Raw genomic sequence first — 72,089 nt, forward strand, 5'->3', positions numbered from 1 at the left:
AAAACAAATCTAGCAGATAACTAGAAACTTCTTGAAGTTGCTTATGTTTGGGCAGGATGGCTCAAGTATCTAAAGAATACTATGGCCGTGGCAAGATGTGACTTTGATGTATACAGGCAATGGACTAATGATTAAAGATTATTGTATTGTCATCCCAAGCACTTTGAAAGGAAAAGATTTAGACCTAATATATGAAGGACATCAAGGACTAGCTGAATGGCATGAGTGAGCCAATCAGTCAGTGTGGTGGCCTGGAATCCATAATAACATAAAGAATAAAGTTTCTTCATGCAAACATTGCAAAACTAACAGACCAACACAATACAAAACATCTCTAATAACAGCACCTGTACCATACAGGCCCTGGAAGAAGCTAGCAGCAGATTTATGCAAATTCAGAAGATATTATTACCTAGTTGTGGTGGTTTATTTTTCTAGATATATTAAAATAATATATTTGAAAGATACAATATGTCAGTGTTATTGAGAAATTAAAGAGCACATTTACCCATTTTGGTATTCCAAAACAAGTATTGACAGGCAACAGACTACAATTCACCATAGCTGAGTTTAAGTAATTCCAAACAAAATAAGATATGACTAGATCTACACAAAGATCTGTACAAACTACCAAGAAAATATTGAAGTAGGAAGATCCATTCCTTTTGTAACCCACATGCTTAATAAGGAGATATCTCTTTAAGAGATTTAGAGTGGAGAAGTGGGGGAGGAATTAATTGAGTTGTCTGGATCTAGGGTGACCAGATAGCAAGTATGAAAAATCGGGACAGCGACTGGGGGGTAATAGGAGCCCATATAAAAAAAATCCCCAAATATTGGAACTGTCCCTATAAAGTTGGGACATCTGGTCACCCTATCTGGATCATGCACAATTAGCATTCCATGCCCAGAAGTTTCTGGAATTGGGTGTGGCTGTTCTGGGTATGCTCAATAGACTCCCTATAACTGAACTCCATTGAGTAGACTCCATTGAGAGTGAGTAGTTAGGGTAGCTGCTTTACAAAAGGATATGTGACCTGCATGGGTTTGGAGAAGCTCAGCCACAGGTGCAGAAAGCAGGCTGCTTTCCCCTAACTGAAGCATTTTGCAGCAGGTTAGTGATAATAATAACTTTCCAACACAGGGAGACACTGGTAGTGTCAGTTATAGAAAGAAAATTTAAAAGGGAAAATATGATAATGGACTATTTACCTAAATAACTCAACTGTTATTCGCAAAAAGAAAAGGAGTACTTGTGGCACCTTAGAGACTAACCAATTTGAGCATAAGCTTATGCTCACGAAATCTTATGCTCAGATAAATTGGTTAGTCTCTAAGGTGCCACAAGTACTCCTTTTCTTTTTGCGAATACAGACTAACATGGCTGCTACTCTGTCAACTGTTATTGGAAGGCAAACAACTGTACTGTTTCTGGTGTCTTGGTGAACTGTAGTATTTATTGACAGTGTCAAAAGGCAATGACTATATAAACGATAATGATCAGAGACAACTCATTACAGGAATTTATATTTCCTTGTGAGAATGAGCACACATTCAATACCAAAATATAGCTTCTTTATTCCTTCTTTAGTTTTTTTAAGTGAAATTGATATAGTTCTTTCCACAGCTAGATTGGTAAGTATGGGAAGAATATAGAAAAGGTCAAGGGATACCACATGTTTATCAATATTTTATATTGTTAATCAAAACAAGAGAACCATTAAATAATACACTCAGAATTTTTCTTATCTACTAGCATGATAGTTAAGGTTAATTTAAATTGGCTACGTTCTGAATTTAACAAGGCAAGAAAGTAGGCTGATTTCAGGTCTATCCAAGTGTAGCAGAAAATCAAGGTTCTGAGAACACTTTATCAAGCTGAAGATTCACTGATTCCATTTTTAGATAAGTAATGTATTTTACTGACAAAAATCTAATCCTTCCAAGCCTAGTTATTTGTAAGAAAAATAGTAAAAACTATTAAAATATAAAAACAACCATACTCAACTACGGTACGTGACTTTATTCCACCATCATTTACACAGCTGGGAAGAGCTGGATTTATGTGTAACATATATTAGTGAGAAAACCATGTGGTTTTCTAGCTTTACTCTGAATTGTTTAAAATGAATTGCCACAAAACTTTCTTTCCCGCCATAGATAAGGTTTCTGTTTACAGAACACGTAAGGACCTAAAGAATGAGTTATGATGGAGACAATTCATAGATTCCATGTAGGTCTTCAGATCTTTGGCTATTTGGGATCTTTCTCCTTTCTAATTTAGAATCAGTTTGGGAAATATTTTTCCTTGTGCAACGCTGTTGAATGGAACAGTCTTCCTTTGACCTATGGTACAGACCCTTTGAGACACAAAAACGTGTCCTTGTGTCGTGGTTCATCAATTTCTGGTTTCCATAACAAAATGTGGTAACATCTGTCTGAGAATTGGTACGCCAGGCCCAGAAGACTTCCTTCAGAAGCACAAAGACAGATGGCAGGACAGTTGCACCCAATATTCAAAAGTTCATATAATGAGGGCAATCTCCTAAGAAGGTGACTGTTGGTATGTGGAGAAAACTCCCAGAAAGAGTACTGCAATAATATGTAATTTTGTTTCCTATATTGTATTGTGAACCTTGTTTTTACTAAGTGGCCCGAAGGAGTGCAAGTCTTTATGGAGAGACTTTGTTTATTTTAAACAGGCATCACAAAATAACTAGGCCCTGTTTCCCAAAAGAGGATTCTCTTCCTTGCCAGAAAATGGCCTCCTGTTGTTCACAGGAAGAACTGTGGAACTGAGCTTTGCTACACTCCAAATTCATATTAAGGAAACAGTGAACCTGTTGCCATTTCAAAGAAAACTGATTTTTCTCATTTTCTCTTTGTCCCACAAGGAAAATATCTTTTATGAACACCTGGTAATCTCTCATTAATGAGACTTTGTGCCTGCCAAGAGTGTTTCTACCATTCCTAGCACTGTAACATATAGGTTCTCCGAAACACAAGGTAGGTTGGTGTTGAATCCCAAGAGATGATGCTTGTAATGGATACGTGGAAAATATTTGAGATGGGGGAAGAAGGAAAAAAAGGATATTTAATAAACTAACAAGTATTTTGTTAGGAAGGGAATGAAATATGTCACAAATAATTTATCTACTGGAGTTTTAAAAATGTTTTTAAAAAGGATGTTGAAAGAAGCATTCTTAAAATGCCTTTTGACTTCTTAGTGGCATGGGACATAATTCCCACTGTCAGAATTGCAAGGCGACCTCTGTCCTAGGCCAACAGAGTATGTCCTAAATAAGACAGCCGCTAAATCGTATCTAAGCTACGCAAAGGGCTACTGGGGTTTAAATGGAACATGCTTCCAAATGAATATGTAATTAGAGTTATTATCATTAAAGAATATGAAATTTGACTCTGTCAAAACTTACAAGAGTAAATCTAGAAATGTTGTGTAGATAAAGCAAGGCAGTAGATACTTCAAACACTAGAGACAGCTTAGATGAGGAGAGAGGAGGAACGGACAATATGGTAGGGAAACTGTTACTCTTTGAGTTACCTTGGATAAAGAATCCAGTTTAATCCTACTAACTTTGTAGATTCCCTAGCCATCAGGGACCACTGTGATTATCTCATCTGACCACCTGTATAACACAGGCCATAGAACTTCCCCAAAATAATTCCTAGCGCATAGCTTTAGAAAAAGATGTAATCTCAATTTAAAAATGGTCTGTGATGGAAAATCCACCACAACCATTGACAAGTTGTTCCAATGGTTAATTACTCTCATTGTTAAAATGTTATGACTTATTTCCAGTCTCAATTGGTATAGCTGCAATTTGCAAGCATTGGATTGTGTAATACCTTTCTCTCCTAGCCTGAAGATCCCATTATTAAATAGTCCCCATGTAGATACTTATAGGCTGAACTGAAGTCACCCCTTAACCATCTTTGTTAAGATAGACTGAGTTTCTTTAATCTACCACTATTTCCTGTTTTTCCAATCCTTTAATCATTCTCATGGTTCTTCTCTGAACCCTTTCCACTTTGTAAACATCCTTCTTGAATTGTAGACACCAGAACTAGAGATGATATTCCATCAATAGCTGCACCAGTGTCAAATGCCGGGGTAAAATAACCTCACTAGTACTACTACTCCTCAAGGTTTCCCTGTCAGCCAAGAGTTGTATTAGCCCTTTTGGCCAGCTCAAGTTCAGCTGATTAACCACCATGACCCCCAAACCTTCTTCAGAGTTACCACTTCCCAGGATAGAATCCTCCATCCTATAAGTAGGGCCTACATTCTTTGTTCCTAAATTATACATTTGCATTTAGCCATATTAAAATACATTTTGTTTGCTGGGCTCAGCTTTCCAAGCTATCCAGATCACTCTGGATCAGTGACGAGACCTCTTCATTATTTACCACTCCTCTAAGTTTTGTGTTAACTGAAAACTTTGTCAGTAGTGATTTTATGTTCTCTTTCAAGTCATCAATAAAAATATTAAATCACAGAGAGCCAAGTACCAATCCTGTGTGACCTCACTAAAAAAAAACGCCCATTTGATGATGATTCCTCATTTCTAACACTGAGACCTGTCAGTTAGCCAGCCTTTAATCCACCTAATGTACACCATGTGGATGTTATACCATTCTAGGGTTTTTTAATCAAAATATCATGTTGTACCAAGTCAAAGGCTTTACAGAATTCTAAGTATATTACATCCCACAATTATCTTTATCAACCAAATTTGTTTTCTCATCAAATAAGATAGTAAGTTAGTTTGACAAAATCTATTATCACATATGACATTATTATATGACTACTTCTTGCTTGCTTCTGAAAAAAATACAACATTACTGCTGATGAGAATTGCTTCTTCCTTTGTCTACTCCATTTTGAAATTTTTATACTGAAAAAATGACAGATATCAGCACCTTTATTTTTTGATTCACACTGGACAGTCAACGATTCAATGGCACCAGAGGACTGCTTGCCAGATCTTGGACGATGATAACTTTTCTGAAGAAAGAAAGTTATTCTTTTGTGATGTTTAAGAGTTGAAGCACAAAGGATGTGTTACATCTAACTTGATTTGCTAGATCCTCTACCTGATTCTATGGACCATGGGTGAGAGTTTTTGTAAGTGCCTAAGGAAGTTTGGTCTCAGGCTCCCTTTGAAAGTCAAAATTGCATACAACTCTAATACGACACTGTCCATAGACAGCAGCAACTTGCTGATGCAGGCATTTTTCTCAGGTTTCAACTCTGTCTCTCAGGGGTTACTTGTGTGTACATAGTAGAGGGAGGCTAAGTTCCACTTGCCTGGAAAGAGAAAAGGAAAGATTTTTATAGAGCTAGTACCCAGCCAAACTAATTATTCAGTTCCTGGCTTCTCTGTAGAGACTGCCAATATGAACTAGACTGAGGCCACCAAGTCACTTCATAATCAAATACAAGCATTTTAAATGGTAACCGGATTTGAACCTTCAGCTGAAAGGTTCTATAGCTCCTTACCAAGCCCTTGAGCTCTACAGTCCCATAAAAATGAAAAAAGAAATCTATACACTTAGAAAATGTGAGTGATGTAAAAATAGGAAAACATGGGCTTTCATAGCTAATCTGTGAGAAGTGTTTACTACTCCTAGTAAAAGCACTCAAATAAATGTGTGGCAAAAATGCTAAATTCCATATGTGAAGAGGTGGGCAGTTATTTATTACTTACACCTGGGGAGCCATATGTTTGCATTGTTTGTTTGCAGACAAATAAAAGTGGCAAGACCTTGCCTCAAAGAGCTAACAATCCAGATTGACTAAATTATCATTTATCAAAGGAAATTAAACAAATTCTGAAAATGTTGTTCCAACACAACAGTGAACAGCTGAACATTATATTCATATTGGGCCTGTTCCAAAGCCCACTGAAGTCATTAGCAATCTTTTTCCTGGTGCAGAATGAGAAACATGGATTTGCAAGGACATTGTATATAGTTGATTCCAACAATGCGCACAAGAAAAAAGATTGTATCACATTGTTTAAATACTCTGTAAGAGAAAACCCTGTTATCCACCAACTCCAAGTAGAGTTCTTTATATACTGTAGTAAATAATAGTTCCCCAAAAATGTCTAACCAATTCTACAAGCAGCAAGAAAAATGAACTGATGAATGTCTGTAGTGGAATGGTACAATTTACCACTGTATTGGAAGTCAAGGGACAAAAACCAGCCGGTCAATCCAATAACTAAATAAGTAGCTAAAGAAGAAGAAACAAGTTTTCCAATTGCATATGGACAATTGGTTTCTGGTTTCTTTGCCAGCTGGGCTTTTATTTGTCAACAATATTAAAATAATTAATCTTGTATCTGAAATGTTTATGCAAACACCGGGCCAGATGGAAAAGGGACTATATGGCAGTAGCAGCTGGTGCCAAAAATAAGTTTTGGGGATAGGGTTGGGAATTAGATACCTGAAAAAATTCTCACCCCCTCCACACCCCAAAAATTACTCCTGGTCTTCCATCTAAATACTTTGGATCTCTTTCCCTTCTCTCAAATACATTCTGCCTCCCTCTACCTCAATCTTCCCCCACTTGATCCCCTTGTATTGTTCCTGAGGTGAAGATGAAGCTCTGCACATAAAACTGTTAGAGGAACTTCATTCCACATGTGCCTTTCTCCCATGACCTGTGTTAGCTGAAAAAGAGAACAGAGACCACTACTGATGAAGATTGTCAGTGCCTCCCTTAAGGAGGGAAGGTTGCTGCCTCCTCTTATGTAAGCTCTTGCAGGGCCTTTGCTCAAGAAGCTAGCACTGGATGTAGATGATCTGGCCACTATCAGCCTGCATCTAATTTTTCTTTTGGTTCAGATTAGTGGAAAGACAATCTGGTCTCAGAGACTAGATGGCTCAGACCTCCTTGTGGATTATCAGACTGGGTACTGACAAAAGCTTAGTACAGAAATTTCATAGTTCACATTTGTAGATGATCTGTTCCTGGTGATGAACAATGATCAGGTGTCCATGCTAATATTAGATATATTAGCTGCCTTAGATTATGAGATGTTCTTGATTTATCTGCTGCCTCTAGCAGATGTGCACGGGGCTGCTTTGGTGGTTCTCTTCCTTCCTTATAGAGTACTCGGAGTGATTTTGGACAACAGTTCTTCTTTCTCAGTAATAAGGTTCTACTGCATTCCACTTCATCACCTTTCCTGTTCAATGTGTGTATGGGAACAATAGAAGAGTTAGTAAAGAGATAAGAACTTGGGTGCATTCAGTGTGCTGATGACTTCACAGCTCTGCTTCTTTCTTCAAATCCATCCGATGCAGTCAAGAGCTGTACTCAATGTCTGGTTGAAATTGAGAGGTAGCTGTCTTTAGACAAGACAGAAGTAATGACAGCAAACCATTTATCACCAGAGTTCACAGTCTCAGTTGGGTTACGTTCTCAGTTAGGTTCACAGTTGATGGTAGAAATAAAACTGGCAGAAAAAAATTATGTATTTTCCACAATAACCTTTTCCTATCTTAGTTTGGCCAGAAGATTATAAACATTTCTTTTGGATGTGGACCTGGCAAGTGCCCTGGTGGCTGCAAAGGAAGGGTTGACAGGAATTAAGATATTGAGTTAAATAGTTACTACTCACACTCTATATTTGTGATCAGTTTAAAAGCATGGGTGTTAGAGGTGTATTTAGTACATCATTATCCATCATGCTTTGCTTGGTGCTTAGAGAACTAGAAACAATGGCTTTCTTGAACAACCGATGTCTTACCTGATAAGATTTTAGTTAGTTATTTTAACTAAAATAGTCAACATAGCATGAAGACTTTGTTAAGATTATGTAAGCATCTTTATTTAAAATGTTAACAAAAGTTAAAAACTATAGTGATCCTACTTTGTGCACAATAAAATGGCCAAATTAAAGCCTATATTAAACACTAGAATACCATAGCAACAAGCAACAAGATCCTCAGCTAGTTCTAATTGGCATAGCTTTATGGACTTCAGTAGAGCGAGGGTGATTAAAAACAGCTGAGGATCTGGATTTCTGAAAAAATTATGATGAAAAAATTGAAATAATTTATTTGATGAATGTTGTTCATCTACCTATAGATTTGGTTAAGTAGTAGAAACAAATTATTTGTGAAAACATTATCTGATAATTGATGGAGAAAAAACTAGTTTTGATTATTATTCAACTAGCTCAACAAGAGAACAGCATGTTGAAGGAAGGAGATGACAATGGTTTTGTATTACAGAAGATTTGGGTGTAACACATATACAATTACAACTATATAAGTCATGTTACCTCTAAACAGAGCTCTATTCCATTCTACTTTTCTCATCTTAATATTCCAAAGGACACTATGGGCCAAACCTAGCCCCAGTGTAAGTGGGCACCTCTCCTTTGAAGTCAATGGATTTACTCTGTGACTGGATTTGACTTTATGCCTCTGGAAGACTTAGCCTGTCTCCACTTTTACTTGTGAGGACAGAGAAAAGACAAAAGAAATGACCAAATAGATATTATATATCTGGCTACTCCTGGGTTCCAAGAATAATACAATTCACTATACTCAAGGTCTAGCATCCACAGAGGAGAAAACCTGGAAATATGAAATTAATTAAGCTTGCCATATCTTTACTGTATCCTGGATGTGACCCAAGTAACTATAAACATATTTAAATATATCAAATAAATGTCTGGGTCATTAATATTTTTCAGATACAATCAAAGATGAAAACAGTTGCCCAGACCCAGTCCACCTCCCGAGACACTTGAAACCCAAACAAGCAAGACCCAATCGTATGGGTCAATCTATGCTAGACATTATGGCATCACAGAACCATTTAACTCACTGAGTTCAAACTCCCCTTTAACAAACCACTGTTGAAAGCAAAAGGCTGAGTGTCTAATTATCCCTGCTTCAACATCCAGCTCAGATACAATTTATTATTTGGATTACCTTAGCAGACTTACCAGCCTACAATATTCCTAGAACACAGAGGCCTAAAATTGCAGTTAGTACTCAGGCAAAATTTCCCAAACTATCCATAAAATCAGGGGGTGGATTAACCTGTGGCACAGGGCCTCAAAATGAGGAAAGTCTGGAAGAATGAAGGCTGTCAGTACAACTTTCCCTCTGATAGTCTGCCCACAAAAGGTCAGCACAGCCTGAAAAGTGGTGAGACGGCATAGCCTGAATGGCCGGTGGCTACCTCATTCACGACAGCCATTCGCATTCATCACTGCTGCAACCACTATGAAACTCCTGGCAGAAACAAGACCCGCATAACCTCCAACTAGGGTGGTAATGGAAAGATGACCTGCCTTCCTTAGGCAAAAAGGAAAGGAGTACTTGTGGCACCTTAGAGATTAACAAATTTATTTGAGCATAAGCTTTCGTGAGGGATGAAGTGAGCTATAGCTCATGAAAGCTTATGCTCAAATAAATTTGTTAGTCTCCAAGGTGCCACAAGTACTCCTTTCTTTTTGCGGATACAGACTAACACGGCTGTTACTCTGAAACCTTCCTTAGGCAGAATCCTCTCCACAGTACAACACAGGGTCATGCTAACCACACCCTGGGCCTCACGTCTTTTTAAAGAGTTTTGAAAAGAGTTGGATTTTGAAAAAATAAATAAATTCATTTAAAGGTTTTCATGAATTTTTTTTGGCTTTTGAGTAAAAATTTTGTCATTATGCTCTTTAATTTTTTTTAAAAAGCATCAATATTGAAATCTTTATTTTGATAGGGAAAAAAAACGTTCATTTTTAAACTCCCTCCCACCTGTTTCTTCTCCCTGTGGGGGAAAAAGAAAGCCAGGGGGAAAGTAGATAGTGCATTTAGACTTTTTCTTGACATATTTAGGAATGCTATCAATCATGGTAACATTAGAAGGCCATTTCTGCCACTAGGATGGGAAAACTCCTTGGAAAAAAATCCATAAAACCCCTACCTTATCATAGGGGTAGTCTGACTTCTATATTTATGGGGGGCAGCTCTAGCCAGGCCAATGGGGCTGCACACAGAGGGTAAATTTCACACCTGCCTGAGGCTTGCAGTTTGAGAGGCAATGTCTCCCATACCCCACCCAAACTATGCCCATATACCTTATCCTCCTTCATATCTCTGATTCATCTTTGTTGTACTGCCTACAGAATTATGGCAGTTGATCCTGAGCAGGCAGGTGGTGAGCTTACTGTGCTAAATTTGCTCATTTCTTTGCTATCTCTTTCTCCCCCATCTTATTTGTTTCATCCACCTGTTGCATCTTGTCATATACAAAAACAGTAATTTATTTGGGACAGGAACTATCTTTATACTTGATATCTGTGCAACACCTTGTAGAGGTCTCCATCAGGGACTGATTGTGCAAGTAATTACATTGACTTTGGTGGAATGACATCATATTAAAATTACTGCAATGAGATTAGAACACTGTATTTTGGATTAAAAAGGAGCAAACAGTCTGAACGTTTGCCCCATCACTTATATGTGTGTGTGTTTGATAGATAGATATCTATTTCCTAAATTTCACTCAAAGTCAAAGTTGTTTGCAATTAGGGAGAAAAAAAATGTCATAATTTAAGGCAGCTAATATATCCACTAATATTGTTTTTCCCCACCAACTATGCATTGTCACTCTTATTCAAGTTGTGTAACTATCCACATAATAATGGAAATTCAATAATCTTTAAAAATGTGCCATTTTGAAAAAGTTTACCATTGCTAGTGGAACTTCCCATTCTCTAGATAGAGAATATTGCTGAAAATGAGGGGGAAACCCCACACCTTACTAAACTGTAGAACTTTTAAGCCTGTTCACTCTATTATTCAAAATAAAGGTGGTAGAAATGTGGAGTTAGTAAGGAAATCCATTCATATGCTTTGCATTATATTTAGCCAGCAGCAGCTGCTAAGCCATGGTTCTTCTCTTCCAAGGACACAAATATGATTTTACCAAGGGATGAGTCTGCCTTGTTTTCTCAGCTGTTTAGATTTTAGCATAATTTTTTTTCAGTCTGTTTTGCCCAATTGAGAGTACAGGAAGTGTGGTTTTCAATTTTTCTTCTTGTGTTCCTGCAAATCAAATTGCTATAGCTACAGCCAAAATAAAAGGCTTTAGGTGGTCAAGAGACTGATGACAGGGAAACACACATAAGATTCATGACTTTTAGGTTTGGAATGGAAGTGGCATTAGTGTGCTTTTTCCAGGATATGTGAAAAAGGGTATTGAGGTGGAAACTGTGTGTGTGTGTGTTCAGATTTAGTTGAAATCTTTTAAACAGGTAATTTTTATACCACCAGAATTGTTTACATAGAAAACAGAATTGTATTTTTCTAACTTGTCTGACCCTGCTGCTTTATGAAATATATTCTGCCATAGTACAATGCCCACCACCAAAAAGTAAGAATTTGCAGAGGGTTATCACAGGGTGTCATAAATATAAAGGGAAGGGTAAACCCCTTTGAAATCCCTCCTGGCCAGGGGAAAGCTCCTCTCACCTGTAAAGGGTTAAGAAGCTAAAGGTAACCTCGCTGGCACCTGACCAAAATGACCAATGAGGAGACAAGATACTTTCAAAAGCTGGGAGGAGGGAGAGAAACAAAGGGTCTGGGTCTGTCTGTATGCTGCTCTTGCCAGGGACAGAACAGGAATGGAGTCTTAGAACTTTTAGTAAGTAATCTAGCTAGGTATGTGTTAGATTATGATTTCTTTAAATGGCTGAGAAAAGAATTGTGCTGAATAGAATAACTATTTCTGTCTGTGTATCTTTTTTGTAACTTAAGGTTTTGCCTAGAGGGGTTCTCTATGTTTTGAATCTAATTACCCTGTAAGATATCTACCATCCTGATTTTACAGGGGGGATTTCTTTATTTCTATTTACTTCTATTTTTATTAAAAGTCTTCTTGTAAGAAAACTGAATGCTTTTTCATTGTTCTCAGATCCAAGGGTTTGGGTCTGTGGTCACCTATGCAAATTGGTGAGGCTTTTTATCCAACATTTCCCAGGAAAGGGGGGGTGCAAGTGTTGGGAGGATTGTTCATTGTTCTTAAGATCCAAGGGTCTGGGTCTGTAGTCACCTAGGCAAATTGGTGAGGCTTTTTACCAAACCTTGTCCAGGAAGTGGGGTGCAAGGTTTTGGGGAGTATTTTGGGGGGAAGGATGCGTCCAAACAGCTCTTCCCCAGTAACCAGTATTAGTTTGGTGGTGGTAGCGGCCAGTCCAAGGACAACGGGTGGAATATTTTGTACCTTGGGGAAGTTTTGACCTAAGCTGGTAAAGATAAGCTTAGGAGGTTTTTCATGCAGGTCCCCACATCTGTACCCTAGAGTTCAGGGTGGGGGAGGAACCTTGACACAGGGCTTGTCTTCACTACTGGGGAGATCGATGCTGCTGCAATCTATTCAGCAGGTGTTGATTTAGTGGGTTTAGTGAAGACCCACTAAATCGATGGCAGAGCTCTCTGGTCAACCCCAGTACTCCTTCGATTGACTTACCTTACTCTTCTCGGAGAGGTGAACATCTGTCAATGCAGCGCAGTGAAGACACTGGGGTAAGTTGACCTAAGCTATGTCGACTCCAGCTACGTTATTCATGTAGCTGGAGTAGTGTAACTTATGTCGACTTACCCCAGTAGTGAAGACAAGCCCACACAGTAGTATCTGAGATATCTTTGGTAACAGTGAACAGCCAATCTCATGCTTCATAGGCTCAAAAATGCAATCTCCATTTTTGTCCCCTAAAAAGTTTATAAATGCTGTGGACTGTATTCCTCACACACTCAAAAGAAATGCTTCAATGCTGTTTTCTTTAAAAATGTTTCAACGGAGCTATACTGATTTACACCTGTGGGTATTCTGGCCAGTAAGTGAAAAAGCGGGCAAAATAAATTACTGTATTTGTCTCTTCATTTGTAAAAGAAGCTGAAGAACAACTAAAGCTTAAAACTGCATGCATTTTCCTAATGAATGAGAGTTCTGGTATCATGCGAAAGCCTTAAAGGACATAAGCTGCTAGAATCATAAAAAGTTCACGAGGAGCTAGAACCATAGGCAATGAATCCAAGAATTCTCATGGAAGTAGCAAAGATAAACAGCGAAAGAACTCAGGATACAACAGGTACCAAAGGACTGGAAGATGACAAATGCAGATCTCACATATACAGTAGGAAACTGATTGGATAAATTAAGTGAGGATCATACCCGATGAATATTCCTGATAGTATTGAAATAATGCAGCAGAGATAAAACAACACACCGCATGAATCTTGATTTCAGAAAAGCTTCCTATCTATACCAAACAAATCAGATTCCATAGCACTTTGTGCTGAAATAATGGTGTACTTCTGCCAGCAGATTGCTACAAAAATATTTTAAATGATGCTAGTTGGACTAAATGCTTAACTTAAAGGGGTCAAACATTAACATTTTCAAACCTAGGTGTAGAGTGGGGGCAATAAATTGGAGGCCATGGTTTAATGTTGAACAAAACCAAAGTGAATAGTTTTGATTTGAGAATGCTGAAACATTTTGTTTTAATTCAAATGTCAAAGCAAAATGTTTAATCATTTCAAAATTGAATGTCAAAGTTTCAGGTGCTCAATTTTTAGACAAAGTCAAAATTTTCTATACACATTTGTCAAGGAAAAATATCAATCAGAAGTTTCAATGGAAAAAAATTTCACCAGCCTGTCTTGGGTACCTCCACATTCATATTTAGGCATGTAAATAAGCCTGACTTTCAGGATGCTGAGCACTCATTTTGGAAAAATCAATCCCTAAATAAGTAAGTATATAGAAGTCTATCTCTAGACAAAGCAAAGGAGCTTCACTGATTATGTAATTAATAAGGCTGTCAATCGCAGTTAACTCAAGCAATTAACACAAAAGAAATTAGCTGGATTTTTTAAAAAGTAGTTATGATTAATCGCAGTTTTCATTGCACTTTTAAACAATAGGACACCAATTTAAAATTATAAATATTTTAGATGTTTTTCTACATTTTCAAATATTGATTTCAATTACAGCACAGTATGCAAAGTGTACAGTACTCACTTTATATTTTTTATTACAAATACTTGCACTGTAAAAAAAGATAGACAAAATGGGTTGCAAGGGCTGGCGTTAGACCTGCTGGGGTCCAGGGCCAAAGCCGAAGCCCCACTGCTCCAGGCGGTGGGGCTCAGGCTACAGTTTCAGCCCTGGGCAGTGGGGCTCAGGCTTTAGCTTCAGCCTTGGATGGTGGGGCTCAGATTACAGGGTATTTTTGTCTTATTTTTCTGTGAGGGATCATTCGAGAATGAGTATTGACCATGATTGCAGTGGTGTTATCTGGCAACTTCACCTTGAATAGTCTCTTACAATATGTATTGTCTTCTTATGTTAAACAATCTGTTCCACTTTGTATTTAGCTGTGACACTCTCTGTAACATTCCCAGACGTAAAGAAGAGCCTCATGTAAGTTTGAAAACTTGTCTCTTTCACCAAGAGTGGTTGGTCCAATAAGAGATATTACTTCACCCTCCTTGTCTCTCTAATATACTGGAGCCAACATACCTACAACACTGCAAAACAAATTAGACAAAAATAGCAGGTATTATCTTATTTCATTCCCATCAAGAATCCCTCAAATTATAAATTAATATCAACTAGTTAGTAACTGAAGAGAACAGTTTCTGCTGCCATGTGAGCCCAGTCCTAAACAATGAGCGAACTCATACTCTTTAAGACTATGGTCAGCACGCTGCTATGAACTTCCAGCCAGTATTTGTTGCAGATGGTTCTACCAGAATTGCTGGGATATGTGCTCTTATGTAATAGTGTACATTTAGCCCAATATGTTCATCATAGAAGTACAATTATGTTAAAGGATTCTCATACAGTATGGGCATGAGTGCTATGGAAATGCCATTACATACAATTATAATCAATGCATTTGGTTCAGCCCTGTAGTCAAATGGCAGTGCAAAACAATATCTAAGTAAATATGTACTGGTATATGTCTGTGGGCTTCTCTGCCTAGTTATTTAGGCACCCAAGTTGAAGATCTGCGGAAATTAAAATTTCCAAAGCTTTGTCCCACTCCTCTAAAGATTTCCACATTCCTTACTCATTCCTTAATATCCTAGTTTGCAATTCTTGTTAGTTTACCGATGTGTTGATTTTTGTTCCGATAGCCATTGCTGCAATGCCAGAATCTATGAAGTGAGCTAAATAATTTAGTAAACTTGACCCTAAACTAACAGAGATAGTAAGAGGTCTAATGCAGCCAGAAATTTCTACAATTATTTAATCCACCCACCTGCAAACATAGTATAAGTAAAAGAGCCACTGTTCAAACACTCCTCTAGATTATATTTGTTTTAATTTAAAATGTTTTGCCAGCATACAATATTAAATGTGTCTTATTAAACACAGCTACTTATATCCTGGCAATCTGCTTCCTTTGCTAGAACTCTTTAAATATTTATCTGAGAGTCTTACCCAGCAAATATAAAGAAATGGCATAAGGTTTCCTACATAAAAGCTGCTTGCTCTCCCTCTAACTTTAGCATCCATACAAAACAACCTGGTCATAACGAGAATCCTACAAACTCCAAGAATGCAAACTAAGAGAGAATAGGGTGCAGGTCCTTTCCTACATTAGGGCAGTTTTGCACAACTCCTTAATGAAAGCAGCTCTGATGCCAGGAAAACATGCAACAAGTGAGTCACCCCAGTGTTGGGGGTTCTTGGTTTGAGCGGGTGGGGGGTTCTTGGTTTTTGCAGGTTATCACAATGACACTTATCAACTCAATTAGCCCTCAGATGAGAATGAAGGTATGAGGAGTCTAAAGATGGCTTAAAGCTATCTTTTCATCCCCCCCACTTTGGTGTTTGTTACACATTCCTTCAGCACAATGTTTGTGACATTTTTATTGTATTTTTGTAAAAATGGCTATAGACATTTTTCTTTCTACCAAAAAGTGAAATAACTAAATATAGATATTGAAACTTTTCAATAAAAAAAATGTCTACCACCTCTAAAAATCAGGCCATATCTGATTACATGCAGCCTTGGAACAGTGGTCCTTTTTGGCCAAGGCTCACACACGCATGCACTTGTAACGCTGACAGGCCCCGGTTGTTGGCAGGCGGGATCAAATCGGGGACCTCTGGAGCTTAGTGCATGAGCCAAAAGCCAACTGGCTGTTAGCTAAGGCTGTAGAGCAGACACGTTAATCTCTTTCGCGCTCTAAGTGGTCTCAGTGCCACTAGATGGGACACAACACCACACCCAGAAGGTGTGTGGGTTACACACACACACAAAATAGCAGCTTTCAAATGGATACAAATTAGAGAGCTAAAGAAAAGAGATTTTTGTTTAACATCATATATGAATAATAGTATTTTAACTGTGTACTACCCAGTTATATTCCACTGTGATAACAATATGTATCCTAGCATATAACTTGAATCAGTGACATTTTGGACAGAAGCAAGAAAGAAGTTACCTACTGAGAAATATACATTAAAAAATCAGTAACTTTATATAAAACCATTATATACTAAGCACACATGGTGAATCTCAATGATAAATATCATATTGAAAAACTGAAAGGTTGAGCATTTAAAATGACACAATTATTTCTGCTCCCCTACCGCATGGCCATTTTATCAAAATACTACCTTTCACATCACAGTTTAGAAACAACTAACAAGCCATTGCATGTGAACTATGTATCAAACCTAAATGTAATTTCTATTCAAAGAATAATAGAGATAATGGTAACATAAAAGCTACCCTCTGGATCATAGTTAAAAGGACAAGAATCCTAAGGAAGGAAGATATAAGTTAATTATTTGTTGGTGTTCAGAATAATGACACTGTAACTTTAAGTATTCATCAGTTTATGGGTTTGAAATCCGGAACACTGATTTATTAGAATTGGTTCAATTCCTTCTGATAGTTTCTTTGGAAAGTTATGCTGTGATGATTAGACTCCTTGGTACAGTTTACATTGTTATGTCACTTTCCTACATGTCCCCTTTCCTATGGTTTTACTTACCAGTAGCAAAGATTTCAGGCACTGATATTGTCTGAAAGCTTACGGTAATTCTAATGGGTAATGTACTGTAGAGATGTGTTACAATGATACCACATTACAAAGAAGTGACAGTGCTGTTGTGAGGCATTTCTTTAGTGGAAACAAAAACCTCAAAGGATGATTTTCATTTTAGAGGATTGGTTTTATTAGACTGTTAAAATTATTTTTTGATAATTTGCCTAATGCTATATTTGAAAATGAGTATCTGTGTTTTGCATAAAAATTATTTCCAGCAGATGCTTCAGTGGTTGGTGGTTTGTTTGGCTTTTTTGTTTGGTTTTTTGAGCTTCTGTTTTATCCTTTACGGTTCTAGCATATAAATGGCCTACTCTAATCAGTGTGCTGTAGATTAAATTAGAACCAGTGGAATTTTCCAAATCAAGGGTCCAAGGCCTCAAGAAATAGGGAAGACTATGATGTTTTGGAGAGCACCCATGACATGTTAGTTTCTTCAAGGCCTTGTGTGAGTGTACAAGTATATGTCAAGTACATACCACTTGTCAGTTACAAGTATATTATTATCATGACCTGGTTGAAACATAATTCTGTTTTGTGCTATAGCTGGGACTTAGACATGTTTTAACCATGCCCCTAAACTGTGCTTGGACAGAGAGGGGCTCTGTTTTTGGCAACACAGTAAAACACACCTAGGTCCTGACTTACTGCAAGACAGAACTATAACTGTGATAAATAGTGGGATAACATTTTGCATTACTAAATTTACAGGACAAGATCCCATGTGAAACATACATATGACCATGATAATTCTAAATTTTGGTCCTTAATGGCTCTGATATCACATATGCAAAATCATTAATGAGTATAAAAACCATCTCTCTCATGCCTCTCTATGCCATGCAGAATATACCTTCCATCTTCTATCACTACCTTTCATCTTTGCTGGTCCACTGCTGCAGTTCTAGCTTCTTCCTAGGTAATTTTGATAGTTTGCAGTTCTACTTCTACTGTAGGTCCTGTCCTATCCTGTCTTGTTATGTTATTTGTATCTTTCTCTATGTATGTCCTAGACCTCTCTATTTCTGTTCTGTAATGTCCTCTCCAATTAGTTTCATAGAATATCAGGGTTGGAAGGGACCCCTGAAGGTCATCTAGTCCAACCCCCTGCTCGAAGCAGGACCAATTCCCAGTTAAATCATCCCAGCCAGGGCTTTGTCAAGCCTGACCTTAAAAACCTCTAAGGAAGGAGATTCTACCACCTCCCTAGGTAACGCATGCCAGTGTTTCACCACCCTCTTAGTGAAAAAGTTTTTCCTAATATCCAATCTAAACCTGCCCCACTGCAACTTGAGACCATTACTCCTCGTTCTGTCATCTGCTACCATTGAGAACAGTCTAGAGCCATCCTCTTTGGAACCCCCTTTCAGGTAGTTGAAAGCAGCTATCAAATCCCCCCTCATTCTTCTCTTCTGCAGGCTAAACAATCCCAGCTCCCTCAGCCTCTCCTCATAAGTCATGTGTTCTAGACCCCTAATCATTTTTGTTGCCCTTCGCTGGACTCTCTCCAATTTATCCACATCCTTCTTGTAGTGTGGGGCCCAAAACTGGACACAGTACTCCAGATGAGGCCTCACCAATGTCGAATAGTTTGTTTGGTTCTCCTCCAGAATTCTGCATTTGTGATTTTTATGGACATCTGATATTAAGGATTTGACTAAGGAAGCTGTTGTATGAAAATTTGGAGTTAGATATAAGGTCTTAATAAGTCTCAAAGTTTCAGCACCATATAGTAAGATGGACTTTACAATGGTGTTAAATATTCAAAGTTTAGTTTGAAGGGCAAGATTTCTGTTTCTCCAGATCAGCTTTAGAGTTGCTAAGGCATGTCTGACTTTTGCTATTCTGTCTTTAATGTCTTAGTCAATTCCACCTCTTGTACTTACAATGCTGCCAAGATATGTGAAATGTCAGACCCCTTCTATGTCAGTCCCAGAAAATGTTATTAGTATTTCATGTGGTGTGCTGATAATAATGATTTTAGTTTTCTTAGTGTTGATTTTCAACTCTGCTAATGGTGCATAGACCTGGAGATAATTTGTTTCGGCTTGCATGTCTTTCTGGTTATGGGATAGCAATCTGATGTCACCTGCAAAGTCAAGATCCTGCAACTTCTCTATGAAAATCCATTGTTTGCCCCTTGCTTTTTCCATGGTGTCCCATTACCGGGTAATGATTACCCAGTCCACCACCAGTAAAAAGATCCTGGGTGATATGCAGTATCCTTCTCTGCTGCCCGTAGAACCTCAAATGAATTTATCAGTTCACTGTTATGTATTACCTGGCATGTCATATTTTCATAGAAGCTCTGTTCCCCAGTGTTCCGTTCCTAGCTCTGACGCCTCAGAGCCTTGCCTGTGTCCCCATTCCCTACTCCCAATTCCCACCTCCTCCTGCTTAGCAAGCCCAAATATACCTGCAGTGCATTCCCCTAGTCACACCCCTTACAACTTATGATCATGTTCTGTTTGAGAGGTTTCAAGTTGGGGTCTTCGTCCCACCTCTTTTGTACCCCATAGGAGGGGTAAGGAGTGAGGTTGTGCTCTGACCAAGGCCAGTCCTTTCTTCAATTTTTAGTGTTTCTTATGCCTCTCTCCCCAACCCCCATTGCCACTCCTAACTGGTTGCTTGACCTTGCCTTGAGGCAAGGAGTTGAGGCAGTCTTCAAGTGTGTGCTCATATTTTACATTCCCACCATGTCCGGGAACACTTGAGCTGTATCCCTTGTCTTTTCCCATTGTACTGAAAGCCCCATCTGGTTGTGGGAAATGCAACACAGTCTCTTTGTTCATTGTTCTTTACACATATTAGTATAAGATATAAGAGTATCAAAATGTCAAACCCCAAATTCTATCTCAGGCTGGCAAACAAGCCTAAATACAACCACCACTATATGAGCCTGGTAAGATGGCGCAAGTAATAAAAGAAATAGACAGTGTGGCCCAATGGCCGGAGTCCATGTCACTCACCCCAAGTATCAGGGCATCATGGCCCAATGGCCAGAGTCCATATAACTTGTCCCGAGTATCAAGGTATTGTAGCTCAATGGCCAGAGTCCATATAACTTGCCTTCAGGCAGGGAAGAGTATCCCAACAGTCAGAGGGGTAGGGGGACCCGGTCCCGCCCTCTCCATAGGGTCCCAACCCAGGGATCTCCTATTGGCAGGGTTTCCCCTCGCACTTAGCTTGGTGGGGGATCCACCCACAACACACCGAGCATCAGTGCAGCTTTAACACTGCTTGTCTCTAAAATGCCCCTGGGTCACTTCCTACCCTCAATGTCGTCTTCTCCACTCCAGGGGGTGGGGACAGGGGGTCCTCCGGTCCATCCCCTCCTACCAAGACCTCCATCTGGGATGCCAGGTGCATCCCGGCTTGGCTGACTCCTGGACCAGGGAGCATTGGCTGTCCCTCCTCTGGAGCTGGCAATGTGCCACCTCCTCCTCCGGTGGTCAGCCCAGACTGAGCACCTTTGCAGGCTTTTATACTTATTCTCCAGTTGGAGCATGCCCAGCAGGGCTTCTGGGGCAGGGCTTCCTTGGCCAGCAAGGAAGGGTTAATTCCTGCGGTATCAGTGCGGGGCCAGTCTGCCCCGTCACAGTAACCAATTCTGACTTTAATGCCTCATTACTTGTAATCACTTAAAATCTATCTTTCAGTAGTTAATAAACTTGTTTTATTGTTTTATCTAAATCAGTGTGTTTGGATTGAAGTGTTTGGGAAATTCTATTTGAGAGAACAGGATTTGTGCATATCATTTTCTATTAATAAAATGATGGACTTTGTATTGTCCAGGAGAAGGCTGGCCAGTACAAGACACACATTTCTGGGGGAAAATCTGGGACTGGGAATTTGGTAGTGTTACTCTGTAGCCTAATTCAAGGGTGACTGGCCATAGTACTCATACAGTATAGCTGGGAGTAATTTATATGCTGGAGGCTGCGTGTGAGCAGACCAGGAATGGTTGCTCTCACAGCGAAGCAGTGTAAAAGGCAGCTCAGGCTGGAGAATTGAGGGGACACAGCTGTTCAACAGTCCAGATTGTACCCTGGGTATTGTCACAATGGTGCAGCGAGCAAGGTATATGCCCAGCTTGTTGTTCTGAGTGAAATTTACACTTTAAGCACTGATGTCATAATTTTAAGTAGAGAGTCAAGTGTGGTAGCTGGAAACAGTCAAAGAAACATTACAGTTTGTTTTCTGTTTGCTTATTTAGGGTAAGGGGAATAGAAACAAAAAGCATAAAAATGAGCAGCCATGACAAAACTACAAAGTTAGAGCTGGCCAGACTGGAAGCTGCAGAAAAAGAGAGAAATTGCCAGTATCAGATATGGCAGGCAGAGATGAGACTGAAAGAAACAGCTGCTGCATTGGAAGCTGAAAAGCAAAGTGAAAGAGAATAATTCACCCACAAAAGATCCAGGGAGGCTGAAGGAACTGCCCATAAAAGAGCCGTGGTGCTGAAGGAACAGGAGGTGGAAGCCCATAAGCAAGCCATGATGCTGAGACAATGAGAAGCTGAGGAGAAGGAGAGGAAATAACAATCTGGAACTGTTAGAAAAACAGAGAAGGATCCCAGAGTCACCAACATCTCCCTCCACACGAGGAATTCACAGCTGGGACCAGCTGTGGCCTGCATACAAAGAGACAGACTGTATGAAGGAATACTTCACCATCTTTGAAAAGTTATGCAGAGTTCATAAGGTTCCTGAGGACAAGAAAGTCCACACACTGGTTGCAAAACTGTCTGGTAAAGTTTTGAATGTATTTATTGAAATGCCAATTCAGGAAGCTCTGATATATTCTAAATTTAAGGAAACTGTTTTTTACAAAGGTTCTGAGTCACTCCTGAAGTGTATAGGGTGAAATTCAGAAATCTTAAAAGGAGTGCTGGCATGAGTCATAGTGAATGTTTATAAGATGTGTGCCCTAATGAGAAAATGGGTAAAAGGAAAAAGGGATGAGAGTTACAACCAATTGCTTGATCTCATTTCTCAAGTATATGCACTGATGATGTAAAAAATTGCCTGTCAGATAAATCTGTAGAAGAGATGGCTACACTGGCTGATGTATTTGAGCAAGCCTAGATATATCTTGTGTAAGGGGACTGTTGCCCCCTTACTAAATTCAGTGGGGGTATTTTAGTTGCTAGCTCCCAGTACTAAAAGGGGAAGGGTCGATGGGGAATCAGGACCCTGAGACTGACAGCCCCCAAGAACAATGGGGAGAGGCCAATGCTCCAGGTCAGCCTGAATGACAGGGTCAGCAGGCTAATCAGGGAGTCAGGAGGCCAGGGAGGTCCCGTCCTCCCTGTGAGCTGAATTTGCCTGGGTCAGACAGAGAGGGGCCGAGCTAAGGAGAAAGCAGAGGCCCAAGCTGAGCGGGGGAGCAGAGCTGTGCCAGATCCAGAGGGACCACAAAAGCAGCCCAGATAGAGCAGACCCTCTGCTGGGAGCAGAGCTGCAGCCCCAAAACCAGAGGCACAGCCCAGAGAGAGCAGACTTGCCCTGGGAGGAGAGCTGCAGCAACCAGAGCCAGAGGGGCCAGAAAAGCAGCCCACGAAGCAGGTCAGTCACAGAAGCAACCTGCAGAGCAGACCTGTCCTGGGAGCAGAGCTGCAGCAACCAAAGGCAGAGGGGCCAAAGAAGCAGCCCAGGGAGCTGGCGGCAGAGCAGCAGCAGCAGTGCTGAGACAGAGTGGTGCAGCTGGGGCTGGAGCAGTCCGGAGCTGGGTGCGGTGAGCAGCTGGGGAGAGCGAGGGGGACCCTGGGCAGCGGGCCCAGCACAGGGAGACACCTCAGCCAAGAGGCTCTGCAGGCCAGACTTGGATCGTAACCCCGACAAGGCGGGGGCGACACAGGGAAGGAGGGTCCTACCACTTAGAGCCTGAGAGCGTGTGGCCACCACCAGAGCAAGCGTCCAACCCACAGCATCCCTGCAGCACAGCCAGGGCCTGAGAAGAATGCCTGGGACTTATAAGGAACAGACTGTGAACTGCCCTGACATTCCAGAGACACCATTTGTGATGTTCCCTGCCAGAGAGCGGGTTGATGTGTTTCCTTTAACCTTTCCCATTTTTCCTTATTCTTTTTAAATTTAATTGTTGATTAAATAACTTGCATTTGCTTTAACTTGTATATAATGGTCAGTGGGTCAGAGAAGTGCCCAGTGCAGAGAGAGTACCCCGGAGTGGGGACACCCTAGCCCCTGTCCTAGGTGACCACAGCAGGGTTAGGGATCGAGCTCCCCAGGAATCCTGGGCCCAGCCTTGTTGGGGTTACGAGTCCTCTGCCAGACAGGAGAGTGGAAGGGGAGTCCTCAAGGGCAGGGAGGCCACTGGGTAAAGGAAGTGGGAGCGAGGACTCAGATCCTTTCGCTATCCTGTTTCACGGGGTAGTGCAGAAGCCAGGAAAGTTCCCCACAAGAGCGGGACTATTCCCGCACTTACACTTGGGCACAAGCCACAGAAGGAGGGGCACAAACCCAGGGTAAATGGGGAATCCTGTTTTACCCCTGCAGAAAAGGAGGGTGGCTGGGAGCCTATGCACTCACTCTCCCTGAATCATTCATCTCCTGGAAATCCCAACACAAACCTCCTGTGAAAGGGGAGTGCCCAAAAAGGTGTTACCAGTGTAACGCCAAGGAGCATCTAAGTTGAAGGAAACTGTGCGATGGGAGCTGGTGGGTGCAGAAGGCCAGGAAGAGGTAGGGGTAGGGCCAGGGAGGCAAGCTAGAGGCAGGAGCAGTAGGGGGGAGCAGTGGGAAAGGCAGACAGGTGTGTAAGGGGTAGTGGCGAGTAGAAGGGATCAGGTAGTGGGTGCAGAAGGTGGGGGTAATGAGTAGGGGAGATGGGGCACAGCAGAAGACAATAAGATGTGTCATGTAACTGTCTGGGGTGGAATGAATGGGTTGTTACAGGACTGGCTGAAACTGACCCATCTCAATGGAAGATGCGCCAAGACAATGGGAGCCCCAGTGACTGAACAACTGACACTTATCCTCAGGAGTCTCTGGTAGGTGGAACACGTGAAATCAGTATGGGTCAGTGTCGTGGAGAGAGGTTAAGAGACGGCTCTGAAACTCTGACCTGAGACTAAAGAAAAAGGGACAGATATCTGGAGTATTTGTGGAGAATTAATTCCATGATTCATGCTGGGGTTTTCTTTTAGCCTATTGAGTATCGCATCCAGGTCACATTAGTCCATTCCAGGTTTTGGAGTTTTATTGGGGAGTTCAGTTAGTTATCGTTAAGGAAGGTGTATGTTGTGTTCTGTGAGCTGCAGGATTAAACTAGTGGTCTGTGGAATCTTAATCTGAATACGATATACAGTGACTCTTTCCAGAAGATCCTACTCAATTTGATCCAACACTGGCAACGAAGATCAACAAGAACCACAAGAATTAAAAAAAAGAGAGACACCGCAAAAAAGAAAAAAGAAAGGTATGAGCTCTTTCTAAGTGTTGCCCATAGAAACAATAGTCTGCCTATCTGCAGTTGCAGAAGTCACTTTCTGCCATGCTGTAATCAGCACTTTGCAGCAATTTTGGCTTGGTCTGTCAGCCTGGAAGTGTTGTGGCAGCCATTCTGAGTGGGGAATATCTTCTGGACTTCATCAGAAAGCCTGAACTTGTCCATTTGAAGTTAACACCAAAAATAGTGTACACAATATATAGTAAACACAATAGTGTACACAGAACACTGCTAACCAAAGCCTCATGACAACAGATCTATCAAGGGTTTACTTCATTTCCCACAGCCACATAGCAGACTTTGCAATACTGCAGTCTTAACTTAAAAAAAAAAAAAATTCCTGAACTTCCCTGCATTTCCTGTCCATGAATGTCATTCCTCTCTGGGACCCAGAGGGGAACACTGGCTTGAAAGGTTAGAAAATCTATTTCTTGTGATGAAGGAAGATGACTCTATCACAAAAGGTGCTATGCTCCGACACTTGCAGGCAGTGAGGTGCATCATATTTTTGAAACATTCCCTAACATTGAGCATAGTAAGACTATTAGAAAGCAAAAATAGCACTCACAGGGTTTTTTAAACTGCATAAAAACATTGACGATGAACAATATACATTCCAGCAAAAAGGTAAGTGAGAAGGGGGAAACATGGATGAGTATCATGCCAGCCTATGTTGCCTTGCAAGTTCATGTGTGTTCACAAATGTGGACCACGAGATAAAAGGGCAGATAATACAAAGATGTTTGTCGGTTAAGCTGAGAAGACATTCTCTGAGACCCCCCCAAAAGACTCTTGTCATAATACTGGTTGAGGCTTGAGTGAACAAGATGTTGGAAACACTTAGAATCATAGAATATCAGGGTTGGAAGGGACCTCAGGAGGTCATCTAGTCCAACCCCCTGCTCAAAGCAGGACCAATCCCCAACTAAATCATCCCAGCCAGCGCTTTGTCAAGTCTGACCTTAAAAACTTCTAAGGAAGGAGATTCCACCACCTCCCTAGGTAACACATTCCAGTGTTTCACCACCCTCCTAGTGAAAAAGTTTTTCCTAAAATCCAACCTAAACCACCCCACTGCAACTTGAGACCATTACTCCTTGTTCTGTCATCTGCTACCACTGAGAACAGTCTAGATCCATCCTCTTTGGAACCCCCTTTCAGGTAGTTGAAAGCAGTTATCAAATCCCCCCTCATTCTTCTCTTCCGCAGACTAAACAATCCCAGTTCCCTCAGCCTCTCCTCGTAAGTCCTGTGTTCCAGTCCCCTAATCATTTTTGTTGCTCTCCGCTGGACGTTTTCCAGTTTTTCCACATCCTTCTGGTAGTTTGGGGCTCAAAACTGGACAGAGTACTCCAGATGAGGCCTCACCAATGTCGAGTAGAGGAGAATGATCACGTCCCTCAATCTGCTGTCAATGCCCCTACTTATACAGCCCAAAATGCCATTGGCTTTCTTGGCAACAACGGCACACTGTTGACTCATATCCAACTTCTCGTCCACTGTAACCCCAGGTCCTTTTCTGAAGAACTGCTGCCGAGCCATTCGGTCCCTAGTCTGTAACGGTGCATGGGATTCTTCCGTCCTAATTGCAGGACTCTGCACTTGTCCTTCTTGAACCTCATCAGATTTCTTTTGGCCCAATCCTCTAATTTGTCTAGGGCCCTCTGTATCCTATCCCTACCCTCCAGCATATCTACCTCTCCTCCCAGTTTAGTGTCATCTGCAAACTTGCTGAGGGTACAATCCACACCATCCTCCAGATCATTAATGAAGATATTGAACAAAACCGGCCCAAGGACCGATCCTTGGGGCACTCCACTTGATACCGGCTGCCAACTAGACATGGAGACATTGATCACTACCCGTTGAGCCCGACAATCTAGACAGCTTTCTAGCCACCTTATTGTCCATTCATCCAGCCCATACTTCTTTAACTTGCTGGCAAGAATACTGTGGGAGACCATGTCAAAAGCTTTGCTAAAGTCAAGGAACAACATGTCCACTGCTTTCCCCTCATCCACAGAGCCAGTTATCTTGTCACAGAATGCAATTAGATGAGTCAGGCATGACTTTCCCTTGGTGAATCCAAGCTGACTGTTCCTGATCACTTTCCTCTCATGTAAGTGCTTCAGAATTGATTCCTTGAGGACCTGCTCCATGATTTTTCCAGGGACTGAGGTGAGGCTGACTGGCCTGTAGTTCCCCGGATCCTCCTCCTTCCCTTTTTTATAGATGGGCACTACATTAACCTTTTTCCAGTCATCCGGGACTTCCCCTGATTGCCATGAGTTTTCAAAGATTTAGGCCAATGGCTCTACAATCACATCCACCAACTCCTTTAGCACTCTCGGATGCAGTGCTCCAAATAAAGCAAGGAAACCTGGTAAGTAGTACAGAGACAGCAGATACACTCCACACTAAGAACTCATTCCAAAATTTACTATGATATTCTCGAGAAGGTAACCAATCCCCAAATACTCTAGGTCTGACCACAGAAATGACAAATGTAAAATGCTACAGATGTGGAGGCTTTATGTATGCCACAGTGGTCACCAGCAAAGGGGGTTCTCTGTTAAAGCTGTGTTAAATGAAACCACTACACAAAAGTCTGTAGATTACTACTCCCTCACAGGTCAAGAAAAATTTCCAACAAAGACATTAAGACTGAGTGAACATGTTTCAAGCTGACACCTCAGAAGATGATAACTCTTATGTCCTCATAATATTTCCAGAGAGAACAAAGTCTTTCAGGCAGAGTGTTCAACCACAATGCCACATCATCATACAAAGATACTAGACTGAAGCTTGAACTGACACTGATGCACCAGTGAATGTGATCAATCAATGTGTGTATGCCATACCACAGAAACTGCTTTTACAACCAATGGCAGTAAAACGATATCCCTATGGAAATCCAGACCTACTGACAATGTGTGATGTGTTCTCCGCTAATTTTGTATTTAAGGACTTGTCTGTTGCCAATCTGGCATACATAGTGACTAATGGCACAGATAAGCTGATTAGTTATACCACAGCAAGTGTACTAGGACTGAATCATATGATCCAAATGGTACAGCCTAACAGACTAAATCAAATCCTCCAGTCATGGGAATGCATTCAAAGGAATAAGAAAGTTGAAAGGAGAGCAAATAAAATTGCACATTGATGATATGGTTCAGCCTGTAGATCTACCACACAGATACATTCCTTTCCATGTCAGAAAACTGGTGGAAGAAGAACCAGCACACCTAGAAGAGCTAGACATCATCAAGCAAGTGGATGGCCTGCAAAAAACAAAGCAGCGAGGCAAAATCTGAATTTGTGTGGATATGTGTTTACAGAATCAGGTTATCAAGCATGAGTGACACATCACTCCCACTGCAGATGAAATTATTGCAAAGCTGAATGGAGCAAAGTTCTGCTGAAAACTTTACCTCACAGCGGGATACCATCCACTTGAACTCCACCCTGAGTCAAGGTATTTAACAATCTTCATAATTCATGTGGGTCTACACCACTATGAATGACATTTCTGGCATTTCTTCAGCTGCAGAAATATTTCAAACCACCATACAGGAGGTACTAGCTGGAATCCCTGGGGTTCTTAATGTGAGTGGTGACATATTAGTACTTGGTACCACATCTGAAGAATACAACACTTGACTAGCAGCTATTTTTGAATGACTGCAGGAGCAGAATCTCATGTTAAACCCAGACAAATGTGATTACACTAAACCCACATTAGAATTTTTTGGATACACATTCTCCAAAGATGGTGTCTCAGCGGATCCTAAGAAAGTGAAGGACATTCACAATGCCACCATAGCCACAAACCCCGCTGAAATGTGTAGCTTGGTAGGGCTTGCAGATTTCTGTGGCAGATTCATTCTGAGGTTAGCCAGTATCACACAACCACTGGAAGATCTTACCAAGAAAGATAAAATATGGGTGTGGGCACATGAACATCAAAATGCATTGAGGAACTAAAAAAATCCCTTACCAGCAATGCCGTCATGTCATATTTTAATTCTGGTAAGAGGTCTGAACGTTAAGTAGATGCCAGCCCTGTTGGATTAGGAACAGTCCTCACACAGGTTGACCAGGGTGGTCAAATTTACACCATTGCTTATTCCAGCAATGCTCTTTCACCCTCCGGGCAACAAGATTCTCAGATGGAAAGAGAAGCTCTTGCTGTAGCATGGAGTTGTTCCCGTTTTCATTGAGCAGTGGATGATCAAACAACAAGGTTATATATTGGCCTGGAAAGGATAACCCTGCTGACTTCTTTTCCAGGCACTTACTGCTGAAACAGCTAACAATCAGAATGCTATGGAAAAAGCTGACGCGCATGTTCTGCTCTCACACACCAATCCTAAAGCTGTCTCGTTGCAACAAATAAAAACAACTGCAAATTGCTGCAGCTGATGGTTTGGACATGAAACAGGAGTTATTTTGTTTCCTCCATAGTTATTGAACTACTCCCTGCTGCTCAACAGGCACTGAGCGAGCAAGTGCTTTGTTCAGCAGACAACTAAGGACAAAATTCCTACCTGTTGAGACAAGAGCAGATGATTGATCTCTTTATCACATGACAAGGAAGCAAAGCTCATCATGAAAAAATATGCTGACTAGTACAGACAGGCCTAAACCCATTCTTTCCATGTGGGAGATACTGTTCTTGTCAGAAATGTTCAGCCCCACAACGAACTGTGTACGTCTTTTTATCCTGAGTCTTATAGGATCACAATGGTCAAGGTGTGATCACTGCAAGAAGAGGATCCCAGAAAGTCACACAAAATGCATCTCTCAGCAGACCACTTGCAGCATTCATTGAGTTCCCACTTTGCAAGATGATGATGATGACGACGATGACAACCTCACAGAAATTGGACCCTTTGTACTCTCTCCAAGGCAAGTGAGTTGACCCTCTGTTGTGCCAGAGATGGAAAGTCACCGTTACCCAAAAAGAAGTAACCATCAACCTCCAGTAAATTTGGAGGGCTATATAACATAAGCAACTGTGTTTCTGTGGATGTGTTGATCTATCATCAAACTTTTGACATTGTTTTATTTATTCTGTGCTTGTTGTATTTTATTTATAAGCTGGAAGTATTTCAAAGTGATTAATTTAGTAATTGTTGTGAATTTAAAGTTTTTTTGGGGAAAGGAGGGATGTAGTGTAGGGCAATTAGGACACAAAAGCCAGGATGGCTTTGATGGAAGCAGCATGGCTCACTGGAGTCCAGGCCTGGCGTTTGCCAGGCTGAACTCTATCTTAACTTTTGCTTCTCTTTGCTAACGTAAGGACTTGCATAATCTGTATTGCCAGGTAACTAATAAGTTTTTACCATGTTTTGGAAAGGCTGCCTGGTAGCTGTTACGGACAGAGATGCAGGTGGTCTGGCCTAGTAGTCGGGGCAGGAGCCAGGTCTAGTGGGCAGAACAGGTTGGGGAACAAAGCCCAAGGTCAGCACCAGATAGTCAGCTACCAGTTACCAGAGCCAGGGGTCAAGCCAGAGTCAGAAACAGGAATCAAAGCTGAAGGTCAGAGCTAAGGACAGATGCCAAATGCCAGAGCCAAGGGTCAAGCTGGAGTCAGGGTCAGAAGTCACAGGGCAGGGTCAGAGCCAGGAGTGGTGACTGAGGATTGGAGGCAAGGAGTAATGGCTGGAGGAAAGGCAAGGATCAAGCATGGAGCAGGAGCAGGAGCACGGTGGGAACAGGAGCTAAGCTGAAGGTAAGGCAGCAGCCAGGAGCAGAGTAGGAATCAAGAACAGGGTTGGGTGCAGGAGGCAGGCACAAGCAGGGTCCAATGCAGCCACAACAGGAAACCACCTTGTTGCTCAGACAAACTTCCCATTCCTCCTTCTGCCTTAGATAGCATAGTTGAATCAATCGGTGGAGTTGGGCAATCCTCCAATCAGAGCTCCTGTGCCTTCTCTAGGGCCATAGGCCATGTAGTTTCTTAGCCCACCCAGTTTTAATAGTAATTTGGTGGAGGCCAGGATATGCAGTTGTCGGGAAAACTCCCAGGCCTGGGTTCAAGACCGAGGCCATCATGGTATCCCCACAGGCACATCTTTAGTTAGATACTAAGCTCAGCAGAAGCAGATTATTTTTAGAGGCAGGTGGCCATTAATTTCAGCAGTCCTTCACTGGTTTTGTAGTTTAAAACATTCAGGGCTAACTTCTTCCTTCAAGTATATGTGCGTAACTCGTACAGAAGTTGGGGGAGTTGGCATGCAAAGGTGTGGGCAGAATTGTCCCAAGTAATGCACATTATTAATTATGGAGTTTAACAGCTTTTATATTTCATCTTCTCTTTACTATTTAAGTTTGGGTGCTAGTACCAAAGACAAATACAAATGTTTGCAGTTAAAGATTGGGAGAGGCACTTATTTTGAGGTCTAATAAAAAGTTATGCACAGTTCCATTCTTTCCCATGACCACTGATATGTAATATTGGAGATGAATTATAATGGATCTGGTTTATCCTGAAAATACTCTACTAAGATAGGTTTCAGAGTTAGAGCCGTGTTAGTCTGTATTCACAAAAAGAAAAGGAGTACTTGTGGCACCTTAGAGACTAACCAATTTATTCGAGCATAAGCTTTCGTGAGCTACAGCTCACTTCATCGGCATCCGATGAAGTGAGCTGTAGCTCACAAAAGCTTATGCTCGAATAAATTGGTTAGTCTCTAAGGTGCCACAAGTACTCCTTTTCTTTCTACTAAGATATGCCTTTCCCTTCAGCTAACAAGAATTCGCTAATTATTGGCACAAAAGATTAAGTGATTTGAAAAGACTATTGGAAGGAAATTGCAGAGCAGAAATCATATTACAAAGAAGAAACAGTTGCAGCATCACTTATTCCCATTAAAAGTGAATCATTTATTAAGAAGAGTGACTGTAAAATGATGTGTGCATTCAGATAACTCAGCACTAGGCTTATGAAATTAATGGGAAATAGCTCAATCCTCAATGTCCTGTTTTGTAGCTGGCCACTTGTAATGTAATATGCAGCATTCAGAAGGGTCGCAGATCCATATTCTCAGTTAACTTCAGGATCTTGTGCATTGGGCTGGGTAACAGGGCATCTAGAAGAGATAACCCTAAGGACATGTGACTTGGCCTTGTTTAGATGAATTCAGTAGCAGAAAAAGTTTGATAGGGTTAATAAGGAAGGAGCCAAGGAAAAGTAATCAATAAATACAACACATAAATTAATTATAAAAGCCAGTGACTAAGCAACTGAGTTAGGAGAAGGAATGTAATACCCTCAAAATTCTAGTCAATTTCTATTAATAAAAACAGTACACACCCTATCAAGACAGTGAAAACCTAGAGATTTTAAAAGATTGTAGTAGAGCTAGATGATTTTATTACTTTATCTGCTTCTCTAAAGGAATGGCTGCTCTTCTGTCATAATCAAGTTATAAGAGTTAAAGCGGAGTTATATATTTGTTAGAAGAAATGAACAATTAGAGATGAGATAATCTGCACCAGCTTTAGGGAGACAGGCCAGTCCTTGCTTACAGACAGCCCCCCACCTGAATCAAATACTCACAAGGAACCACTCTACACAACAGAACCACTAACCCAGGAACCGATCCTTGCAACAAAGCCCGTTGCCAACTGTGTCCACATATCTATTCAGGGGACACCATCATAGGGCCTAATCACATCAGCCACAATATCAGAGGCTCGTTCACCTGCACATCTACCAATGGCCATCATGTGCCAGCAATGCCCCTCTGCCACGTACATTGGTCAAACTGGACAGTCTTTACATAAAAGAATAAATGGACACAAATCAGACGTCAAGAATTATAACATTCATAAACCAGTCGGAGAACACTTCAATCTCTCTGGTCATTCAATTACAGACCTAAAAGTGGCAAGACTTCAACAAAAAGCTTCAAAAACAGACTCCAACGAGAGACTGCTGAATTGGAATTAATTTGCAAACTGGATACAATTGACTTAGGCTTGAACAGAGACTGGGAGTGGATGGGTCATTACACAAAGTAAAACTATTTCCCCATGTTTATCTCCCCACCCCCACCCCCACCCTCCACTGTTACTCAGACGTTCTTGTCAACTACTGGAAATGGCCCACCTTGATTATTGCTACAAAACGTTCCCCCGTCTCCCCCCCCACCCCGCTCTCCTGCTGGTAATTGCTCACCTTAAGTGATCACTCTGATTACAGTGTGTATGGTAACGCCCATTGTTTCATGTTCTCTATGTATATAAATCTCCCCACTGTATTTTCCACTAAATGCATCCGTTGAAGTGAGCTGTAGCTCACGAAAGCTTATGCTCAAATAAATTTGTTAGTCTCTAAGGTGCCACAAGTACTCCTTTTCTTTTCACTTACTGTGTAATCTCATAGACTTCAATCAGACTGCTTGCAGGGTATAAAGTTATGCACACGTACAAGTCGTTGTGTAATAATAAGGAGCAGGGTACATTTTTCTTTTTGTAATAGAATACAGAACCTTTCTCCTCTAGATCACTGGTAAGTACTGGATGGAAGATATTACCATGTATTGATCGTTTGGTAGCAAACTTTCCCTGCCTTGAATTTCCCATTTCAGGGGTAGATATTTAGTAGGCTGTTCTGATGATTTACCTCTGGCTATTCAGATAACAGTAATTTCTCATTAAATATTTTAATGTGTAGTTATGAATTATAACATTTTAAAAGGCATTTGGGTCTTTTCCCATAGGCTGCTAAGGAATTTTCAGCCAGAAGGCTAAAATAATTTGGTAAATAGATACTTTTGTGGTAAGACTATGAGTCTTTATGAATCTTAAGGTTCAGTTGATTCAGTCTTAAAGTGAACAGCAATCCAATCAAAATCTGCCCACCAAGATTTTCCTAGAAAGCATTTAATCAGGAGGATGTCTCCTCTTACTGAGAAGGTAAACATTCCATGTTCAATTGGGTGGCCCCCGCACAATCCCATACTTCATTATAGATTGCACTGGACTTCCTCTAAACCTATAATTTAAATAAATAAAATAATTATATGATAAGCTGAAATGTTAGCATCAGGAATATGGTATTTAGTTTTGGACTGACAAACTAAGTAGCAAACTGGAACAATTTTGAAGTAATAATGTCTAGAAAGCATCTTATAAATGGTTTATATCATAGTGTAGCAAGATAGGAACACTGTGAAAGATGGAAGCACAGTGAAATCTTTCCAAAATAAAATAAGAGTATCCAAAAATTTAAAATAGTACAAAATTAAGACTAAAATTTAGACAATCCATAATATTTTGGTTGACTCAATAACAAACTATTTGGCAAGATGATGAAGGAATTAACTTTGTCTTCCTTCCTTCATTCAGAAAGATTAAATTAATGTACAAAAAAGTCTGAAATGCCTAGAAATGTTTATACTATGTTGCATTCATTTTAGTCCTGAGCGTTTACATACTATTGCTTATATTTAAAAAAATTTCAAATCTTCCCAAGTTTGCAGTTTTAAAGTTTTATTGAATTAGATGTACCTGTCTCATAAGACTTAAAATAATGAAATATAAAAAATGTATAATCGCAAACAATTTCTAACTTCACATGAAAAAACACTATTAATAGTGTGTCGCTATTTGTAAATGGAAATGGGTTCAGTTGAAGTCAATGGAACTTATGTACTTAAAGTTTAAGCACATCTTTAAATGCTTTGCCAGATTGGGGCCTAAATTTATTGTAACTCAGATGTCAACAACATATAGCTTCATCCAGCTGCAAAATATTTGCAACACACTCTGCCATAAAACTTCTCCAGAAGGGTATAAATTTTGAATTTACAGTGTATTGATCTATCCAGGAGAAAGGTCAGACTGCCGCACAAAGCCAAAAAAATAGTGAAAAGTTCATAATGAGAGAGCTGTAAGAATGTTAAGAGTTGTAAAAAGAAAAGGAGTACTTGTGGCATGTTAGAGACTAACAAATTTATCTGAGCATAAGCTTTCGTGAGCTACAGCTCACTTCATCAGATGCATTCAGTGGAAAACACAGTGGGGAGATTTATATTGCCCACTTCCCTGGCTACACTTACCAGCCCTGCTGGGAGGTCTCTGGCTCTTAGGGTCAGAGGGGACAGGGGAGGGGTATCTTCAGACTCTCCACGTGCTGCACCTGCCACAAGCACGAGCTCCATGGCTCCCATTGGCTGGGAAAAGTGCCAATGGGAGCTGCCGGAGCCTCAGAGTGGGTCTTGCAGGCGCCGGCAGTGTGCAGAGATCCTAAGAGCCAGCAGGTCTCTCTGGCTCCTAGGGTCACGTCAGGTTGGGCGGGGGGAGCAGAGGGCTCTCTGCCCGCTGCTGGCGCCTGCAAGACCCGCCCCCGCAGCTCTGATTGGGCAGGAGGAAGCTGGTGCAGCACATGGAGACCCCCTCAGCCTCTGTGCCAGGGGGCCGCCCACACTGCTGGCTCCTGCCAGCGGGCGGGCGCGTTGCCGGGAGCTGCCCCAGGAATCATCACCGCGCCAGCCCTGGGACTTTGGAAGTGATGATGAACGGTCCCCGATATTGGGACAAAGGGCATCCTGACCAATGTGCAGTTGGGATGAGGGACAAATGTGCGTGCGGTGTTTCGCCATGTGCGCGGGGTTTAGGATCTGTGTGCGTGCACACGCACATAGCTTAGAGGGAACAGTGATCATGGAGAACCCTGATCTAGAGATAATGGATAAGCCAATGTCTTTCTCAGCTGTGCGAAAGGCAATGGTTCTGTATCTTCCATGTGACTGGAATTAGCCAGCCATCACTTTATTAAAGCAACCTATGGTGAAATACTTTTATGAGTCAGTAAATTTTCTCTCTTCCCTAGTTCCTCCAGTGGGTAGCTCATCCTTTGGCAGTTACTTCAGTCCTAGAGTTAGGACTACCATAACATCCTAAATTTACCCCTGTGCTGTTACTCTTAAACTCTTATATTACAAGACAAGAGAAAGCAGAGCATGAGATCAGGTAGATTCAGATGTAAAAGTTTCTGTCCCTCTCTGTATAATATGTGCAGCATTATTCATATTTGCAGCTGAGAGCTTTCAAACAAAGATTTCTGTATGATAATGAGAGTATGGAGAAGACTATTGTCAGGGTTCCTTCCCCACTCTGAACTCTAGGGTACAGGTGTGGGGCCCCGCATGAAACACCCCCCTAAGCTTATTTCTACCAGCTTAGGTTAAAAAGTCCCCAAGGCATAAATTCTCCCTTGTACTTTGGATTAGGTAACACTGCCATCACCAAGTGATTTAGACAAACTCAGGGAAAAGACCACTTGGAGTTCCTACTTCCCCCTAATATTCCCCCACATCCCCTTTCCTGGGGAGGCTTGAGAATGAACAAGATGACCACAGACCAACCTTGGGTTTTTTTAGGACACTAAAAAAAACCCCAATCAGATTCTAAAAGAAACAGAACTTTATTAGAAAGAAAAAAGGTAAAAGAAGCACCTCTGTAAAATTAGAATGGAAGATAATCTTACAGGGCAATCAGATTAAAAAACATAGAGGATTTCCCTTTAGGCCAAACTTTAAAGTTACAAAATAGAAAACCAGGAATACACCTTCCTCTCAGCATAGAGAAAATCACAAGCCACAACAAAAATAAGCTAACGCATTCCCTTGCTAGTACTTACTAATTCTAATGGAGTTGGATTGCTTGCTTCCTTGATCTGTGTCAGGCAAGCACACAGAACAGGCAGACCAAAACCTTCCCCCACTCCCCCAGATTTGAAAGTATCTTGTCCCCTTATTGGTCCTTTTAGTCAGGTGCCAGCCAGGTTATCTGAGCTTCTTAATCCTTTACAGGTAAAAGGATTTTGTGCCTCTGTCCAGAAGGGATTTTTTAGTACTGTATACAGGAAGGTTGTTACCCTTCCCTTTGTATTTATGACACTATGAATTCCTATGATGTGTGTGCAGTTACTTAATGGGTACTGTAGTACCATAGTACCTACTGGTGATATGGTGGATGGTTGGTTATGTTCAGCTTTTAAAGATTCCCTAGGAGTAGAAGAACTGCCGTACATAGCAGACCAGTGGTCCATATAGTCCAGGATTCTGCCTTTGTCACCTGTCTGTAATGAATTCTTCAGAGGAAGGTGAATAAACCATAGTGTATCTTACCAACTGTGTAACAATATATCATCCAGGAGAGATGTCTTCCTGATCATGATCAGATTATGTCCTGCAAAAGGATTGACCATTCTTGTTATTTTTATTCTAGATAATGTAACTGCAAATTCTATTCAGGGCCAGTTCAAACAAATTTGAGGGGCACTTTGAAGCCATTCATCCAAGGACCTCCCCGGCTGTAATGCTCAGTATTCAGTTCCATCCTCCCTGTCCCACTCCAAGTGTGCCAAACTTAAGTGTAGTATCAGCTGCAGCGGGTTCAGTCCAATCAGAAGAAGGAGTAGATGAAGTCTCTAGAACTGGTATGTGCTTCTGTGGAGGGAGTAGAACTAGTAAGAATGTGGGGATCCTATTAAACATGGAAAAAAGAAAAAGATGAAGATTGTACTCTCCTCCAAAGATGAGAATGGGAAAAGTAAACAAAGGGACCTGAGAGGCTGGCATCATTGGCAGAGCATAGGGACGAGATTGGATGTGATAAGAATTGGGAGTAGAGGTCATCATGGGTGTAGTTGTGCAGGAATTCTGGTCTCATCTTCCATACAGATGACTTTCATGGTGTCTGTGTGGCATAAGCAGAGAACTACACTTACAAGCTACTATACTTGTATGATTGTACAAAAATGGTATGATGTCATATTGGATATTTGAGAAACGGTATGTGATTGTATAATTAAAGGCTATTGTAATCCATATTCACAAAGGGATGGAGATAAGGTTACACAGGAAAACTTACTGTGGTATTCCTGCCTTTTGAGTGTTTAAATTTACCTTCATGGTTTTTTAGCATAGGTTATTTTAACAGAATATAAATACTACATCTGTTTTAATATGCAATTTTATATTTTTAGAAGCAACATTCTATATGATCTTGTTCTTCTTGGGCTTGATTCTCATTTACACTTAGGCTCCTTTACACTACTCTGGCAACCTTTTGTGTAAGTAAGAATCATGTCCATTGTTTTAGGGCTTACTCAACAATACTTCTAAAGTTTCCAGTCTGAAACTTTCTCCATGTCTGAATGAAAATAAATTGAAGTCATTCTACTGAAAGTTACTGTCAATTGAGTAGAGCTATAATATAGAGGTCCTAAAATTTTTAGAGAGAAAAAAGGATTCTATTTATTATTATATCCTTTCCCCTTCTTTATCCCACTAGTTCCATATGTGTTTTCAGGGCATGGGTTATTATCTTTTGTTTTCTAGTATCGCATTTATTTCCATTTCCACCCTCATACTCCTAAGTAACTTTTTATTTATTTATTTATTTTGCCTTCTTTACTTCTGTTGCTGTTTTCCATTTTTTTTCCACCCTTCACTCTACAGTGCCTATGACAGGGCAACTACTTCTCTTAAAAACTAAAATAGTCATGGCTTCTGTCACAAATGAAGTATAGCAACTGAAGTTGCCTGTCTTTATTAAAGCAAAACTAGCAGTCTAATTTGCACTACCCTTCTTTGCTGCAAGAAAATGACTGTACTCTCTGTGCAATTACTTGCTTCTATCCTCTTTCAGATAAAAGATGTACTGTGTCTCTTTAAGTCTGTGACACACCACTATTATGAGTCCGTCTGTGCTAGATCACAACAGGTGCACCACATCGCATGCAGAGTCATAGCTTGATGTTACATTTCTGTGGTATACCACAATACAAGTGCACAGCACATTTGAAAAGTCTGCTTTTTCATTTACTTCTGTACTATCTAGAATTTATTTGGGTGGGGGAAGAGGGGAGCTGTTGCCCCAAGCTTATTGCATAATGTCAGAAAATGCCTCAATATAAAGTCTTCTGTACAGGAATAAATAAAGCCAGATCTCCAGCCAGTTTAAATTGGTATAATGCCATTTAAGTCAATGGAACTATGCCAGTTTGTATCTGTTGAGGATCTGGCTCATAAATTTCTGGGCAAGACCAAGGTGGTAATAGTAGGTTGCGGGGATCAACCAAAAGATGTCATCCTTTCTAATATTTGCCTCTATTATTATGGGTGGACGCTCTCCATTTCTTACAAGAATTTGCAATCTAGAGGTCATGCTGGATCCCCACATGGTCATTTAGCCATAATGGCCTGGAATGCATTTTCTGCAAGGTGGAAAAAATCCATTATTTTAAAAAAAAATCAGATTTTTTAAAAATATAAATCTTTTTTTATTTACACACTTTTCTTTTCAAAAATAAACAGTTTAAACTGAAATTATGACACCCTATTTTAAGGCCTAATTTTACTATCATCTATTAAAATCACTTAAATAAATTACAAAATAATATACTGCATCAATGAGCCCTCCTGAAACATTTAATATGTTAAAGTATGCAGCTTTTATAATTCTATACAGAATCAGGGAGAAAACATTTTTGACATTTGAGGTCAGTTCAAGATTCATAAATGCGATTATGAACTGGGTTAACCCTTGTTAAGGGTTGAGTTAAAATCTCATTGAAATTGATGTGTGAACTTGTTCCTCACTTAAGACAGGTAAGGGACCACACTTAAAACAAGGCCTAAGAGAGGCTACCCAGGAGTTTTGGGTTGTATGAGTGGAGGGTTTTTTTTGCTGAGTATTGATTTTATGTATCAGCGTACGCACGGGCATGTGTGAGAAGGGTAAACATACAGAAACTCAGGACAGACAAGAACAGAGAGAGAGGTAGAGACCGCTTGACTCTTTCCAATTTTTCCACATCCTTCTTGTAGTGTGGGGCCCAAAACTGGACACAGTACTCTAGATGAGGCCTCACCAATGTCAAATAGAGGGGAATGATCACGTCACTCAATCTGCTGGCAATGCCCCTACTTATACAGCCCAAAATGCCGTTAGCCTTCTTGGCAACAAGGGCACACTGTTGACTCATACCCAGCTTCTCATCTACTGTAACCCCTAGGTCCCTTTCTGCAGAACTGCTGCCTTGCCACTCGGTCCCTAGTCTGTAGCGGTGCATGGGATTCTTCCGTCCTAAGTGCAGGACTCTGCACTTGTCCTTGTTGAACCTCATCAGATTTCTTTTGGCCCAATCCTCTAATTTGTCTAGGTCCCTCTGTATCCTATCCCTACCCTCCAGTGTATCTACCACTTCTCCCAGGTTAGTGTTTGTCCACGCCATCCTCCAGATCATTCATAAAGATATTGAACAAAACCGGCCCAAGGACAGATCCTTGGGGCATTCCACTTGATACCAGCTGCCAACTAGACAAGGAGCAATTGATCACTACCCATTGAGCCCAATGATCTAGCTAGTTTCTATCCACCTTATAGTTCATTCATCCAGCCCATACTTCTTTAACTTGCTGGCAAGAATACTGTGGGAGACCATATCAAAAGCTTTGCTAAAGTCAAGGAATAACACATCCACTGCTTTCCCCTCATCCACAGAGCCAGTTATCTTGTCATAGAAGGCAATTAGGTTTGTCAGGCATGACTTTCCCTTGGTGAATCCATGCTGACTGTTCCTGATCACTTTCCTCTCCTCTAAGTGCTTCAGAATTGATTCCTTGAGGACATGCTCCATGATTTTTCCAGGGACTGAGGTGAGGCTGACTGGCCTGTAGTTCCCTGGATCCTCCTTCTTCCCTTTTTTAAAGATGGGCACTACATTAGCCTTTTTCCAGTCTTCTGGGAACTCCCCCAATCGCCATGAGTTTTCAAAGATAATGGCCAATGGCTCTGCAATCACATCCGCCAACTCCTTTAGCACCCTCGGATGCAATGCATCCGGTCCCATTGACTTGTGCTTGTCAAGCTTTTCTAAATAGTCCTGAACCACTTCTTTCTCTACAGAGGGCTGGTCACCTCCTCCCCATGCTGTGTTGCCCAGTGCAGCAGCCTGGGAGCTGACCTTGTTTGTGAAGACAGAGGCAAAAAAGCATTGAGTACATTAGCTTTTTCCTCATCCTCTCTCACGAGGTTGCCTCCCTCATTCAGTAAGGGGGCCACACTTTCCTTGGCTTTCTTCTTGTTGCTACCATACCTGAAGAAATCCTTCTTGTTACTCTTAACATCTCCTGCTAGGTGCAACTCCAAGGGTGATCTGGCCTTCCTGATTTCACTCCTGCACTCCTGAGCAATATTTTTATACTCCTCCCTGGTCATTTGTTCAATCATAGATTTTAAGGTCAGAAAGGACCATTATGATCATCTAGTCTGACCTCCTGCACAACGCAGGCCACAGAATCTCACCCACAACCTCCTGTAACAAACCCCTAACTTATGTCTGAGCTGTTGAAGTCCTCAAATCACGGTTTAAAGACTTCAAGGTGCAGAAAATCCTCCAGCAAGTGACCCATGCCCCACGCTGCAGAGGAAGGTGAAAAACACCCATGGCCTCTGACAATCTGCCCTGGAGAAAAATTCCTTCCCGACCCCAAATATGGCAATCAGCTAAACCCTGAGCATGTTGGCAAGACTCACCAGCCAGACACCCAGGAAAGAATTCTCTGTAGTAACTCAAATCCCACCCCATCTAACATCCCATCACAGGCCATTGGGCATATCTACCGCTAATATTTGAAGATAATTTAATTGCCAAAATTAGGCTATGTCACGGTTCCTCCCCCACTCTGAACTCTAGGGTACAGATGTGGGGACCTGCATGAAAACCCTCCTAAGCTTATCTTTACCAGCTTAGGTCAAAACTTCCCCAAGGTACAAAATATTACACCTTGGACTGGCCGCTACCACCACCAAACTAATACTGGTTACTGGGGAAGAGCTGTTTGGACGCGTCCTTCCCCCCAAAGTACTTCCCAAAACCTTGCACCCCACTTCCTGGACAAGGTTTGGTAAAAAGCCTCACCAATTTGCATAGGTGACCACAGACCCAAACCCTTGGATCTGAGAACAATGAAAAAGCATTCAGTGTTTTACAAGAAGACTTTTAATAAAAAATAGAAGTAAATAGAAATAAAGAAATCCCCCCTGTAAAATCAGGATGGTAGATATCTTACAGGGTAATTAGATTCAAAAACATAGAGAACCCCTCTAGGCAAAACCTTAAGTTACAAAAAAGATACACAGACAGAAATAGTTATTTTATTCTGCACAATTCTTTTCTCAGCCATTTAAAGAAATCATAATCTAACACATACCTAGCTAGATTACTTACTAAAAGTTCTAAGACTCCATTCCTGTTCTGTCCCTGGCCAAGACCAGCATACAGACAGACACAGACCCTTTGTTTCTCTCCCTCCTCCCAGCTTTTGAAAGTATCTTGTCTCCTCATTGGTCATTTTGGTCAGGTGCCAGCGAGGTTACCTTTAGCCTCTTAACCCTTTACAGGTGAGAGGAGCTTTCCCCTGGCCAGGAGGGATTTCAAAGGGGTTTACCCTTCCCTTTATATTTATGACACGCCCCCCAAATCTCAGCTAGGGTGAAACACTGGCTGGGATTTCTTCCTGGAGCTCTAGGAAAACAGAGTTAATAAGACACATGCATCTCTAAATATACTACCGAGTACATAAAGACTAACAATATTTTCCACATCTCAAGGACGATTTTAACCAGTTGATTCTGGGAAACTTTCACGGGAGAGTGCATCAGCCACTTTGTTAGAAACTCCTGAGATGTGTCGGATGTCGAAATCAAAATCTTGGAGAGCTAAACTCCACCGAAGAAGTTTTTTGTTAGTTTCCTTGACGGTGTGAAGCCACTTCAGTGCAGCATGGTCGGTTTGCAGGTGGAAACGCCGTCCCCAAACATATGGGCGTAACTTTTCCAGAGCATAGACAATGGCATAACATTCTTTTTCAGTGACTGACCAGTTGCTTTCCCTCTCAGACAGTTTTTTGCTGAGAAACACTACAGGATGGAATTCTTGATCAGGTCCTTTCTGCATTAAAACTGCTCCCACACCACGCTCGGACGCATCTGTGGTTACTAGGAATGGTTTGTCAAAGTCTGGGGCCCTTAGTACAGGGTCAGACAGGAGTGTCGCTTGAAGCTTGTTAAAGGCCTTCTGACACTTTCCGGTCCACTGAACAGCATTTGGCTGTTTCTTTTTGGTTAGGTCTGTCAGTGGGGCAGCAATTTGGCTGTAGTGCGGTACAAATCGTCTGTAATAACCGGCCAAGCCTAAGAAGGATTGAACCTGTTTCTTTGACTTTGGGACAGGCCACTTTTGGATAGCATCCACTTTGGCCTGTAGGGGGCTGATAGTTCCTTGACCCACCTGGTGTCCAAGGTAAGTCACTCTGTTTAGGCCTATTTGACACTTCTTAGCCTTAACAGTTAGTCCTGCCTCCCTTATGCGCTCAAGGACTTTTTGTAGATGTTCCAGGTGGTCTGCCCAGGAATCCAAAAATATGGCCACATCGTCAAGGTAGGCGACTGCATATTCTCCTAATCCCGCTAGGAGACTATCTACAAGTCTTTGGAAAGTGGCGGGTGCATTTCACAGCCCGAAAGGGAGTACATTAAATTCATACAGCCCGAGATGTGTGATGAAGGCTGACCTTTCCTTGGCAGATTCATCTAGCGGTACCTGCCAGTACCCCTTGGTTAAGTCCAAGGTAGAGATGAACTGGGCCTGTCCCAGTTTCTCTAATAGTTCCTCAGTGCGTGGCATTGGATAGTTGTCTGGGCGAGTTACAGCATTTAGCTTACGGTAGTCCACGCAAAAACGTATTTCCCCATCTGGTTTGGGAACTAGAACCACTGGAGATGCCCATGCACTTTCAGAGGGGCGGATTACACCCATCTGTAACATATCCTGGATCTCCCGTTCTATAGCAGTTTTAGCTTGAGGAGACACCCGGTAAGGGTGGACCCTAATTGGGTGAGCATTACCTGTGTCAATGGAGTGGTATGCCCGTTCAGTCAGTCCTGGGGTGGCTGAGAACGTTGGCGTGTAGCTAGTGCACAGCTCCTGGATCTGCTGTCGCTGCATACGCCCAAGGGTCATGGAGAGGTTCACCTCTTCCACACCACCAGCACATTTCCCTTCATAATAGACACCTTCAGGCCACTCAGTGTCGTCTCCTCCCTGGGCTGTAAACTGACAAACCTTTAATTCTCTGGAATAAAAGGGCTTTAGAGAATTAATATGATACACCTTAGGCTTTCGGTTGGAGGTGGGGAATGCTATGAGATAATTAACAGCTCCCAGGCGCTCCTGGACCACGAATGGCCCTTCCCATGATGCTTCCATTTTATGGGCCTGGAGCGCCTTTAAGACCATGACCTGCTCTCCTACTTTGAAGGAACGCTCTCTGGCATGTTTATCATACCAGGCTTTTTGCTCTTTTTGAGCATCCTGTAAGTTTTCTCTAGCAAGGGCTAAAGAGGTTCGGAGGGTGTTTTGTAGGTTGGTTACAAAGTCCAGAATGTTAGTTCCTGGAGAAGGTGTAAATCCCTCCCATTGCTGCTTCACCAACTGCAATGGCCCCTTAACCTCACGGCCATATACAAGTTCAAATGGGGAAAACCCTAAACTGGGATGTGGTACAGCTCTGTAGGCAAAGAGCAACTGCTGCAATACTAGGTCCCAATCATTGGAGTGCTCATTTACGAATTTACGTATCATGGCCCCCAAAGTTCCATTAAACTTCTCCACCATGCCATTTGTTTGATGATGGTAAGGAGTGGCAACCAAGTGATTTACCCCATGAGCTTCCCAAAGGTTTTTCATAGTTCCTGCCAGGAAATTAGTCCCTGCATCTGTGAGGATGTCGGAGGGCCAACCTACCCTGGCAAAAATGTCTGCTAGTACCTGACACACACTTTTAGCCCTGGTGTTGCTTAGAGCTACTGCTTCCAGCCATCGGGTGGCAAAATCCATGAAAGTCAGTATGTACTGCTTTCCTCTGGGTGTCTTTTTCAGAAAAGGACCCAGAATATCCACAGCTACTCGCTGAAATGGAACTTCAATGATGGGGAGTGGCTGGAGAGGAGCTTTGACCTGGTCTTGGGGTTTTCCCACTCTTTGGCACACCTCACAAGACTGGACATAGGTAGAAACATCCTTGCCCATTCCCTCCCAGTGGAATGACCCCCCCAAACGGTCTTTGATCCTGTTCACCCCAGCATGGCCACTAGGGTGATCATGGGCTAAGCTCAAGAGCTTGGCCCGGTATTTAGTTGGAACTACCAACTGTCTCTGAGGATGCCAGTCTTCCTGGTGTCCCCCAGAAAGAGTTTTCTTGTATAAAAGTCCTCTTTCTACAACAAACCTGGATCGATTAGAAGAGCTGAGAGGCGGTGGGTTGCTCCGTGCCGCCGTCCACGCTCTCTGGAGGCTTTCATCTGCTTCCTGTTCGGTCTGGAACTGTTCCCTTGATGCTGGAGACATCCGTTCCTCATTGGATTGGGGACATAGGCTTGGTCCCTCTGGAAGCGATATAGGGGATGGAGCTGTTTCTGTTGACTGTGAACTGCTCTCCGCTGGTGCACTATGTTGGGATTCAGGCTCCGGCTGAGCCTCTTGTGTAGGGTTATCGGCTGCTGCCAGTTCAGGTTCGGTGGGGCCCTCTGGTGTTGAGGTTGCAAGTACTGGATTCAGTGCTGGCACGGGGTCTGGTGTTGGTTGTTTGGCTGGTTCCGGTTCTGGGACTGGTTCCGTCTGGGTCTCTGGGACTGGATCCACTACTGCTGTTGCAGACATTGGCCTGGGGTCCGGGTCCATCACCTCTGACCGGGCCCTGATAGAAGTTTCCGGAACAGAGCTAGGCCCCACGGCTTGTTTAGCCTGGCTGCGGGTGACCGTTCCCACCCTCTTGGCCTGCTTCACGTGATTGGCCAAGTCTTCCCCCAACAGCATGGGGATGGGATAATCATCATAGACTGCAAAAGTCCACATTCCTGACCAGCCCTTGTACTGGACAGGCAACTTGGCTGTAGGCAAATTGAAAGAGTTGGACTTGAAGGGTTGAATCGTCACTTGGATCTCTGGGTTGATTAAATTGGGGTCCACTAAGGAAGCATGGATAGCTGACACTTGTGCTCCGGTGTCCCTCCACGCGGTGACCTTCTTCCCGCCCACACTCACAGTTTCCCTCCGCTCCAAGGGTATCTGGGAGGTATCTGGGCCTGTGGACCTCTGGTGTGATTCCGGTGCAATGAACTGTAATCTGTTGGGGTTCTTGGGGCAGTTGGCCTTTACATGCCCCAGCTCGTTACATTTAAAACATCGTCCAGCTGACGGGTCACCGGGGCGAGGTGGGTTGCTGGAGAACGGGGTGGTGGGACGATAAGGGGTCTGGAGGGTTCTTTGGGAGGTAGGTGGGGCTTTGGGCGGCCCCCGGTAATAGGGTGTGGTCTGGGGTGGTCCCTTCTGGTCTCCGCTCCAACTGCGACCAGTTTTCTTCTTCTCTGCCACCTCCACCCATCTGGCTCCAATCTCTCCTGCCTCGATTACAGTTTTGGGTTTCCCATCTAGGATGTATCTTTCTATTTCCTCAGGAACACCCTCTAAGAATTGTTCCATTTGCATTAGGAAGGGCAAATTTACTGGAGATTCAACACTTGCTCCTGATATCCAGGCATCCCAATGTTTCACAATGTGGTAGGCATGTCGGGTAAATGACATGTCTGGTTTCCACCTTAGGGCTCGGAACCTCCGACGAGACTGCTCGGGTGTTATCCCCATTCTGACTCTCGCCTTGGATTTAAACAGTTCATACTTGTTCATGTGTTCTTTAGGCATTTCAGCTGCCACCTCAGCTAAGGGTCCACTGAGCTGTGGCCTCAGCTCTACCATGTATTGGTCAGTAGAGATGTTGTACCCAAGGCAGGCCCTTTCGAAGTTTTCTAAGAAGGCCTCAGTATCATCACCTGCCTTGTAGGTGGGGAACTTTCTGGGATGGGAAGCGGTACCTGGAGAAGGATTGCTAGGGTTTGTTGGTATATTCTGCTGGGCCTTTATCCTCTCCATCTCCTCCACATGCTTCCTTGCCTCCATTTCCCTCTTGTGGGCAGCCTCCTGTACCTCCTTCTCCAGCCGCATGAGTTCTATTTGTCTTTCATGTTCCCTTTGTTTTTCCTCAGCCTGAAATTTGGCTAATTCCAGCTGTAGTCGAGCCGAGGATTTGGCCATTCTAACCTCTCTGTTTTTAACTAACTTTACACCCGAGGTTTAGAAATAAACAAACAAAACTTGGCTGTAAAATTTTGCTGTGCTGGAATAGAATACCTATTCTCTGATAGTGATTGTCAGCCTACAGAAAAAGACAATTCCCTTGTCTCTGCTCTGGGCCCAAATTAAAGCAAAAAACCTCCAACTACTTGGAAACCTGCTTACCCAGCCCAAAGAAAAAAAAATTTCTTTTCAAACCTGTGCTCCTTGTAAAACAAAAAAAAATCAAAATCCTAAAAAAAAACCCTGCCACTTTTGTCTCCAGGCAAATGGGTAGAGCACACACCCCCTATTTACTTTTAGGAAGAAAAGAAAAAAAAAACCTCTGGGTTGGAAGACTGTGAATTTCCCTGCAGGAGTTAAGTACCCTGCCTCCAGGCAAAGAAAACCTGCAATTCACAGGATAATCCCCTTTTGTCTCTGCTTGGCCACAAAGCAGAGAGAAACCAAGCTGCTTTCAGTTTCAAAGCTGCTTTCTGGACTTCCTAAAAATTCCTTTTTAAAATCTGTATTTCTAGTTCAAAAAATCTCAACTGGATCTCAAAATGATTTCAGGTTAATCCCACCACTGTGCCACCATGTCACGGTTCCTCCCCCACTCTGAACTCTAGGGTACAGATGTGGGGACCTGCATGAAAACCCTCCTAAGCTTATCTTTACCAGCTTAGGTCAAAACTTCCCCAAGGTACAAAATATTACACCTTGGACTGGCCGCTACCACCACCAAACTAATACTGGTTACTGGGGAAGAGCTGTTTGGACGCGTCCTTCCCCCCAAAGTACTTCCCAAAACCTTGCACCCCACTTCCTGGACAAGGTTTGGTAAAAAGCCTCACCAATTTGCATAGGTGACCACAGACCCAAACCCTTGGATCTGAGAACAATGAAAAAGCATTCAGTGTTTTACAAGAAGACTTTTAATAAAAAATAGAAGTAAATAGAAATAAAGAAATCCCCCCTGTAAAATCAGGATGGTAGATATCTTACAGGGTAATTAGATTCAAAAACATAGAGAACCCCTCTAGGCAAAACCTTAAGTTACAAAAAAGATACACAGACAGAAATAGTTATTCTATTCAGCACAATTCTTTTCTCAGCCATTTAAAGAAATCATAATCTAACACATACCTAGCTAGATTACTTACTAAAAGTTCTAAGACTCCATTCCTGTTCTGTCCCTGGCCAAGACCAGCATACAGACAGACACAGACCCTTTGTTTCTCTCCCTCCTCCCAGCTTTTGAAAGTATCTTGTCTCCTCATTGGTCATTTTGGTCAGGTGCCAGCGAGGTTACCTTTAGCTTCTTAACCCTTTACAGGTGAGAGGAGCTTTCCCCTGGCCAGGAGGGATTTCAAAGGGGTTTACCCTTCCCTTTATATTTATGACAGGCTATCTCATCATATCATCTCCTTCATAAACTTATCAAGCTTAGTCTTGAAACCAGATATGTCATTTTCCCCCACTGCTTCCCTTGGAAGGCTGTTCCAGAACTTTACTCCTCTGATGGTTAGAAACCTTCGTCTAATTTCAAGTCTAAACTTCCTGATGCCCAGTTTATATCCATTTGTTCTTGTGTCCACATTGGTATTGAGCTTAAATAATTCTTCTCCCTCCCTGATATTTATCCCTCTGATGTATTTATAGAGAGCAATCATATCTCCTCTCAGCCTTCTTCTGGTAAGGCTGAACAAGCCAAGCTCTTTGAGTCTCCTTTCATAAGACAGGTTTTCCATTCCTCAGATCATCCTAGTAGCCATTCTCTGTACCTGTTCCAGTTTGAATTCATCTTTCTTAAACATGGGAGACCAGAACTGCACACAGTGTTCCAGAAGAGGTCTCACCAGTGCCTTGTATAACAGTACTAACACCTCCTTATCTCTACTGGAAATACCTCGCCTGATGCATCCCAAGACAGCATTAGCTTTTTTCACAGCCATATCACATTGGCAGCTCATAGTCATCCTGTGATCAACCAATACACCGACATCCTTCTACTCGGTTACTTCCAAGTGATGCGTCCCCGTTTATAACAAAAATTCTTGTTATTAATCCTTAAATGAATGACCTTGCACTTTTCACTATTAAATTTCATCCTATTACTATTACTCCAGTTTACAAGGTCATCCAGATCTTCTTGTACGTTATCCCAGTCCTTCTCTGTATTGGCAATACCTCCCAGCTTTGTGTCATCCACAAACTTTATTAGCACATTCCCACTTTTTGTGCCAAGGTCAGTAATAATAAGATTGGTCCCAAAACCGATCCTTGAGGAACTCCATTAGTAACCTCCTTCCAGCCTGACAGGTCACCTTTCAGTGTGATCCACTTTACACACTGATCCAGTGTGTAGTCTCCCCCTTTAACCAGGTCCTTATCGACCTTTCAATTTTCATATTGATCCCCATCTTTTCCAATGTAGCTAATAATTCTCCATGTAGAACTGAATCAAATGCCTTACTGAAATCGAGGTAAATTAGATCCACTGCATTCTCTTGTCTAAAAAATTTGTTACCTTCTCAAAGAAGAAGATCAGGTTGGTTTGACACGATCTACCTTTTGTAAAGCAATATTGTATTTTGTCCAATTTCCACTTCTTGTAAGCTTCTTTTTTGTGTTTAAGATCAGCAAGAATTTCACTGTTAAGCCAAGCTGGTCGCCTACCATTTTTACTATTCTTTCTACACATCAGGATGGTTTGTTCTTGCACCCTCAATAAGGATTCTTTAAAATACAGACAGCTCTCCTGGACTCCTTTCCCCCTCACATTATTCTCCCAGGGGATCCCGCCAATCAGTTCCCTGAGGGAGTCAAAGTCTGATTTTCTGAAGTCCAGGGTCTGTATTCTGCTGCTCTCTTTTCTTCCTTGTGTCAGGATCCTGAATTCTACCAACTCATGGTCACTGCCTCCCAGGTTCCCATCCACTTTTGCTTCCCCTACTACCGTAATTCTTCTTGGTTTGTGAGCAGCAGGTCAAGAAGAGCTCTGCCCCAATTGGTTTCTCCAGCACATGCACCAGAAAATTGTCCCTACACTTCCTGGATTGTCTGTGCACTGCTGTATTGCTCTCCCAGCAGACATCAGGGTGATTGACGTCTCCCATGAGGGAGTCTCTACAATGGAGGAATGCTCGTATTTACATTTGTCCAAATGTTAAGACACTCAGTTTGTGATGGGCAGAAAAGATTTTGTCTTAATTACTTTTGGTTTCAGTTTAGCTTGCAGGTGCAAAGAAAGCATTCTCTTCATTCGGAGTAGTTCATTCAACCTTTAGAAGCTGATTGGGAGCTGAGGAAACAGGAAAGCTTTTTTTTTTTTCCTGGCATTCACATTTTCTAACAATGAAATAAATAATCTTAATAAATGTATATTAAGATATATAACTGCTTAAATAAATGTGTCTAGATATAGTGTATCCTTATGGTTAGCAAAAGTAATACCAAATGTAGTACAAAGGCTATTTTTAGTTGCAAATCAACATATTTTAATAGCTATACCAATTAATGAGGAAAATAACTAAAAAGTACAAAGGTAAAAAGATCATTGTTATTTAAGTCAACATTTCCTGCTTCCTGATTTAAATCACTCCAATTTAGAGCACTTCACTCTGATTTTCATGCTTATCTGTGTAGGGGACAGCATGCAGTTTAGTTGTATCTGTGTCAGTCCCAGCATATTAGAGATGCAAGGTGGGTGAGGTAATCAGAAGTTGGTCCAATAAAAGATATTACCTCACCCCACCTTATCTCTCAGAGATTGTAAATATTTCTTTGGAATGAAGAGGTTGCCAATGTTATCCATGCTTCTGTCACCTCAGGCTTAGACTTTGCAATATGTTCTATTTGGGGCTACACTTTACAGTGAAGCTGGCACAGACTACAGTAGCCCATTTATTAAGTAATTTACCTCAGTGGCAGTGTGTCTCTGGGATCAGAACTGGCTGCCTGCTAGAATATAAGGTATTGGTCTTGACATATTATGTATGGCTTGGGATCTGCTTAGTTGACAAACCACAGGAACTTGGGCCAGAAACTCCTTGATATAAAAGGTTTCAGAGTAACAGCCGTGTTAGTCTGTATTCGCAAAAAGAAAAGGAGTACTTGTGGCACCTTAGAGACTAACCAATTTATTAGAGCATAAGCTTTCGTGAGCTACAGCTCACTTCATCAGATGCATATCGTGGAAACTGCAGCAGACTTTATATATACACAGAGAATATGAACCAATACCTCCTCCCACCCCACTGTACTGCTGGTAATAGCTTATCTATTAGGAGAGTGAATTTGTGGGGGGGGGGTGGAGGGTGAGAAAACCTGGATTTGTGCTGGAAATGGCCCACCTGATGATCACTTTAGATAAGCTATTACCAGCAGTACAGTGGGGTGGGAGGAGGTATTGGTTCATATTCTCTGTGTATATATAAAGTCTGCTGCAGTTTCCACGATATGCATCTGATGAAGTGAGCTGTAGCTCACGAAAGCTTATGCTCTAATAAATTGGTTAGTCTCTAAGGTGCCACAAGTACTCCTTTTTTTATATATAAAAGGGCTTCCGGAGGAGCCCTGAAGCTTTTGAACTTACTTTCTACTTGGTCCAAAACAGCTTGAATATGTTGACCTTCAGGGTATAGTCTATTTACCTACCCCCTGGGGTTGGAGGAGGGTGAGGGTAGGGGCTCAATGTTTGTATGAGGGTGGAGGAAGTATTGTTGAGTATGAATTTTACTGTATATGCTGTTGCCAGCATGTGAGTACGAAGTAGCTACTGCCTTTACTTTTTATCTGATTGTATTTTTCTAATCCAAGGGAAAGTGCCTAGAGCCAGGGGTAAGCACCTTTTTGTACCTTGCTGTAAATCTAAATAAGAAAGTAAGTTGACTTTCTCCAGTGGGTCCCACTGTACACTGTCATCCACAGTAAAACCCTTGGAAAAGAACACCTTGCTATTACTATTTATTATTGAAGAAAGGAAGGGAATGAAGAGGCATAAAGTCATTACAAGCTGCTAAATTTTCATTTTTAAGAAAATTGACTTTAAATTAGATCTATCTGCAGTTCTTTTTCATAATTTTGTTACAATACTAGGCAGTTAATATGAGGCAGGTATAATATGAAATAACTATCAGTTTTATGGTTATGGAGTTGGTTAACTATTGGTATGGGTTCTTGCTACTCACAAAATTATCAAATATAATAAATGTAACTGCATCATTTATAGCTTTTTCAACAAATCTGCAGCTGATTTGACTTTGGGTAAGTACCAATTCCAGGTATTTGGTTTTCTGTCAAATACTAAAATTCAATATTGGGTATAGCTTCTTGTATTAACTCTAGGGTAAAAAGATGAAAAGGAAGAAGCAGACACTTTAATTAGGAGCTCAAAGCAAAAATGTGATCAACCTATCTTGACATTACCAATTAAGAATAGGCACCCATCACCCTTAGGATGTCTCTTTTCTCCTGATTTCCATTCCAGGGATTCCAAAACCTATTTTAATCTATATCTTCCCACACAACACTTCAGCGATGTTTCCTGAACAGAGTCACACAAATAGCAGCACATGATGTTGTCCTAAAGGCAATAATAATGAGTAGATTAAATATGCACAGTTATGGAATCAGCATTAAACAGCCCTGCTGGCAGAGTTAGTGTCAGTACCCAGCATAAAGCTCCCATTGTGTAGCAGCTACAACTATGAAATCGAAGGACATAGTTGTCAAGGGGTGGGAGCCACATGTCATACGAGATAACTGTTTTGTCTAACAAGCTTGCAACGTGCCCCTTTGGGTATCTCACTGTTGTCCTTAATTTATTTCTGTGCACAGTATCAAGGATGATTTTTTTTAAAGTTGTAAGTGGCCCATTTGAGCTTGATTTACAAAAGTATTTAAGGCACCTAAAAATGCAGATACAGATTTACAAATATGCCTAAGCAAGTTCCTTTCATATTCAAGGGGAGTTAGGAGCCTAACTCACTTAGGTGCCAACTATGATTTACAAAAGCACCTATATGCATTTTAGGTGCCTAAAACTTTGTAATGCTGGCCCTTCATGGTCAATCTATTGGTCATCAACCAACCCCACACCTTCTCAACTTTTTGCTGTACCAAAATTTACCAAATTTGGTACCAAATTTTAAATAATTAGAACTAAGTCTGGAAACGCTGGCCTAAAATTTTCAAAAGTGACTTGTGATTTTGGCTGCTTCAGCTGTTGGGTGCCCAACCTGAGACATCTGAAAGAAGTCTATTTTTCAGAAACCTTTGAGCACTTACTTTACCTTCTGAAAATCAGCTTGTTTAAAGGATCTCAAGTTCCAAACATAAAAACTGAATCACTCAAAATCACTGGTCATTTTGGAAAATATAGGTCACTTTATACTTTTTATATGTTGTAAGTTGCTGCGCACTCAAATGAGTCACAATGGCAGCACTGGGTATCTTTCAATTTCTGCAGAACAGCTAGAGTGCGGACAAAGTTTCTTTCCCCCTGCCCATCCACATGTTGCCTTGTGGCAACTTTGTGTTGAAGCCAAGGAACCAAAGCTATGAGTAGTTTAGTTCCCAGGCCCATTCATTTCTCTGTTTCTCTGGTGAGGTTCATTTGTCCTGGAGATAAAAAGTAATGTGAGGATTGGTGTGCTGCTTCTTTAAAACTGCAGCAGGAGGCCAAGTAGGAAGGATGCTGGCTAGAGCAAATTTTTCGACAAAACTTTTTTTCATCAGAAAATACTGATTTATCAAAACCAAAGTGGCTTACAAGAAAGGGATGGGTTCAACTAATTTCTCATTTAGAAAAGGTAGGTTTAGAATTTTTTTAAAATGCCCCTTTTTGAAAAAAAAAATCTGTTTTTTCAGTTTCAAATGGCTTTTCAGTTCTAAATTTAAACTAATTATTGACTATCTATATATATATTTATTGAAAAAGTCCAAATCTAAAAAATGTTTTGGAATGATCAAAACATTATAAAATTATCAAAAAAAAGTTCAATTGACTGAACCTGAATTGAACTGAATTTAAAAAAATTATGGTCAGATGGCAATTTTCAAAATTTTATCTTTTCATCCTGAATCATGATTGAAAAACATTATGAAAGCTTGATAATTTTCACAGGATGGGAAAAACGGTTTTCCTCCCAGCCCTAGTGCAGCTGAAAGTTGTGGTAATTAGCCTCTAGTACACACTGGGGGCAGTGCAGAGCCATACCACAGAGGACTTGGGGAAAGGACTGTCTCTCTGGAACATAGGGGGAATGTATACTCTACTAGCGCTTCATCTGGTGCCACCTGCTTCCACCTCTGCAGCTGATCAGTTCTGCAGGCCAAGGGAAGGAAAAGCATGGCCTCATCTCCTCCCTATCCCCTTTGGGAAGATCCGCACCACCAAGAGTGCACATAGGGAGTAGTCTCTGCAATCCACTAACCTCAGGGACTACAACTGTCCATGGCCTCTGCATGCATCGAGTAGGAGAAAATAATTTAGTTCCAGTGAATATGTGCAGTTGCTCTTTGAAGTAATACTGCACTTTAAACCAAAATGAAAAATATTTTTTTTCCTCTCTGAAATAGTGTTGATGGAAAGAAGTGTATATTCCACTGCTGAGGGGTTTCTTAGTTTTTCATGATGAAAGCTATAACTAGCATAAAACTTCCTTCACTGGTCACATATTTTCAAATACTCTTGTTTTAGAGCAGATTTTAACAGTATGTATTAGCATGAAATCCAATAATGGTAGCATTTATGAGATAGTCCACACTGAATATAGGATTTTTCTCATATTTGATAATGTACTGAGTAAAAACATCCCATTTCCATAATCAGTATATGACTATGAAGGCACTTTTAGTGAAGATCAAAGAGAACTTTGTTTTCTTCCTAGCTATATCTAAACTGTTTATGTGAAGTTGTGATTAGCTGTTTCACTGCTTTTTCAAAGTTGAATTCTGTTAAAATGAGGCAGCTGACAGACAAAAATTAATCTAGAACTCAAAATCTAAACCACAGCTTGACTTCAAAACCTGATCCAAAAAGTTATCCAGATACTTAATGAGGAACTAATAGCACTGGTTTGAACCAAGTGTAATGCAAGCAATGTCTATGTGAGATTCTCCACAGAGCTCTAGTAAACATCTCTGTTCTGATCTGCAAGACCTAGCTTTTCTCAGTCCTGGGAGCTTTTTGAGCAGAGATTGCTAACGGTGCAAGTTATAAGCCTGATCTTATAAGAGGACTGTGGTGCTTCAACTTGCAATAGCTTCAGTGAGAATTGAGATCCCAGTACCTCACTGGATTAAGCTACCTTTTTCACTTTTGAACTAATACCAGGAACTGCAACTGTGGGCATGTCTACACTTACCTCTGGAGCAATCGATCCAGTAGGGGTCGCTAGTGAAGATGTGATAAATCAACCACCAAGCATCTCCCGTCGACTCCAGTACTCCATCAGAGCGAGAAGCGTAGGTGGTGTTGATGGGGGAGCATCAGCAGTTGACCTACTGCAGTGAAGACACCATGGTAAGTAAATCTAAGTACGTCAACTTCAGCTACATTATTCATGTAGCTGAAGTTGCGTAACTTAGATCAACGCCCCCCCAGCCCCCAGTGTAGACCAGGCCTATGTCACCAAGTCACTCAAGTACTAAAGAATGAGTTGTGCACTGACTTGTTCTGTGACCTATTCCCATTATCACTTAAATAGGATGTATCTATAGTTTTCAAAACATATAATAGACATTTTACTTTTATATAGTCATTTTATGATGATATGGATGACAAAGAAAAGAGGAACTGCTGGAAAACACCACCCATTAATTTAGCAAGTACAACAGAACTTCACAGTTACAAAGACCAGAGTTACGAACTGACCAGTCAACCATACACCTCATTTGGAACCAGAAGTATGAAGTCAGGCAGCCACAGAAACAACAACAAAAAAGCAAATACACTCCAGTCCTTTGTCAAACATAAACTACTAAAAAAATAAAGGGAAAGCAGCATTTTTCTTCTGCATAGTAAAGTTTCAAAGCTGTATTAAGTCAATGTTCATTTATAAACTTCCAAAAGTGCAACCGTAACGTTCTGTTCAGAGTTACGAACATTTCAGAGTTACGAATAACCTCTATTGCAGAAGTGTTTGTAACTCTGAGGTTCAACTGCAAAACTTTTGCAATATGTAGGCCACAGCCTGTTGTGCTTTTCAACTTTAGTTTGAAATTGCCCCAAATCTTATGTAAACCATTTTTGTACTTCTTTTCATACTACAATAATCCAGCGTTTATTTTTTGTTCCATTTAGATCTATTAAACAAGCAGTTTAGCCTCTGTCCCATATTATAGGCTCCTCTACTATCACATACTAGTCTGCTGTCCAAATACAAACAAAGTATGAACAAGTTAATTTTGTTTATCCATTTGTTTTGTTTTGAACATTCTAAGACCTAAGCCTTTCATGGCAATTACAAAAATCACTGTTTTGTAACCATGTGTACATGATACAAATTTTTTCTACTTTTATTTTCTGTATCCTGATTTATATTATATCCAGTTGGTTGTTTATACATCCATCAGGGAATGTGGGGATTATTTTGAATATAAAAAAACATGCTTATTTTTCTTAGCAAAAATGTTCAACAAAATCCCTGAAATTACATACATCCTAAAAATCAATTAATTCATGTCAGGACTAAAAGCACTCAAGGACTTTCTGTAAAAAAACAGCTGATGATACAACAGCAATATATTTCATGGAGTGAAGTTATGGCAATCCATGTCTATGTAAATATAACATTCAAAAAAACTATGCTAAAAGATTGTTAAAGCTGCCAACTCAATCAATCAAAAGTTAGGAATTGCTAAAATTAAGGTTGCCCATGAAACCTTACAAAGGGGGAGAAGCTAATTGGATGAGAATCCAAGAAAAGGGGACTGTGATTCCGTGAGGTGGAAAGAATGGGGACAGGGAGCAAGAACCTGGGCCAACTGGGAAGAGACCAGGACTAGGAACAGGGGTGGAGCCACTGGCACTGGATGGAAGTGGAGACTTGGACTTGGATGGGGACCCTGGATGGGAAGAGTGGGACAGCAATGAGAAGTCTTAGGAGTGGAGACTGGAACTGGTTAAGTGAGGATACTGGGATTGGGACAAGTAGCCAGGATGGAGAAAAGACAGAACTGGGAAAGGGATCCATTGTGGGCAATGGATAGAAGGGGCATCTCTTGCAAAGTCCTCTGTGTCAGCTCCCACAGCTCCCTCCAATTCATTATGTACAAAGAAAGTCTTTACCCATCAGAGTTGCGGATCTGGAAAAATACCACCAGTAGCAAGCCTTTGGAGCTAGTATGCATTGATTTCCTGGTTTTAGATGAGGACTGGAAGAATGTGGGACACTTTAGTAGGGACTGACCATTTCAACCCATATGCCCAGTCATAGTCAGATACGGAATAGAAGGCCACTACAATTGTTTGACTGTTGAAGGTGAAACACTTTTAAGTATATGGATTTCCAGCTTTGATACAATTGGACCAAGGAAGAGACTTTGAGAGTTCTAGTGATTATTAAACCTAAAAAGTTACCCTAAGCTCAACTGTGAAAAGTACCTGAAGGTTCATAAGATGTCAAAAATGCCTATGACTTTTTTGTCTGCCTGAGAATTAACCACGGAAAATAGGTCAATTTGTTTTCAGTAAATAAATGTTGCGAACGGGTGCAAGAAAACCGGACATAATACCTGAATTAATCCAAACAAAAATCACCTACTGCTATAAGTCAAGTACTATGGTGGTCATACTTAGTCAACAAGAAAATGTGGGAACACAGCTACCTATGCCAATTTTAGCCTTACAGAAATGGATTTAATTGTTGGACAAGATAATGAGGATAAAATATGCCATTCACTTTTACTTTTTTTTGGGAGTTGTCAAAAAGAGACTTTGGAGGAAAAAAAAAAAGAACCATTTTCCTCCGCCTTATCCCTGGACCTACCAGCATTGCAATTCATGTCAACTCATTTCAACTTTCTTGCCATTAAGGCAGAAGGAGCGGACCAAGCTAAGGGACTCTCTTCCTAAAAGAAAGGCCAGTTGGCCTTGCTTTTGTTTAAGAAATTTTGTTTTCACCTGTGAGTGCTGAAAGTAAACATATTATCATGACATCCACTCCTCAGCCCATAAACAGGGATATCTAATTGCCTGCACCGTGCAGGCATCTAAGCTCCTGTACTCTTTTCCCTTCCCTTGTTGTGTTGCTTTCTATCCTCCCCCATTCTTCTTCCTTTCCTATCTTTCATTCTCTTGGCTTTTCATTGAGTCCTGAAATCACCTATGCTGCATTCATCCAAGCCTGCTTTGTCTAAGGAGAAAGAATCCAAGCAGATGATGTCCCTGACCAGAACGTGAACCAAGTCCAAGCAGCAGGTGTCATGGTTGACTTGCCAGCCAAAGCATCCACTCATAACTAACTGGTTGTCCGGTGTTCCAAAAACATCAACAAAAGCTTCATTTCACCTATCTTTTCTATTGTGTCTTTCCTCCATCTTGTGTCTATCTGTTAAAAACAGGTAAGTTAATGTCTTTCATACATCAGGACTAAAAAAAAAAATAAACCTTTTCTTTTCATCAAAGAAAGATTGTTAGTAAAAATAAGAGACACTGATATTTTAACTCCAAAAGGAGACAGACTTTCTTAGGGTCTGTCTAAGTTTGTTTTGCATAATCACTCAATTACAGTTGCAGTATAAATGCTTGATTTAATTCCTTGGTGTGTGTGTGTGTGTTTAAATCATCAAACTTTCAACTTGAATGAATGCTTCTGAGTGTTTGCCAAGTAATGTTGTAAAACCAAGGCCTCTGTAGAAAACAACCCCAAACCTATCTGTCATTGTTTAATGTTGGACAGTGAGAGAGCTTATAAACACCTTTAACTCTTTAAGCCTTGATGATCAATATCAATACAACATTTCCACCTTTTGAAATAGGTACTTAATATTGTGTGCATTAGTCTAGGACAACCCCTTATCCTAAGCCAGAACAATTTAATCGGACTCTTTAGAATGTGTTGTACTTTATGCTCTTACCTGAAACTTGAAGTGAGATGGAGTTGATAAGATTAATAGATAATAAAAGGCTGTTCAAGATAGTGCAATCCAAACCAGTGATAGGTTGTCACCAACTGCCCTGTAACCCTTGGTGCTTTAAATTCTCTGTTGCTGTGTCTCACAGCCTGGATACCAATAGCCGGCAGACAAGCCTAAGATTTCCTGATTGTCTGTGTGCTGTGCAACCCTGGTTTAGCACTCGGACCACTTTATGCCTATAACATACCCTTGGTTCCTACTTGCAGGGTGACCCCCCGCCCCCCAGTGACTCCCAGTCCCAAATTTCCCAAAATAGCCTGTCCTGGAATGTCTAGTCCTCTCCTGGAATACTCAGAGAATTAATAAGGTTTGTTGCTCCTTTAAGGAGACAAAAGCATAGCTTCTGACTTTAGCTGGAGATAAGAATCACTTCAAACACAGGGTTGGTTTAGATTAAAATTGAAATAAGTTTATTAACAAAGAGATAGGTTTTAAGTGTATTCAGATACAAGGGATAAGGACAAAACGGTAACAAAAAGAAAAGGAGTACTTGTGGCACCTTAGAGACTAACCAATTTATTTGAGCATGAGCTTTCGTGAGCTATAGCTCACTTCATCGGATGCATACCGTGGAAACTGCAGAAGACATTATATACACACAGAGACCATGAAACAATACCTCCTCCCACCCCACTGTCCTGCTGGTAATAGCTTATCTAAAGTGATCATCAAGTTGGGCCATTTCCAGCACAAATCCAGGTTTTCTCACCCTCCGCCCCCCCCCCCCCCACACACACACAAACTCATTCTCCTGCTAGTAATAGCCCATCCAAAGTGATCACTCTCTTCACAATGTGTATGATAATCAAGGTGGGCCATTTCCTGCACAAATACAGGTTCTCTCACTCCCTCACCCCCCTCCAAAAACCACACACACAAACTCGCTCTCCTGCTGGTAATAGCTTATCCAAAGTGACCACTCTCCTTACAATGTGCATGATAATCAAGGTGGGCCATTTCCAGCACAAATCCAGGTTTTCTCACCCCCCCACCCCCATACACACACAAACTCACTCTCCTGCTGGTAATAGCTCATCCAAAGTGACCACTCTCCCTACAATGTGCATGATAATCAAGGTGGGCCATGTCCAGCACAAATCCAGGCTTTCTCACCCCTCCCCCTTTTTTCCCGGGGACACACACACACACATACACACACCCCAGACGTTCTGGTTAAACTTGGATTTAAACTTGGAGAGTGGTCAGTTTGGATGAGCTATTGCCAGCAGGAGAGTGAGTTTGTGTGTGTGGTTTTCGGAGTGAGAGAACCTGGATTTATGCAGGAAATGGCCCACCTTGATTATCATACACATTTGTGAAGAGAGTGATCACTTTGAATGGGCTATTACCAGCAGGAGAGTGAGTTTGTGTGGGGGGAGGCCGAGGGTGAGAAAACCTGGATTTGTGCTGGAAATGGCCCAACTTGATGATCACTTTAGATAAGCTATTACCAGCAGGACAGTGGGGTGGGAGGAGGTATTTTTTCATGGTCTCTGTGTGTATATAATGTCTTCTGCAGTTTCCACGGTATGCATCCGATGAAGTGAGCTATAGCTCACGAAAGCTCATGCTCAAATAAATTGGTTAGTCTCTAAGGTGCCACAAGTACTCCTTTTCTTTTTGCGAATACAGACTAATACGGCTGTTTCTCTGAAACCTGTCAAAATGGTAACAAGTAAATAAAAGTAAAAATATGCTTTCCAATGGCTAAGACTTAACAACCTGCAGCCTTGCTACAAGGTAGATTTTTCACCCATCTTTTTTCCAAATATGGCTAACTTTCTCTCAGTCAGGACTTCCACAGAAGGACAAAATGCTGGTTTCCTTTATCTTTCTAGATGAAAGATCTTTGCCTAAGCAGGTTTCTCACTCTTATTTACTTCCCAGAGACTTTAACCTCTTGGCTGAAGGACTCGTGTTTCTCAGCTTGCAAGAGCTCTGGCCCCTTGTGTCTGCCTAGTGATGAATGCCAAGATAGTTTCTTCTTTCTATTATATTTTCCCAAACTCACTCAAGATTCTGGATATCTCAAGATTCTGGATAACCTCAAGCTTTTCTTCCCCTGCTGATTCGTATGTAAATGGAGCTTCCATTGTTTTGATTCCACAGTGCTACCTTCCCTCCCCCTTGTCTGAGGCAAAACCTGTTTCTCCTTGTGTTTGGTCACAGACTTTAGAACATAGTATTACTGAGTAACTCCTCATATAATGTTAATGCATACATTTCACAATTATATTAATTACCTCTGTGTCATTCGCTTTCAGAAAAGACCTCATTCTGTGCACTTCTATAATACAATAATATTGTATACCATCAGTTGATTCAATTATTTATTGTTTGAGGTTCAGACAGGTGGGTGTCTAGTAAACCACTGAAATAAAGTTAAAGTAAGACAGTTTCTTTTCTCCTTCTCGGAAGAGATGCCATGTGGTCTGGTGAAGATTTCATGCAGATTCTGCCTCCACTGGTGATAGCTGAGTTGTTACCTCCTCTCCTTGTTAACTTGATGGTTTTGTTTAGTTTTTAGGTAAATGTACCTTCAGTGTCTCTGCCTGATGACCAGCCATTCCTTTGTCTAGGATAGACTGGGCTTAGGCATTGCTTGACAAACACATTTCAAGAACATGGTTCTGGCACATATCCATAACTCTTTGTTCACACCCCGTACATATATCACCCAGTAATATTAATGATCAGTGAGATGTTAGTTTTTCAATGATGTATTACATGGCACCTTCTGGATATATATAATGACAACAGCACTAGGTTTAGTGAGTATGTCAGGCTGACACAGAGTATTGAACCACCAATGGGCCTCTGTGTCACAGATAGCAAGAGTCACAGAGTCAAAGCTTTCACACTAACAATGGCTAAATTGTGGTACAATGTAGTGGGGCGGTCACGCAGCTCTGGCTCGGAAAGAGTTAAAAGCCGGCCCTTGGATAGGGACGGGGCTGAAAGCAGCCAAGGGAGGCTGATTCGGTAGGCAGCCACAGGTGGGGCCATACCCAATTAGAGTCCAGCTGGCCCTGATAAAAGGGCTGGGAGCTAGGCAGGGGGAGTCTCACTGCAGTGGTAGAGTGGGAAGGACCTGGCTGCTGGCTAGAGAGGGGTATCTCAAATAGAGCAGTGCTTGGAATGGACAGGCAGAGCTGGAGAACTCTGGCCAGGTGACTCCCCACGCTGAGGCCAGGCTAAAAGGGCCTGTGGTGGTACTAAGGCTGCAGGGGTGCAGCCAGGCCAGAAGAAGGCAGCAGGTCCAAACCCCCTTGCCAATGATGAGTGGCCATTTCAGTTTGCCTCTGAGAAAAGGGGCTAGATGAGAACTGGCAGTTGGTCACTGAGACAAGGTGGGCTTTGGGGTTCCCCAGGGAGGGGAGGATCCCTTAGTGTGGGGGCACTACTGCGGGGCAGTACCCCAGAGAAGGGGCACTGTGGGCCGGGAGGGACGTGGGGCCTGAACTAAAGGGTGGTATTAGAAAAAGAAAGAAGTAGGCGGCAGCAAGGTGACACTGGCCAGCAGGAGGCTCTCCGAAGCTGGAAGAGCTAATTCCCAGACCAACCAGCAGGAGGCATCATGCCAGTGAGTGCTCCGCCATGTTACATACAGAAATAGAAAAGAGGTCAGTATGAGATAACTGGAAGAGAGAGAAGAGCAACAAGAGGAGGTATTCAGAAAGTGGGTTTCATAGGATGTACATCTCTATAGAATCAAGTCCAAGGTCCATGATATAGGCAGAAGTAAGGAGGATTTTAAAAAGAGGGAGGACAGATTTGATCTTGCTTATGAAATAAATTCTGAGTTGTCTGAGGAAGGAGATTTGGTGGTTTGGCTTCATTGTGTGTGGAAGAAGGTGGAGAGAGGCATTCAGCAGACCCTGCAGTCTGACCATCAGGGATTTAGTGAAACTACAGAGAAGGAAGAGGCAATAATTAACACAAGAGTAAAAGAAGGCAGGCAAAGGCAGTGGTATGCCTGGGCAATATTGCTGATGTGTTTGTAGGCTGATTTACAGACCTAGAAGGTTTGAGAAGAGAGAGAACTTTTACTCAAGGGTGAAGCCAAAGTTAAAGAGAAGTGAAACAAATGGAAGGCCCTAAGGTCCACTTGCCTAAGGGTATGTCTACACTACGAAATTAGGTCAATTTTATAGAAGTTGATTTTTTGGAAGCAGTTTTATACAGTCGATTGTGTGCGTCCCCACTAAGTGCAGTAAGTCGGCAGAGTGCGTCCACAGTACCGTGGCTAGCGTCGACTTTTGGAGCAGTGCACGGTGGGTAGCTATCCCACAGTTCCCAGAGTCTCCAACTGCCCACTGGAATTCTGGGTTAAGCTCCCAATGCCTGATGGGGCAAAAACATTGTTGCGGGTGGTTTTGGGTACATGTCATCAGTCCCCCCCACACTCTGTGAAAGCAACATCAGACAATCATTTTGCGGCTTTTTTCCTGGGTTAACAGCGCAGATGGTATAGCACTGCAAGTGGGAGCTCGCTTAGCTCACCGTCACCACTGCTGTTGCAGGAAAGTCTACTGTGGGGGCTGCTGTGATCCAAGTAGCCAATGCAATCATTGACGTCTGTTATCAAGGGTAGTGACTCTGGAAAATGTGCTGGCCTTTTTAGATTTTAGGTGCATCATATTCTTGTCCTTTGTTGCTGGTGAAGAAATCATGCAGCCGTACATTCCACATGTAACAGCTCCAGGGATCTTGCTCTTTTGTCTTGGCCACACAGCAGCAGCTCATGGGTGCTTTCGCATCAATGGTGAATGGCTCCACTGCTTCCACTGCAACTCTGCTCTCCTGATCTGCTGTACGGTGCAGTAGGACTGCCAGCCATTCTCATCAATGGTGTTTTGCTTGCTCCACCACTTCCGCTGCAATTCTGCTATCCTGATCTCCTGCGAGCTGGAGGCTTTTGCCTCAGGCTGCTCTCCCAGCTGGCAGGACCTACCCCAGCCTACCCCTTGCTCCCACGGCTCATGAAGCCTGGAGAGTAGTAAGGAGCAGTTCAACTATAGGCTGAGCAAGTGCAGAATGGTGGTAGAATGTGTCTTTGGACGTTTAAAAGCTCGCTGGTGCTGTTGGTCAGACCTCAGCACAACCAACGTTCCCATTGTTATTGCTGCTTGCTGTGTGTTCCATAATATCTGTCAAAGTAAGGGGGAGACATTTATGGCAGGGTGGGAGGTTGAGGCAAATCACCCAGCGTCCAATTTTGCGCAGCCAGACACCAATTAGAAGAGCACAGCAAGGCATGCTGCGCATCACAGAGACTTTGAAACCAGTTTCATGACTGGCCAGGCTATGGTGTGACAGTTGTGTGTGTTTCTCCTTGATGCAAAGCCGCCCCCTTTGTTGATTTTAATTCCCTTTAAGCCAACCACCCTTCCCCCTTCGAAATACAGTAACTATTGTTTTGAAACCATGCATTAATTTAAAAAAATTCAGATAATGGACAAGATAGCCGCGGGTGGTTTGGGGTACATGTCGTCAGTGACCATTCCCTCCCTCCCTCCGTGAAAGCTATGGCAGAATCATTTCTCGCCCTTTTTACTGGATTGCCCGCGCATACGCCATAGCACTGCAAGCGGGAGTCTGCTCCGATCACCACTGCAGTTGTGAGCATTGTAAACACCTCGCATTTTCCCTTGGAGATTTTGGCATATATATTGGCATTACGTCTTTTGGAACAGAGTTCTGATAGCACAGATTCATCTCCCCATACAGCGATCAGATCCAGTTCCTCCCGTTCGGTCCATGCTGGAGCTCTTTTGCAATTCTGGGACTGCATGGTCACCTGTGTTGATGAGCTCGCCACGCTGGCCAAACAGGAAATGAAATTCAAAAGCTCCCGACGTTTTTTCTGTGTACCTGATTAGTGCATCTGAGTTGAAAGGGCTGGCCACAGTGGTCAAAATGGAGCACTCTGGGATAGCTCCCGGAGGCCAATACTATTGAATTGCATCCACACTACCCCAAATTCGACCCAGCAATGTTGATTTTAGTGCTAATCCCCTCGTCAGGGAGGAGTACAAAAATCGATTTTAAGAGCCCTTTAAGTCGACAAAAATGGCTTCATCGACTTAAACTCTTAGCGTAGACCAGGGCTAAGAGAGGCACTTCAATCTTTGACATTTAGCTGAACAAAGCCACTACTTTACATAGTCAAAGCCAGTCAACAGGGTGGACCAAGAGGTAAAATTAAAAGGTGTCAAAATATAAGCATATCAACATAAAAGAAGAATAATGGTAGAGATAGAGACAAAAAAGCAGAGGGGTAAGATATGAACTTTGTGAGGTGCCATGGAGACCTGGGCTTGGAGCAATATGAAGATATCTGCGTATCTATGGAGAAGATACCTATGCTTAATTGCAGATTGTAGTTCCGTATTACAAAATTGGCAACTATACAATCCACTCTAGATTTGTCCTCATGGTTTGACAACACCAGAGTTACTCAATGAATTATAGGTTTCAGAGTAGCAGCCATGTTAGTCTGTATTCGCAAAAAGAAAAGGAGGACTTGTGGCACCTTAGAGATGAACAAATTTATTTGAGCATAAGCTTTTGTGAGCTACAGTCCACAGCTTTTTGTTACTAGAAGAAGCATGAAACACTGAGGTCATAAGTTCTAAAATTTGAGATCTTATTGCCCAGCTAGCAAAGTTACCTTTTCTGGACTTTAGGAGCTTATGTTAATGAAAAATTTCACAGATCTCTCTCTATGTGTTGGACATTTAGAATACCCAAGTGATACTATGAAGTATAATGAATAGGCAGCAGAATATGGTCACTGTTTTAAGTATTAGGGGGAAAAACTTGTTATTGCAGATAAAGTCACATGCATACAAAGCATGACCCTCTGAATCACATCCAAGTATAATAATTTTTCCACTGAAAGCTTTGCATCTACAAACAATTTATTTTTCTTGAAGTGGTGATTTCCCTTCCCCATCCTTTCCTTTGACTGGGACCTTCAGTAATGCTAGCAGCTGCAACCAAAAATGTGTTTGGCTGAGCCTGAGATGCCTTACAGTCATCTTGATGGCATTTCCCTCTTTAGAGCTCCCCATAAACATAGACCAAACTAATTCATGATCCTCGTTCAAATCTCTCCTTAAAATTCTTCTCTGTTGTGATGTCTACAAAATCTTGACAAGCACACCAGCAGCCTATCATGTTGATTATTATCATTTCATTATTTCCATGTGTCTGTATCCATCTGTTGTCTCTTGTCTGACACTTAGATTGTCAATTATTTGGGACAGGAACCGTGTTTTAGTTATGTGTTTGTGCCTAGCACAATGGAGTCCAGGTCCATGTCTGGGATCTTTAGGTGCTACTATAATACAAATAAAAATAAATGGATGTCAGAATATAACAACTTTTGAACACTGCACTTAATCAGTTCTAAGGTTTCTCGGAAGGATCTAAGCATCAATGGGCAGAACCCTATTGATTTTTGGCAGAATTGGAAGAGGGGAAATGAGACACACAGAGTCCATGGCATCTAGTTAGCATCTCTTTAGTTGTCTGTAGATCAAAGAACCAGTTGATGGTAACCATTAACATTTTCCAGCATAACAGTACCCCCATCTCAGCTCTCCCCATGCTCCCAATATAGTTTAAAATGTTAACATCCTGAAAGAGGGAGAAAAAGAAAGAAGAAAGAAGGAGAATAAGAATAAGAATGACCAGGCGATGGGGGTACACAGCATCCCCTGGCATGGAAGGGAGGGGTATGGGTGTTTCATTGATCACCCCTGTTCCAGAGCACCCCCGTGCTCTGAAGTTCCCCTGTATTCACACCCTGCACACCCTGCACACTTGTAATAATCTTGTACAAAATATGCCTTGTGAGGTATCATTTGAAAACTGACAACTCGGCGGTCAATAATATCATGGTGAAATGTAAATAGCAACATAATATGTAAAGTTATGAAACCCCCCGGTATGATATTACTAGCACATGTTCAAAACCATACAGCTGTGCCCAGGCAAAAGTATGCTGAACAAAGCAATGTGTCTTTATTTCAATTTACGCATACGTAGTAAACAGGGTCCTTGAGACAGCTAGAAGAGATGGCAGGAGACAAAGCAAATTTGCATTTCAAACACATTTGAGAAGAAAGAGCATGGAGCTTCCTTCAACCCCAACTCCACCTTGCCTTCTTTACTGTTTGAATAAATTTTGCTTTGAGGGGTAACCCTCAGAAGAATCCTCTTCAAAAGTTAACCATACCATAAAAGAAAGAGGCAGAAAACCCCAAGTGCTCTCTCTCTCTCACACACACACACACACACACGTATTTAAACTGAACTGTTTTGGTAATTCCAGCTGAAGTAACAAACTGTTGAATATTGACCATTACAGGGGCAACGGACCTTTTAATATATGAATTGTTCAGGAGAGGCCTGGAGAGTGCAGAACACATGTTTTTGGGAAAATTTGGGACTGGGAGAGTCTTGGGGTCACCCTGCAAATAGTAATCAAGGTTGGTGGAAGCCAGAATGTGACTGAAGTGGTGCTGACAGGCTGCTGGCATCAGAGCAGCTGGACCAGGGCCACAGCTATACCCAGACATTCAGGGTGTAACCTACATGCTGGAGGGCTGTTTGTGAGCAGCCCAGGTTGGGAGCTACAACAGTAAAGCATTGCCAGGCACCCATGTTACCAGATTTGCCCGTTACTTCGGGGTACACTCATTTCTTAGGGTTACTCTTCAGGGGGAGGGTTCTGTAATTCTATTAATGTACTGCTTGTGTCACGTGTGTTTTCATATGAAGCTAAACTCCCTTCTGCAAGTCCCCTCCCACTAGAGCTATCCTGCAGGACCTAGGTTTCCCAGGGCTGGGTTCTTCCAGCCCCAGAACCAGATGAACACACACACACGCACACACACATTAACAGAGTAAGTCTGAGCAGACCGGGTCAATCAGCACTTTTAAGCTGTCACCCTTATATGTCCCTGGGCTCAATAGGCTGGGCCAAGCAGCACTTTCAAGCTGTAACCCATAAATGCCACAAGTACCGCACTGGAATAGAGTAAGCCTGAGCAGGCTGGGTCAAATAGCACTTCCAGGCTGCCACGCTTATGTGCCCCTGTATTCAACAGACTGGGTCGAGCAGCACTTTCAAGCTGCCACCCTTGTATGTCACAGGTTTAGTATGTCCCTATCCCTACTTTCACATCACAATTGTTCTGGTAGTAACCCACTTGATGAGCAAAACCCACAAGATTTTTGGGTGCTACAGGGATCTTTAGCTTAGGTAAAAGAAGCGTTGCTGCAGAGAAAACGGGGAAGCTAAAAACACAAAAGCATAAAGTTGAGAGAGAGAGAGAAGCAACCAGCTTAACCACAAAAGTTATTGATTGAATAATAGTGATAGCTACACAAGGAGAGCCTAAACCAACATAATGGTTACATTACTAAAGGTTAATACCTGAAGTAGAAAGGAAAACAGAGAGAGAGAAAGAGGGGAATCTCACTACTTCCATGCTACTTCCAAGCTTGAACTGGTCGGCGTTCCCAGGTGATGGTGGTAGCTCAGGGTTCTGAGTTCTAGATACAGGCAGAGCCCCCACCATGATCAGTCAGGAGAAGATGGAGTCCCAGTGGAACTGATGCATAGTTTGGATCCAAGCATCCGAACACTCACTTGGGCTTAGGTAGGGTTTTTTGTAGAGAAAATACAATGGTTCAAGGGAGAACACTACATTTGTTTATAGGTAAACTGATGACTCAAGGGTTTTCTTTAGGCTAGACAATAGGAGCTGAGTCACTCTTGGCTATGGATGATGTTCCTTCCAGGGAGCTCACAATGCAGTTAGGCTGCTTCAGTATTTTGGATATCAAGCAAGGATTCATTACTAGAATTGGTCTAATAACTGCTGATCTGGGTGTGTGCAGGCATAGGTTCATTAACATCTGGAGCAGAGATCCCCATGATGCAGTGCTTCCCTGCTTTTCTGGTCCCAGAATTCAGTGTGGTTCTTTAGTTGGAATCTCTGTTCTCCATTCTGTATGCTAATGGAGATGTCTCCCTGTCCCATCTTTGATGCAGATGAGGCTAGGGGAGTTGCCTTTAATCTTGTCATCCTTGTCAGGAGGGATGTAGATGTGTCTCCCACCACCCTTTACTGCTCTCTGCAAGTCTTTTCTCTGATTGGTTTTGGTTCAATCAGAGGCGGGGGTGGGGGCTGTGTCTTTCATGAGTCAAACAGGCTGGATACTGTACCCTGGTTCCCCAAGAACACAGTGCTGACTGGTATCACCCAAAATTTGGGGGCAGGGTGGTGACACAACTCCACACAGGTCTGGTTTGCATCCCAGAATGTGACACCCCACCTCACACTCTCAGGGGACAAAGCATTCAGTAGAGTCCTATTCTCTAGCCAAGCCCCCTCTAGTGTCCAGTTCCATTTTGGATTACAGAATCTTTTAAGTTTTTCAGAGAACCATGGCCCTCCAGCCATGCTTTCTCAATATCCAGCCCCTTTTGGGGTTACCTTGTCTTTAAAATCATGTACCTCACCAGCTCACTCGTAATATGTTTGGGCTCCTTCAGTGACCAGGCATCCAGAGTCTCTAAGCCACCTTTTATTCTCATAAACTTTCGCTTAGCCTTTCCTGACCTTTCTTTCAGGACCCAGCTTCTGTAAGTCAAGGTCTTCTTTCAAGTCCCATTGCTGAAAGGTGTTTCTTTCCTCTACAGCCTAGTTTTTTCTCGCAAGTCTGGTCTTTGTCTCACTGCCATTTCCTCCTTTTAACTCCAGTACTTCCTCTTCCTAATTGCTCTTTCCTCCTGAACTACACACTCTTCAGGTGACATTCAATTACATGACCCCTTTCAGGTGGTTCTTGTGTTTCAATTACCATTGTGCAGTGCATTATTAGCCCCAGCTGAGCTAACTGCTCCCCCCTCCAGATAAGCTAAGGCTGCTTAAAAAGACCACATCATCTTGTGACAGGGAGACACAGAGCCCCTGGCATCAGGGAGCAGGAGGGGATAGTTGCAGTGAGTCCATGAAATTGATGCGGATGGAAGGGTGGGACACCACAAGGCAGGAGACAGGACCAGGACAAATCAGAAATAAGGCATTTCATTTCCAAAGAGTAAAAATGGAAAAAACAAGTGAGGAGTCAGCTGATGGGAATGACCGTGTCACAACAGTATGAGCTGCCCTGTAACATTAAGTACCAGAGACTAATCACCCTGTAGTTCATCATTTGGCTAAAGGATTTGGACATTTGTGGGTTTTGTCCATTTAGTGATGTGATTTTATAATAGACATGGAAATTATCATACCAAGTGAATCTGCCACAAACTGGTTCTTTGACTTCCTGTTCATGAGTATATACTGCTAATATATCCAACAATGCATGTACAACAGTACCTCTTTCATAGTATTTTATAGTTCCCATGTTACTAAATACATCTTCCCTCTCCCTCCATCCAGTATTAATATGACAAATAAGAAAGGCTTGGTTCTTACAATATTAGTATAAACAAATAACAGTAACTTTAAAATTAAGATGGAATTTTTAGTTTTAGCAATTCAGAACTGGCTTTCTCTTAATTCTTAATCTGTGGGCAGGTCAGCAGATTATTCTGCCAAAAGTAAGATTTGCCTTTTCTTGATATACATTTCTGGGGAAGTAGTGTTGTCACTTAGTATACATTGGCTATCACAATGTGCTATAGACATCTTCTCCAAAGAGGTTATGATTGAGGCAGATGACGTCATTTTCCTCATTATGCCTAATTTTTGTCATAAATAAAAGTCATTAATTACTAGCAAGTGATTCTCTGTAAGAACAACAAAACTCTGCTACTATGGTCCAGCTGGTATCTCAATCCATACTGTTGATTCACACAATTTTCTGTAATTGCAAAGATTCATAGATTCATAACGCCAGAAGGGACCATTGTGGTCATCAGACCATAGGACTTCCTTTAATTAGTTCTTGTATGAATACATTTTTCTTTTAGAAAAACGTTCAACTTGATTTAAAGATTTCCAGTAATGTAGAATCCACCAGAGCCCTCGGTAAATTGTTCCAAGGGTACACTGTAAAATGAGGGAATAGTGTTTTATAAAAGTGTGAAATTTCACAAACTCATTTAACTAGATAATGTCCTGTTGCTTGTTTAGGCCCTAATCCTACCGACTGTACATTTGCCTACACAGAGCCACTTTAACTTCATTGTTCAGAATCCATTAAGTTCAATTCGCTTTGGCCCTATTCTATTCTTCATTGTTTATCTTACAATTTTTTTGCCCCTTTGTACACCCTTCTTTCTACCTTTTTTTTTTTTTGTGCACTTAACGGTGCACATGTCTCTAGAAGGTTTCCACTTGTGTGTTTTTGAAGGTTTTGTCAGCCCTATAAGTACAGCAATTCAGTAAAGATGACAGCATTCCTAATGCAGCAGAAGAACAAGTAAAGGAAACTTGTCTTAGAAATGTTGAAGGTGGTGGGATTATAAAAGCCCTCATGGATACTGCCCAATTTCAACACAAAGTACTTTTAGTTGCTACTGAGAAGTAAGCAATACACCAAATAAACTATTTGTCCAAACTTAACATAGCCCACACAAATGTCATAGACTGAATTACATCTGAGACACACTAATGTTATCATTTGCTTGTATTCCGAGGAATAGATGTTGATACACATTCTTAAGGGATGCAGAAACTGCAGAATCAATCTTTATTGTAGACAAAACAAAAAAGTCTATCTTATTACAGTAGCAGCAGGGCAATTGTGCATAGCTGCTCTGGCTCAGATTTGAATCCACAGATGACAAGATAAGAGATATGGCAGCAGGTTTTTCTGATCTAAAACACTCATGCTAGGAAGCTGCATGTAGCTTCTGGACAAAAGAAGGTGATAGGTGCTTAAGAAGTACATTAGATAATGATAGATAACAAATGTAAACCAACATAATTTATAAGGAGCCAGAGAGAAATTATCAGCAGCAGCTTGGAGAAATTGTGCTGATAAAGATATGAACCAATAAAATGTATGGAGTCTTATGTGGCTTTTATACGCCTTTGCATGGTTTTCAGTGTGTGGAAGCAGAATGTTTATTTCGTTGAGTTCTAACTTGAATTTACTAACATGAAATCTTAACCACTTG

Source organism: Lepidochelys kempii, chromosome 3, assembly GCF_965140265.1.
Source record: "Lepidochelys kempii isolate rLepKem1 chromosome 3, rLepKem1.hap2, whole genome shotgun sequence".
Taxonomy (NCBI): domain Eukaryota; kingdom Metazoa; phylum Chordata; order Testudines; family Cheloniidae; genus Lepidochelys; species Lepidochelys kempii.